This window comes from Leptosomus discolor, chromosome 2 (assembly GCF_034619465.1).
Source record: "Leptosomus discolor isolate bLepDis1 chromosome 2, bLepDis1.hap2, whole genome shotgun sequence".
In the NCBI taxonomy this organism is placed as follows: domain Eukaryota; kingdom Metazoa; phylum Chordata; class Aves; order Leptosomiformes; family Leptosomidae; genus Leptosomus; species Leptosomus discolor.
The window spans coordinates 73474022-73546110 of record NC_141392.1 but is presented as its reverse complement, the minus strand read 5'-3'; positions in this window follow the sequence as shown (position 1 = coordinate 73546110).

Sequence of the window (72089 nt, the reverse complement as noted above, 5' to 3'; positions counted from 1 at the left end):
ATTATGCATGGTTGTCCACTAGAATTACATAATTAACCAACATTCAGACTATTTTAATCCCAAATCTGAAGATGAGATGGCTTTTTTCCTCCTACAATTCCATTGGCTTTTTTGCAAGAGGAAGGAGAGCTGTATTCCTTTAAAGCTCTATTCCAAACTGATATAACATGTGTGCCAAATCATACCACAGACACAAAGAAGCTGTTTTATTTATTTTTTTCCATAAAATGGAAATAGAAAGACAAAGGAAGGAGTAGAAGGAACTAAATCATACACATTAATATAATCCCTTCAAAAGCAAAGTGGATACTCAGATATTTGTACCCCGTGAACTGCTGACTATAAGCATTTGTTCACTACCTAGATAACACCTTGTCCTCCATTCACCTTCAAGTGAAGTGTTTGGAACTGTTAAAGGACAGAAGAAAAGTGTGACCCTCAGGATTAAGGGACTTAAGGCACCTGTTCTACAATTTAAGCCCACCAAGTAATGAGAATTACTGAAATAATTACTGGACTCTAATACATCCTGTGTGATGTGTCCAGCTTTATATCACCCAGCTACAGATTAGTCTGTTATCATAAACCCCAATAAAAGATTTATTTGACAATGAAAGAGTTTTGTCCTAACAGGTTTTACCCCACAGCTGGCATAGCTAGACTGAATGGATGTTCATTAAATCTCAGTTGATAGTCAGCAGCTTATGCTATATGTTCATGTTCAATAGAATAGCCACAACTTCATTTTAAAACTTAAAAAGCCTGATATACAACCATATTTTTTCTTCAAGCCACATGCTTCCATCATTCAGCTACATAGACAACTAGTGCAAATAGCAGAAAGTAGCTTTTAAAAGATCTTTTCAACTGAAATGAATCTCTCAAATATTGAGATTTAACTAACCTATGTTTCTGGGTTTCTGCTGTATTTTTAATTGCAGGGTTTTATTTCAAGGCTAAAAAAATATGGAAGTTAAAATAAGGGTTAAGCACACTGATGTGAAAATTGAAGCTTAAAAATACATCGAAACCTTTTTCTGTTTTTCCATTTTACCTGGAAATCTTACAAGCATGCATAATGTAAAGTAGGGAAATTTCCATCACAAATGCGTGGACTGAAGATATTTACATAACAATAGTACCATTTAGACATTGTCTGAGAGAAAAGAATTTTCATGCTTTTGAGGTTCATCTTTCACTAGTCAAAATGTAGCTTCTGGCGGTTTGCATGCTGTGTCGCCAGATTAAATGGTAATGTTCCTTCTTGTAAGTGTTACATAGGCGAGAAAAATTAAAGCCTTGGAAAGAGACTCCTACTCGTCCTAGAGTCCTTTTATGACAGGTTAATGACCAGTAAAATTGTCCCGAAAAAAACCACCAAATCTTGGAGATGCAGGAACTGAATCTTTAAAAGTCTTTTTCACAAGCTCTGGCTCAGCAGTCCTGAAGATGGGAATATGTATCAAGAAAGGGTCACAGCCTATCTCTACTCATTTCTCATATGGGGTGGGCACCAGACACCTATCACAGTGTGCTATGTGGCAGCAGCCAAAGGAATTTGCCTGAATAAGTGCAAGTTATTTGTTATACTCCTAGACCTCTGCTTCTTGTGGCTCTGGTCAAGGGAATAGCAAATTACAAAGGTGTCTGCTGCTAGGATTGAAAGAATAGACTCCTCCAGAATTTCTGAGCTTCAAAATCAGTCTTTCTTTCTTTCTTTCTTCCTTTCTTTCTTTCTTTCTTCCTTTCTTTCTTTCTTTCTTCCTTTCTTTCTTTCTTTCTTCCTTTCTTTCTTTCTTTCTTCCTTTCTTTCTTTCTTTCTTCCTTTCTTTCTTTCTTTCTTCCTTTCTTTCTTTCTTTCTTCCTTTCTTTCTTTCTTTCTTTCTTTCTTTCTTTCTTTCTTTCTTTCTTTCTTTCTTTCTTTCTTTCTTTCTTTCTGTCTTTCTGTCTTTCTTTCTTTCTTTCTTTCTGTCTTTCTTTCTTTCTTTCTTTCTTTCTTTCTTTCTTTCTTTTTAAACTGAATCGACAGTTTTTGTCTTTTGCCATCCATTCAGCAGCAAGTACTCCAGTCAAGAGGAGCAGATAGAGCCTGGATTTAGATACATGAACCAAACTGAGGTGGGCCATGTCTTCTAGAGCACAGTACACAGCAGGATCCTGGTGGGTCCCAATCTCCCACAAATTCAGTCTCTCTTTGGCAAGCCTGTGTATTGTTAGCTGCCCTAGCCAAGGCACAAATGACTACTCCAGGTACAAAACCCAGACAGAAAGCACAGAGAAAAGGCTTGACTTCTCCCATCTTCCACTCTTGCATCATGGCATTGGCTTTTTCTCTATTGCAGCATGAGCACTAGGGACATATGTTCCAGGAGTGCAGGGGGACTGCAGGGAGAAAGTCTAGTGAAGGAAAATATGAAGTAAGGCATAACAGTTGCAAAAATTCACCAAAAGGTCTATGCCTGAATCCTCTTCACAGAAAACCTAAGAAATAATTGTTCATTGCATAATGTGAGCTTTAACAGTGCTCCAACACATTCTCATCTCACGGCAGCACCTCTTGGAGGTAAGTTTCTCAGTGGAGAACACTACTCAGAAAAGTGATACCTTCAGGCTATGAAAACTGAACCTAAAATGCATGTAATCAAATATGGGACATTCAACTCATTTGAACATCTACATACTTCAGGTTTTGTTTTTGCCGCCTTTTTGTGGGATTAAGTTCAGAAATTAAGATACGGAAGCCAAGTGATTACAGTAGACATGGATCATTCATAACCTCCTTCATCTCCCTGTAATATTTTTTATCACATTTAAATATGACAACAAAGTCTATTTTCAGGAGAAACACACAGGTATTGCTATCCCAGTTTACTTAGAGATGACAGGGAAAGCAGAAGTTTCCTTAGCTGAAAAGCATCAACAAATTCTGGATTACAAAATTCTAAACTCTCTGCACTGGATCAATGATTTATCATCATTACCATTTACTTAACAAATACTCAGTAGTCAGCTTGACAACTTGTGCTTTCTCCAGCTAGTACAGATGGGTTTTACCTCATCAGTTATTTTAAGTGATTAACGACATAAAACCAGAGACAGTATATAACAATTTTAAAGCAAGAAAACTAAAAGATAGAAACATCATTAATTTTCATACACTGCTACAGTAATGTTCGATACCTGTCAATATAATGACTTCAGAGGAATTTAAGTATTCATGTACACTTTCTAGTTTATATTATAATGTATATATACTCAAACCAGGCCAGACTGAAAACAGGCTAGAATGAGTTATACAAAGCTCTGTACTTTCATAAGTGGGTGCCTTATCACACTTTCCAATTTAATTTGGTTAGACTATCATACTTTAAAACTTAATATGCAGTGTGCACTTACTGTAGGAGAAAGAATGTTGAGAAAGAAGACAAAAAGCACTGTCACAATTTTATATATCTACTTGGATGTAGCTCAGTCAATGTTTGAAAGAAAGAAAAAGCTATCGCTTTTGTGAATACTGGGATAGTACTAGGATTGGCTTTTCTTTCAAATAACAAACAGGATTTTGCTAATGTGAATTAAAGAAATTGCGTGCTGCAATTCTTAAAATGAAAGTACCTATTAAGCCAAATTAAATTGCCTTCCTGAATGGGTTGATGGTGAAGCTGCTTTTATACAGGAATGAAAGGTGTATTAGAAATCTCCCAGATGGAAATTACACGAGATTTGAATTGTCTCTTTTCAGAACAGCAGATATTCCCTTCTACTGTAAACTCATAGCTAGGGCTTAGAATTTGTTCTCAAAGATAAGTGTAAAAATGTGTTTGTGGTATTTCTACCAAAAAGTCTAGAAGTTAGATGCTTTATCACGTATTCTCCAGTGACCTAAAATAATGTGATGATCTTCTATAAGACAATATATGATGCACAATAGTCAGTTTTCTAGGTCTGGGTTTAGATTCAAGGACCCATCTTTATGCTTGATGAGAACAACAGAATGGTTTTGTAACTGCCACTGTATTTATTTATCTAATAAAAAGCTTTAGAGTGGGTGGCCCTTAAGAAAGTGAGCACAAATTCAAGTATTCCTTATTATTTTTATCATTTCTTACATAAGAAACAAAGTAGACTATGATGAGCTATTATTCACAAAAATGGGCATAAGCAGTATAGGATTCAAGCATATTTAGCTTCTCTAGGCAGATAGAAGCATTTCGTTTAGCATTACCAGTCATTGACAATGATAACTTTGGATCAGAACCTGCTTTTCTTTCCTTGACGTTCTCTGTAACTGCTTAGGTAGATCTATTGGAGGTAGTTTCACTATGTCAGATGTGCTTTCCATTTGTCTGGTCAAATTTAAATGAAGCATACTTCAATTATAAGTTTAGCAAACTATGTCACTGATTGGTGCTCTCTAATTTTACTATAGACTGGTATCTCCTCATATTTTGGCTTTTTAGACTTTTCCAAGACTTTTCTCTATCAGACTTTGGAAATGCCCTTCGTTTCATTTTCAGTCAGATTTCCGTATAATTAAACATCCAAAACATATACTGCTATTCATTCATTTGACATTGAAATAGATACTGTTATTATCACTTAACAGTAGCACACTTCCAAATGATTATCCCTGTCCACTTAGCCTTTGGTTTACCCGCAGCTTGTGAGTTACTGCAGGCAAAGACAGTTTCTGTTCATTTGTTTTAAGGTCCCTTGTGGACATAACAGATGAAATGAACAGTGCAATTTCCACAACAGATCTCCTTCATGCTAAATTGTGGTCCAAATCGCCTAGTGAATGCTGGAGACTGAACAATAAAATTCATTGTTGATACACGCCTCTTGGTGCCTGGAACTCAAAACATACAAGCATTTATAGAGTTCGGGGATAATGGAAAGTGTCTATGATTGATTTATGCTACCTATCACAATGCATGAATATTTTATATATGTAGCAGAAATGTGTTACACTATAACTGCATTTTTTCTATATAATTATCATTCTATTTTATAACACCATGGATAAGCATTATCTGTTCCTAGAAACTGTTCATATAGCAGATCTGAGATAGTTTTCCTGCTTGCCTGTCCTTGTTTGAGCTAAACCAGAACTAATTCTGTTTACTGATTTAATTTTTTAGCTAAGTAACTGTGCTTTCTGAAGTGCACTCAACTGCATGTTTTTCCAGACAGTGTCTGCTTCTAGCAGTGATAGTGCTTGATGTTTACAGTTAATACCAAGGACTGGTATGCAGAAAGGCTCTTGCTTATACTGGCTCCTATAGCAACAAAGGTCACTGCTAAATCCTGTACCCCATGTTGGAGCGTTGGAAGTGAAAAGGGGTCGTAACAAAGTTAAAAGGATGCATCTGCTAGAGGAGCGAACTAGACAGGTGACCCAATACTGACCAAATAAATATTCCATCCCATACACGTCATATTCAGCACAAAGCTGAGGAATCGCAATGTTTAGGACTCTCTCAGTTCTTCTGTCTTCAATCCCGATCTGAGTGTTGTTGAATCCAGTTCCCGAGTCCAGCTCCTGAATCCTGTTCTCACCTGCTGCCAAGTCCAGCCTGGGACTTCCCCAGTGCCAGCCCTGCAGCATCAGTGGTGAGGTATGGTCATCAGGGGGGCTGAGTTCAGTATTGGTTTCATGTATATTGGTATATATTTTATCATTTTCTTATCAGTATTATTATAGCTTATTTTTATTGTTATTGTATTATTAAAGCTGGTTTAGTTTTCTTTTCTAACCTGTAAGCCTCTCTCCCTTACTCTCTCTCTCTCTTCCCCTTCTGGGAAGAGCATCTGCCATTTGGTAGTGGTCAGCCCAGCCCTAACCCATGACATTTGTCATACATTATTTTAATATTTACTTATTTTCAGAACTATTTGTAAGTGTTTATTTTTTAATAGATAAAACTATTTTCACATCTTAATTAAAGTGGTTGGGTTGGGTTTTTTTGTTTTGGTTTATGTGTTTGTTTGGGCTTTTTTCCTTTGGGATTAACCAAGACCATTGTGCAATTGTGATTAACTTCCTCTTTGAAACTGTTGTTAATTCTGTTTGCTTTTCAAAAGCAGAAAGCTGAGATAGTAAAATTTCCCATGCTTATAATTTAAGTAAAAATAATGTAAAGTTTTGTCCCTAAGTAGATTTTGTTAAATATGCTGTATTCACCACAAACTATACCACTTAATAGGCTTTTCTAGATTTAGCAAGTATATGTATGATTTTGAAACGTGTAATTTTTTAAATAGCTGATAGTGAATTGAGGTGTTTTTTTTTTTTCTTTTCTTTTTTATGTTTAGAGCTTGGGTTTTAATTTGATGAAGGCCTGATCTCCTTTGCTAAAAATTGGATATGAAACATGGTTCACCAGTCATAAGTAAAAATGGCAACACAATCTGCATTTTTTATAGTCTAAATTTTAAGACATTTATTAATAAATTAAACGTGACCTCAGTACCTAAAGATTTAACTAAATGTTCTACCTAAAACCAGTGCCGATCACTTTAAACTCCTTTTGAAAATACTATTTATGGGGTTATTTCCCCAAAAAAAACTTTAAAGGATAAACTAATCAGAACGGGTTATCTACACTTGTGCGCATTTGTATCACGTATTTAAATGCATATGTTGACTCTTAATATATATGTACACAAGGGATGTTGCCTATTCTAGATGTACACACGCAAGAACACACACTCTGTACAGATAGGAATCACATTTCTTACTTTTTCAGATATATGAGGTATATCTGAGGTACAAAAAGCAAGAAACATATTTCCTGTGGTCACAGGCCTTTATTTGCATTTACAACAAATGCTCTTTCCTTTCCCTGTATAAATGCAGAGGAACTCCATTGAAACAATATACATAAGCAAAGAGTTAATTTTTTTACAGATATTTTGCAGTATAGCAGTCATATTGCTCCTGAATTTTTTTATATGTCTGCTAATTTTTTATTCTTTCCAGACAGCTGCTATCAGCTGGAGAAAGAATGCTACCCTCGTCTTTGTTTGATGTGGTGCACCCACACTTACTTTTACCTCTGTAGGGATGGTGGGGATCTGATCACAACCCATCCAGAAATACCTATGGTAGCTTTAAGTGAAATACTAGGGATAACAGCAGGAACACATCCCCAAGACAATGACTGCAGATGTTGTTCACCGAGGATGTTGCCCTGATTCAAAGGTACTGAACAAAGACTGGTGGTTATTGTCTATATTATGCAGCTCTCTACAGTAGATCATCCTGCCTCCTAAGTCAATGTATCTGCACTGGTTCCTGCACACAGCTGGGATACCTGTGGGTCCCTAGTCTACATGGTTTAGAGTTGGTGCACATGGAGCTAGTGTGGAATAGGTATTTCCTCTCAAGCTAGTATGAAAGTGTGTTATCTGGTTTTACTTGGCTTTACTTTCTTGGGGTTCAAAAGGTGCCACAGACATCAAATTGGCCAAAAATCTTTGTGCCTTGCTCCTAGATGAAGTATTACCCTTAAGAACATACTTGGCTTGAAAACCAAAGGGAGTCCCATAGTCTCAATCAGAATGAGAAAAGAACAAACCAAAACAAAGAAACCAGTAAGATACTAGTTTCAGCAGACGAAGAAGATCTCAGTCTTTAATCTTTGGTTCCAGGTACTCATTCCTGGTTGTGACAGTAGAAAAGTATGTGGGTTTGTGACCCAAACCATAGATCACATAAAACTTGGCTGAAGTCACTGAAAGGTGTGTTCATTAGCAGTTTTTCACTTTACTGAACTGATTACAGGAAAAGGTAAAGACCCTGATGCAAACACAGTCTGAATTTCACTTTTGAAGCAAACACTTTTTTCACTCTCTTACTGCAGAACCTGCAAGTAGTGCATTAAATAAAGCTCCATTCATTTATAAAATCACAGCCTACACAGCTACTTTCCATTTGACACAAGCAACTTTAAATTATCTGATCATATTCCCATTTTGAAAGATAAGTCCAAAAAATAGAAGTATTTACAAGTGCATTCTGTTGCTATTTCTTTGTCCCATCATAAAAATGAGGTTGTAAATCAAACAGTGCATGGATTTCCCTTTTGGCACATTTATCCCCTACAAGTCATTACTGTGTGTGGGCAGAAAATGTTGTTGCATTATCAACCTTCTGCTAGTGGAATTACAATTTTAGCTCTGAACAGACCCTACTTGATTAAACATTTACCATTCACAACCTTTTTTAGCCATAAAAGTATAAACGAATTGAGAGAAGTCTGTTCTTTTAAGGTAAGGGTTCTTTTTATAAAGTTTTTCAAGAAAAATGCACAGTGTTCTCTGCAGTAATGTGTGCTTTTGTTATTTTGCTCCAAAAATTTCTCAAAATGAGAGACATCACTATGACCTTGAACCTGCAAATACACTTTTCAAATTGAGAGACACAAACACATGGCCGTTACTGTATGGAAACTCAACACCAAACCAGTGATATGATACGTTGCACAAAGTAAGTAATATCATTGATGGAGAAAGACAATGAAGTGGACAAATTCTTGTTTTCCTCTGTAATCATTGTCTTATTTCCTGAAGCATAACATTTGATTGCCCTCATCTTTACATGGATAACTACAAATGTTATTATTTGCTATAAAATTATCCGGCCCTTCTGAAAAATTCATCTATAGCATCTGCCTTTCCCATTTCATTGCGGCCATGAATACCACAGGCTGAAGACACACAGTGCGAAGGAAGACATACTTGCTTCTACATATTTTCCGTATCCATTTTCTTTGGGGATTCTACGGTCTTTAGAAAAGCACTAGAAAAATATGGTCAGCATTCAATTGCCAACCTGGAGGTTTCTAGCACTTATTCTTAATATATCCCCTCCTCACCTCCACATGGCATGCCAGAAAGGTTTGTTTCTTGCCTAGTGACCGAGTAATACATACTCATGTCCAGTCTGGATGTCTTGGATGCTGCAGGAGATCTAAAATGGCTCTAGACAATGTGTGCTTGGACAACTGAATTCCACATTTGCCTACCTAAAGACTGTAATATCTGGGAAGTTAAAGAATATTCTATTTTTGTTTAGCCATCTAACTTCTATTACCACTAAATGTCATAGTCTATAAAGGAAATATGCAATTTTTTTTTTCCAGTATATTCAGCCTATATTCAGGAAGTTTCCTATTCACTGAGGATGGAGAACTTGCACTAAATTGTATGGTACTTATATACTTTATCTGTCTTATGATGAACTTCCCTCTCTCTTGTCATCACACCAGAAAAAAGGGTAACAAGGAGCATTTGTAACATGATGAGGAGTTCATCTGCCCATACATGAAGGAGCAGCACCAGATAGGGGCATGCAGATGCAGCAGCCTCACCTCTGTCATGTGCCTGGTTTCAGCAATCTCTAATGATATGAATATTGATACCATTTCTGCAACAGAAAGGACAAGGGCAAAACAGGCTACAGAGATTCACCCTGGCCACAGTAGCACTGTCACTATTCGCAGGTCAATAGAATCGATTTGACTATATCATGTTATTTCAATTGCAATAGCTCTTTTTTTTACATGCTTCCTTTCTAATCTGCAATTAGTCCCTTTTTGTGTGATAATGATTCTCCTTTACCTTTTCTATAATGATTCCTCTTGCCTGACAAGCTGTCTAGAAGGTAGTTACTTTGGTGTAAGGCAATTCCCCCCTGGAAGCACCTATCTTACTGCAGATGTGATTTCAATTTTATACTAAAAAAAAATGTCCACAACTCCATGCCTGCTTATTGACTATAAGGAAGCTAAAAAGATTAGCAGATTCAGGGCAAACTTTTAAAAGTGTAAATTAAACGTGTTGTGACAGTCCAGAGTGTGATATGCTACTCAATGTGCAGCACTTAAATCTATACATTGGCCCTCCATCTTTCTTTCTTCCAGTGGCTGGAAATGCAAGTTCCTGAAATACATGTATTTTTTAGTATATCCATGTTAACAGACCAAGGCTTTAGCTGAACATCAAACACCAGAAAGTAAAATCATAAAGGAGCTTGAGATCAAACAATGTCGAAAGCATAACTAGCTTTTCTTTTTGAACTGCAATTCTCTTACATTGATGAAGTAAGTATATTTGCCAAGTAATTTCCACTAAAACTTCCTAGAAGAAGTTTTTTCTCATGAGCAGCTGATACTTAAATCTTTAATTGCTTAGGACAAAAAACTTTGACAAGAACTATTTTTCTGCATACTCCATGAGTAATGAAGAATCAAATTGCTGAAAGTATAGTAAAAGCTGCTATTCAGAAGAGGGTTGTTCAATATTTGGTAGGTTTGATCTGTTTCAGAACACAAAGCTAAGATTTAAGAATGCACTTTGCTAATATCTAAAAAAGAATGGGTAATTCATCCTTAGCATAGTGTTAAAAAGAATACCTAAAGGTAAGTATTTGCTTCAGTTCACTGAAATAAACAAAAATGACTTTCCAGGAGTTCAGTAAGTCCTCAAGTGCTATAAAAACTGATGACTTTTCATTATTTGATGAATTTAATCAAAGGATTTCTCACGGGAAAAGAAAAATGAAGCTCTGTGATATTTTAATGGAATAGAGTACATAGGTCAATGTGCAATGAAAACCAAATGATATCGCACAGCTTACTAATGTGCCACTGCAGTAGGATGCAGTGCACTATAGCTCCATTCCAGCAAAACAGTGTTTGAGGCTATTAAGTCAGCCTTTACACAGACACATGGCCCATTGACTATCACACCCAGTATCCAACTGAACTTGCTTAGAGGTTGTTTAGGTAGTTTGAAACAGCACCAATATAAGCAGCCAAGAGTAGTTTTAAAAGATGTGTTGCTCAGCAAACGGTCCTTTGCTCTTTCTCTCATGTGTTAGAATGAATTGCCACTCACAGATGCTGTTTGGGAATAATTCATTAAACTGATGAAAGAGTTGAACTGCATTAGCAGTTCATACTTTGATAATCTAAGGCATTCTAATGATCAGAGAGAAAATAACACATGATATGTACTCAAGTACAATCTACATTCCATGGGGTCTGTGTAATACAATCCTTAGGAAGTCTCAGACACCTTCAAGAGAATCCTCTACCAGTCAGCTCTGCCTCTGTACTCGCATGTCACAAATTGCTGCAGATCGTTCTGTTTTCTTTTGGAGTTTAACCTCTTCTCACATTTATGGGATGAATCTTTGATAGATGGGTGTAATCTGTTCATTACTTTATGGAGTCTAGTTCTACCAAGAGTAATTTCAAATCCACATGGTGCTCTTAATAGTCTTTATTTTCATCTGAATCCATGAGTTATTTGAAAGATGTGTAGATCTGTATGTAAGCAGACAGGTCCCTATTGGACTATTATACCACCTAGGGAGATTTGTGTGTATTGTTTATTTCACCATTGTACAGGAAAATTTAATTCTAAAAAAATTTGTTCCTCATTCACTCATTGTACATCATAAGGTATGAGCAATATTTTTAGGAACACAGAATTCTTCTTTGTACCAATCTTATCACTGGAGAAAGAAGCTGATCCCCAAAATCCTGCAGAGACACAGCTTTCCCTGGAAATACCATTCTCAGCCAGCTCCTTCATTTTTGGACTCAATTCTGCAAGGAGAAAAACACTCTAACCAACCAAGTACCAAAGACATGTTCAACTGTAAGTATATAAATAATAACACTGATTTAGGAGAAAGGGAGGATATGAGGTCAACCCATTTGTCACCTAAAAAACTCAGTGCATCTGAGAGATCTGAAAGAAGTGTCAGGACTTACAGATGCTTGAAGGGAAAAAAACATACGGTGTTTGAGGAAGAAAATCCTGGGAAATTCCTTCCTATTGTAGCACCTTTATTTTTCTTCCACAGACCTGATCCGTTACTCATTGAAAATCAATGGACAAGAAACAAAAAATAATGCCCTCATTCTTTCCTAAGATTGTTCTTCCTGTTAAAGGAAAAGTCAAAATCCTCAAAAAATAGGGTTAAGAAAATGTATGCAATAGTGCATACTTTCATTCTTCGCAAAAATGCTGAGGTCTTCTAAATCCTCACGTTGCGTACAGTGCTTGAGATGCTGTCAGTAAAACTGCACTTAGCATTTGTGTTAGTCCAGAGGCAGAAGCAGAAATTAAAACACGTCCTCTAGGACAGTTAAATTTGCATGAACTAACCATTAAAGCAAAGAATGCATTCATAGGGATTTATTTTTATATGCTTTTCAGAAGGATGCCACTGCACAGTCTTTTTTTTTTATTAAATTGCCAAAACCATTACCAGGGTATTTTGCAGCAGTTAAATTTAGAAATGAAGACTTTAATACTTAGTTGGTTAATTTGTTGTGCTAGGAAAAAGACTTAGGAATTTTTATATTAGAAAATGACTTTGTCTTCAGAAATTGCATTGCGTCAGAAATTGAATGAGTATCCATGTTTGTATGATCCGATTTGCTGGCATTTATGGAAACCACAAATGTGTAATCAAAAAGGTAATAAATCCACTAATAAATAAAGGTAAGAAAAGTAGTGTCTAAATAAGTATTGAGAATTCCCTTCCAGTAAATACTTTTAGAACTTTTTGGTTATATTATTACTGTTATGTCTGATAACATAGTCAACAGGAAACAATATGTGACAATATCTATGAAAGAGATAATCTTCCATATTCACTTCTGAATGAATCCCAAAACCTTATTTAGCATTAGCTAAACATAAGGTAACCACAACCAATTTTATTTTTAAAAAATCTTTCTGATTACAGAAACTGACCACAAAATACATATTGCATAAAAACTGAGATCTATCTTTCAGTACTGAGTCTACAAAGCATTTTGTCTGAATACTTATAGTTTTAGTTCCCAGAGAGCTGCTCTCCGTAAACTGATTTCAGAAAACCAAAACATATAGGTTAACTTATTGTTTGTTTAAGCATAACAGAGCAGAGTAATGGATTTTGAAAACTGTTCCAGGTTTCTCAAGATCATTCACAAAAGGAGCCTTCTTTATTTTTTCATTTTGTTCATTGAAGACAGGTTTTACCACTGGAGAAAGAAAATTTGTCAAGGAGTTATTGGAGGAACATTTTCTTTTGGATTTATTATATTAAAATATTTGTAAATATAATAAAAGTAGTTTAGTTGGGGTCCAAGGTACTTTCCATCTGGTCTGTTATCCATCTAGTCTCACCTCCCCCAGCAGATCATAGTACGGCCAACCCTTCTGAGAGCTGAGTGGGAGCAGGTGGGCTGTGAACTCCAACTGCACTTCAAGAGGCCTTGAAAACTTCACTGCCACAGTGGCAGTTATTTGAAGCAACCATCAGATGGGTACGAATCTTTCTCTTAGAGAAGGAAAAAGTAACTAGACCTAACTCCCTGGTTTAGATGTTAGCTTTCTAACTTTGATTCCCTCGTAGCTTCCCCTCCAGCTCAGAGAAACTCATGAGGTGGTGCTGTGAGCCCTGAAAGTATCATTCGACTCAGGGTTAAGCAAGGCTTACATAGTTTGCATAGCTTGAGTACCTGGCCTCACTCTGGCAAAGCCTGGTAAGTTTATACCTTCTCTGATATAAAGTTCAACCAGGTAGGCTTTTAAGGATGCATAAAAGCGCATGGGTTATTCATGGCAATTCCCCACAGTTCTTTTCTTTCTGATTTTGCCTAAATCAAATACATATCTACGTACAGACATGGGCAAAACATGATTACCATTTCTCATGCTCTGCATCTATAGGGAACAGTCATCTTGACTAATAATTAAGACATAGGAGCATATTAGGTCTCTCAGGCAGTGTTCTGAGCACCACCGTATGAGCTTTTGCTATGAGAGGTATAGTGAAGACCATCTTTTAGCAAAAGTACTTCTTGATTATATTAATTCAACTTTTATTTATTAAATAAAAATAATCAGTATTGGTTTCAATAATGACATTTATTCATGGAATAAAGAATTGTAGAGGTAAAGAAAACACATTTAGATTTTAAGAATATAATATTTTATTATAAAATTTAAAATGTATTATAAAAATATTAAAATCATTAAATTAATTTTAACTATTAATTATTAGACTATATATTTTAATTTAGAATAATTGTGTTTTCCTTCACTACCAGTGATTACAGTCTTTAAAGGAGTCCAATGTGATTAATCAGTGGCATGGTGAAGGCGTAAGCAGGCATGTAATTTTACTAACATGGAAAGATGATCAAATGAGAGATATTCTGCACTTGATTTGTCTTTAACATATGATGAAATACTGAATATAGTTTTCATCACTTTCCAGGATTATCCTTAAAGAAGCTGTCAATGTTTTTTCTACTGTCTATCAAATTAGGCTAACAACTTTTGACAGCACTTGGAAAACAATAGCATTTAATTTATATATATAGCTTGAAACTTACCTGTGAAATATGAGGCATTTTGAATTACCTTCTGTTCTTTTTTATGTATTCTCAAATTAATTGGATGAAAATGAAAGGAAAAAATAGAAGAATGACACTTGAAACATGTGCATGTGTGCACAGCAAGGTTTATCCAGTCATGGCAATTTGCGTAGAATCTGATTAGTGAAAAGACAAAAGATGACAAGATATATGATGGACAGATTTTGCGTTTACTTGTCTCTTACCTGTGCTGTGGTCCTTCAAAATGTGTGGGTGGTTTGTAGGAAAGAAGGTTATTGTTCGTCTTCTGCCAGCTGGTGAAATCTTGGGCAAGGAGGGAATTGGGATGGCAGTTCACACTGGTGTTACCTGGAAATAGGAGTTTCCTGGAAAATAAAAGGATGGGGCAGAAATAAAACAGTTAGCAAGACAAAGCAGTAAAGGCATAACAGACTGAAAGACATCTGAGAGGCCAGGGCCGAAAGATGGGAAAAAGAAGTTTTCCCTAGGAACACTGAAGAGATGGGTAGGGTTTATTGCAGCCTGGAATTACTAGAATGAGAACAAGCCTGACAGACAAGACACAGCAGGCAGAAAGAACTGGAAGACTGTTGTTTCATCATGTGTCTTTTATTCATTCTCAGTTTCCTCTATACTAAATGATCTACTATCTAGCTAATATTCAGATAAAACCTATTGAGCCTTTGAGATGCACTTTTCAAAAAAAAAAGAAGACACAGCTGAAAGCTCTGGCAGTCCTGTGACCTCAGGAATCACCTAAATGTGCAGAGCTTTGTGCATCTCCATACACAAACACATCCATAATCATGGGAGGTTTAGGAATGAAATGATGTGAGCAAAGGTATTTTTCTTTAAATATAAAATATTGGGTTTTTTTTTTTTTTCCATTTTTTCCACATTCTTTCTGCATTTGTGTTGTTTTGTGTCTTTTTTCATTACATCTTTTGCAAAAAGGTTTTTGAAAAATTAAGAGTATGGTCACAGGGTAACTCATAATAAGCAAACAGATATCTGAGAATAAATGGTGAGATACAAGTTCGTGTTCTACCTCATTGAGATATGACTGAGGAGTTTAGTTGTGTATTGATCCACAAATCTTTGAATCTCCTTTTAGGACTGTTGTGGTTTAACCCCAGCCTGCAACTAAGCAACACACAAGAGCTCACTCACTCTGCACCCCTCCACAGGATGGGGGAAGAGAATTGGAATTATTTCAGGAATTGCCCAGCCAAAAGCAGACAAGCCCAAAAAGTGAGAAAACTTGTGGGTTGAGATTAAAACAGTTTAACAATGGAAATAAAATAATAATAATAATAACAGTAATAATTATAAATAATAAAAACTGTTACAATAACAACAACAAATTCTGATGAAAAGGAAAATAACAAACAGAGGTAAATAACACCCAAGAGAGACAAGCGATGAAAATGAAAGCAATTGTTCACCACCACCCGATCGATCCCCAGCCAGTCCCTGAGCAGCAGCACCCCCAGCCAAATTTCCACCTAGTTTATTGCTGAACATGATGTCATATGGTATAGAATATCCCTTTGGTCAGTCGGGGTCAGCTGTCCCTGCTGTGCCTACTCCCAGCTTTTTGTGCATCCCCAACGTGCTGACTGGTGGGGTGGTGTGAGAAGCAGAAAAGGCCTTGACTCTGTGTAAGCACTGCTTAGCAGTAACTAAAGCACCCCTGTGTTATCAACACTGTTTCCAGCACAAATCCAAAACATAGCCCCATACGAGCTACTCTGAAGAAAATTAATTCCCTCAGACTAAACTGGCACAATTACTAATTCTTTTTCTTTTTTCCTAAAACTAGACACAGACTCAGTTTACCTGGGCAGTGAGTGACCCAACTTTGGATTCCTCCTCTGGCTTTTTAAAAGCAGGAGTCAGTATGAATTTAATAAACTGCATGATTATTCTGACTACTAATTCTTTGACCAAAAATCTGAGACACTTCATAAATTCCATTCGCTTTCTGGATTTTTTATTATTATTATTACAGTGGTAACATTTTGTGTTTTCACAAACGAAGTTCTAAATTTCCCTAAGGAAACAAACCTCTAGCAACCATGCTATTATTGCTGCCCACTGCCTGTGTGCTCCGTTGCCTGTGTGTGACTGTTGGCAGATTTGACAGTAAAGTCTCAAAAACATTCTCTTCTTCAGATTGCTTGAGAACTGGTGCCTGGGCAGAGAAGTGGAACTTCACCTTCTAGTGAGGGAAATACTGTAGCATTAGGAAAGCAGTCCTGTTGGGTCACTGCTCAGGGGGCTGCTGGGTGGCGGGTGGAACGGTTCGTTGGGGAGCCCTGTCCATGGTGCCGATTAAAAGCGGTTCTGGACACCTCGCTAAGAAGGAGTTGCAAAAGAAGTTGAAAACTAAATAGTAATGAAACCTGCCGTTTGGGTAAAATAAAATAAGCAGATCAAAGAATTTAATGGCAGACACTAGACAGAAAGATAGTAAATGAACCACAAGTATTTACAGGTGACATTTTCTTCTTTATTGATATACTTTTCCATTTCCATCTGGGCGTGCGAACAGTTGTAGGGCCATTCTAGACATTTTTTTTCCTTTTCTATAATCTCAGTTATTCTGAATGTACCACAAAGGTTCAGATATTGCTCAGGAAGAATGCAGAAGAGGCAAATCACCTTTTTAAAGTATATTTTGCAGCAGGTTGAACTGGAATTATTTCAGGAATTGCCCAGCCAAAAGCAGACAAGCCCAAACCTTATTTGATAATGAACGACAGAGAACGAGGAAAGCTGCAAACTCTGGGCAAAAAACAAGCAAAAAACCCAAACAAACAAAAAAATAAAATCAAAAAACCCCAACAAAAATAAACAAACAACAAACCCAAACCCAACAAAAAGCACCACCACCACCAAAAACTTTAAAGCATAGTTCTCCAGACACTTCTACATACTACAACAATATCTTTTCATGAGATCTTTGGGTTTCTCAGGGCATCTCAGAAGGGTTTTAAATTTTCTTAGACATAAAGAGCTTGTCATAGATTTCATTGAAATGTTGTGGACGCTTGAAAACAAACCCTATAGTGAATTCATAAAAGTTCAGCCATTCTGATATTTCTCAGACCTACTCTAAACTCAAAACTTAGAAACCTTACTGAAATATATATTCTTCATTTTATACATATATAGTTTTCTTCTTTCTTTCTTTGTGGTTTGGATTTCCTTTTATTTTTTATGAAGTAAAGATAAAATAGACTTCTTTTATACTTTCCATATGAATAAACTACGTAAACTGTGTCTTTAGAGGAAAGCCTGTTTTGTTGAGGGAAATGTTTGTAGATTTTAAAATTTGGTCAGAAATTAAGCAGATAGAAATATGCAACTTGATTTTTAACAAATTTAAATAAATTAGAACAAACTCTACAATTGAAGACAAAATCAAAGCCATTGATTCAGTTCTCAAGATACTTTCCCAACCAATAAAGCAAGCGACCAAATGATTATGAGGCATAGCAACCAGGTCTTGAAGAAAGATCACACACTGAGGCAAAATGAGTTATGACTTTGCATCTAGGTTTTTGGTAGTCTGTTGGGTCTTTTTCTCCTGTATTGTTTTATAGCACAGTCCAGTGGGAGGTCCACTGGGTAGTGCAGAATTCTATGTAGCCATGTTCAGTCATTTCAGGCTTTTTCAATTTTGGATTTCTAAATATTTTAATGCTGTTTATCCATTAATACAAACATGAGGTTTCTGATATTGGACTTATTTTTCTTAGTAAGTTACTTTTCATGTTAACTTCATAGGACTCCAGGACAACATCTATGGAAGGCTGAAGAGGTAATTTGGAAAAATTCATGTTCCATCCCTCAGGAATGTCTGTCTTCATGTAGCATTTATCTGTTGCTGTGTCATTTGCTCTGACTCATTGCTGCATTATCATTCACCTTGTGATGTGGGAAAGCTGGGGCTTGAAACACAAAGACACGCCTACTCTGTAAAATTCCAGTTTGCATAACCAAATGATACAATAAAAGATAATCATCTACATGTGGAAACTGTGTTTGCAATAGCAAAATGTGGTGAATGCCAAAATAAAAAGCAGAGCTTTGTAAGCTATAAGGATGGACCCGGCAAATAAATAATGGCATTAGTTAGGGGTGGCATCCTTAACCAGGGGAGAAAAGACAAAGTGATTTGTCTCTGTCTGTTTCATCCTTTGTTATCATTCTTGTAGGGTCTGTAGGGGTTTTTTTTATACTTTTTCTTAACTCCTGTGTGTTTTCACCACATATAGGAAGATTTATATATGCTGGATACAATTTTTTTTTCAGTCTTTCTTACACCCTAAAGCTAGTTCTTCCCTGTACATCAGTTTGCATTCCTTCAATGGCCAATAATGAGCCTTTTCTGATTTGTTTTTATAACCCTGGTGCCATCTTGTGCCTGTATTTTCAAGGCTTACGTTGTCATAGCATAAGATGAAGCACATAATAAATAAGGGGGGGTGGGGGGTGGAGGGGGCAGGGAGAGCTGGAGAGTGTGGGGTGTGAAGAGGTATCCAGACCAGAGCTTTCCAACCATGTTTTGGCTTCCTCTTTTGCTGCCTTTAAACTCCACTGACTCCTGACTCCTTGGCTACACCATGGCCTTGCTTTACTGGGATGGATATGTAGAGACTCAAGAATCTCCATAACTTGATAACTAGAACAACCTTCTTGATGTGTAAGTCATGCAGTCAAGTTTCTTCAGACTCTGAAGAGGCTAGGGAACACTGTTAGTGGCAGACACACAAAAGTTGGGCGTCGCTGCTTATTGCAGAACTTTTGAGAAAAAATAGTCATGGTTATAGTTTATCCTAGCCCAGTCCTCTTGATTCTCCACTAGATCAAAACCTGGAAAGTCTTAGAAAGAGAAATGTCTGAACCAGTTCATATTAATTCTCCAGTTCTGTAAAAGTGGATCCCCTAAGCATGGTTTCCTTAACTGCTGTCCAAATTGGTACCTAGAGAGCTTTTGATATAACGCAAAAAAAATAGCAGTCTGATTTGTTTATTGCTTACACACATCTAAACTTCATCTATATTCTAACTCAGGCAATATGTATACACTTTCAGGTTTGCTATGGACACCAACGCATATGACTGCAGGACAGTATTTTCTATTCAGGAAGTCAGTGAGTATAGTTGTGCTAGGGGACATTTAGTAAATTGTGACACAAAAAGTAGTGTGTACTATTTTGCCCATCTTCTGAGAAGGCTCTGCTTACTTAGGTTTGAACATTGCTTGATTCCAGACTACTTAGTGTCATCTTTGTGGAACTCTCTATGGTCAGTGCTGCAGCTCATCTACTACTACCACAAGCATGACAAATGAATACTTATTGATAATAATGGCTTCTGTGTTCAAAAACCAGTAACAGCAATCACGTTTAGGTACCACACATCACTGAAGATGCATAAAGCTGACAACAAGTTGCATTTCCAAAATGAGTAATACAATGCCCATTATAAACGCAATAGCTTTCATAATGAAGGAAAACACGCTTTCACTTATATTCTGAAAAATCTTCCCCCAAAATGTCAAACTGAGGAAACAATAGAAGGTTTATTAATGCTTTATAAGGTTTGATGTCAAAACATCATTTTTTTATGTCATAGATAAAATATCGAATGCTAAAATCCTGTGTTTGGTATGTCATTTCATTTTTTTTTAATAATGGTAGCTATAAGATGAAATAGTGCACCAAGCATACAAAAAAGAATAAAATTGAAAATAGGAAATTTAGTAACGAGGATGAACATCAGATCATCTATTGACAGTATGCATTGGCTTGCTACTAGCAGAAGATAATGATTCACCTGCATATTACAAAATTATACAGGTTCTGAAACTAGAATTTAATCTTTTAAACATTGGTTAATTTTATCAGTCACAAGTCTTCTGGGACTTTCAATTGTCTGATTTAAATTAAATGTTTTTTGCCAGCTTTTGTTACCACCCAATTAATTTTCAAAACCAATTAAGATAAAAATCACCCATACTAATATCATACTTATTATTAAACCTATAATTTTGCCAACCTCATTTACCATTTTTGACTTAGCATTAATGACTCCTGACTAGAGGTAAGCCCAGACTCTCCAGTTTGTGTCTATGAGCTGTTGATGTGTTTGGAAAAGCATGTCCTCTTGAATTGGATATTGGTTTTGCTAACTGCAGAGGTGAGTAATTTACAATTAATGATTCATTTGACATGTGTAACCCATTTTTAGGCTAACATGATATCTGCAAGTAGATAACAGTTTCCCAAAAATACTAATTGAATGAGTGCTAGGTGATTCCTTTTGCATTTTGAGTTCTACAGGAGGGAATATATAGAAGTAAGTGCAAAGATGTTTATTGTCCGTGCAATAAATTTTTCTGTTTCTTGACTGGAAGAATGCACAAGAATATTTGGTGTCAATATTTGAAGTCCTAGTGTTGCCAAGGTTTTTGTGAATACTGAATGGTCATAATGCTCTCATTCCCAGTCCCAGCGGAAACAATGTAATTCTTACCTATTTTCTGGAAGCCTGCTTTTTGCAAGCTCTTGTTGCAAGAATTCAAATGCTTGTAACAAGTGAGTAGAAGTGATGCTGCAAGCATGGATAAATCTAAAATGATAATTAATACCCTGTGGAAATATTCTTTTTCCAAACCTAACTAAGCTTCTGCTTCATATTTACACTAGCTCCACTTCTTAGTGCATTTCTATGAGTTCTCTTGTAAAGCAGTCTAGCATCACTTTTCATTACGATTAGACTGTCACATTTGTGTATGATACAACATGACATTAAACAACATGATGTGAATAACCCAGATGATCACTTGTTGTCAGCATAGTTCATGTAAATACAGCTGAAAAGTGCTGCATTTCAGAAAATGAATTATTTTATTCTCAAAGGTCTGAAAGTCAGCATGCAGATAATTTATCATACGTCTTTCTGTAACCTATTTTGCTTTCTGTTTTCCGAGGACCAGACACCTTCTTTGCTCTCACTTATGTTTCTCCTTTTACAACAGTCACTGGCTAGTCAGAGTTACTTACTTATGCCTGAAGATGGAATGAAACTGAGTACATGTTTTTAAGAAAATAATTTCTGTAAAAGAGCTATCAGTCATTAAGAGTAATCAGCAGCAAATCTGCATGTCATTTTTCTCATCTGTACCAATAATAAATAAGTCTGTGAACTAAATTTACAATTTATAAACCTGAGTAGTTTTTCACAAGTCAATCTAGAAACAGTTTATAGAACCTTTATTATTTTTACTGCAGACATTTTATAGGATAAATAGATATATTTTTCAAAAATGTTCATTGTTGACCAAACTATTGACATTCAACAAAGATTTTTATTTGGATAAATATAAAAATAAGTTAGTGGTAAGCATGAATAAACATTAAACAGAAAGGATGTTGAAAAAGACAATAAGAGACATAGAAAGCAACTGAACCATCACTAGAACTATTTGCCTTTTTCTCCACCTAGAATATTTCTTTTCTCCCTCTAAAATCGCCCTCAATGAATCACAGGGTTTTCACCTTATTGCATCAGATGAAAAAAGTTAGCAGCTTCCTAACTGAATCTATCTTGACTATGATCCATCTCTTCATTAAACTTAAAAATCTACAGCTGGAGAGAATTAAGCCTTAAGAAGAACTATAGAGGGCTCATCATTCAAGTAAATGAATGTTCTGCATGAGTATTGGAAGGAGTATGAGTGAAAACAGTGAGCCATCTGTTTTGGAACTGACACAGGATTTAGAAGTTTATATCACAGGTATAGAGCATAAGTCAGACCTGGCACTCACATGGTTCTGTGAATATTACAGGCCCTTTTTGAAATTAAAGTGAGGCAAAGGCTATACAATCCAAGCTGCCCAGAGATTAAATTAGACTAGCTAGAGACTGTAGTGAAATATCCTGATTTATTTCCATGAAAATTCTGTTAATCTATTACCCAAGTACAATATAATGTAAATTAATCATCATAGCAAGTCCATCTCCTCTATCACACCAGCTGGTTATATGGGGGGGAGGGGGGGGAGGTAGCGCACAGAAAGGAAGAGAGAGAGAGTAATGTATAACATTCTTCTAGTCTAGAGAATGAGGAAGGAAAGTTTAAATCTCAGCATTTCAGAAAGGGGACCCAGGCTTATCTGTCAGTGGTCATGCTAGTAAAATTGTATGGGCTTATCCTGAGACAACTCCAGCCAAATCTTTGAAATATTAAAAAGCTCAAAGCCTCCGTTTACTTGCTAGAGATGTCCAGTCACCATTGCTTCTAGATATTGTATTCTAGATAGAAATAGAATACTGATGTACTTTGATGAGAGTAAGGAACAGGAGGATTTTAAACGCTGTTAGTCCACAGTGTGTCTATGTTTCATATTTTAATATGAAGGATTTGTGCAGCAAGGCTCATTTATAGAAAGGATATAGTGAAAGATCATACTCATAGTGAAAGCTTGGCCCAAGAGCTTGTTCTAAGAGGCTCGAAGACCTAACCCAGCCAATACCAATGAAGCTGCCATTTATTTCAAAGAATTCTGTATTTTACTTCAAGTGATTAAATTTAATGTTAACCTTTTCTGCCAGGAAGCTAATAGGTCCTTCTGTGAGATTGCTAAAATTTATTTGCTTTCAGTACAGACTATATGCACATCGGTTACCTTAACAAAAGAGTGAGCCAGTACAGAAGAGTATACAAGCAAGAAATCTCTTTCTTTTAAATGACCTTAAAGACCATGTAACTTTATTTTTTCAGTAAATGGCCTGTACCATATGCCAGACCACTTGAAATTGAACTTAGAATGCATTATGCCAAGGTGTAAGAGAACTGCAGCAACACTTCTGAGGCTTTATCCTCAGGAGCTAACCTGCTCAGCCAAGTCAGGGCAGGGTCACCTCCTCTTCAAACCACTGACACTTTTCTAACAAATTCAAGTTTATATACAAAATATTATGCTGTATATTGAAAAATCTGCTGCCTGGCAGTAAAAAAATCTACTGCGTGACAGAAAAATCATTATGTCTGATTGCCTTCAACTTCAGAGCAGGAAGTTTTCTATGCCTCTTCACTTTCCCATCATACCTGCTTTGCTGTGTGTAATGCATTTTCCACAATATTAAACTATCATATTAATCTCTTAGACAGTCCTTCTGGTTTATTTACTGTTATAGAAAGTTTGTGTTCCACATCCTAACTTCTGCATAAAGATGGATTACCTTCTCAACTAATATTTTCTGCAAGATACTTCATCAAGTATCAGAAAGATACTTTGCTATAATACTGAAAGTTCAGGCTGACCCACTGTACTACTTATTAGATCTGGGTATCTCATTGTCTATTATCCAGGGAACCTACTGATGTCAATTAGAACTTCATTGGCCATTTTTTACTTCATTTACATACACTTTAGCCCATGCACCCTTTCCAAAATGTAAGGTACAGATTAGTGTGGGTGTCATCAGACTGTTTTAGAACAATGCTTTGCACTTATCACTGAAAATATGTTACATTTTCATTTATATATATGCAAACATTCCATAAATAATGGGAAGCAGAATCAAGTGAAAGGAAAGACTTAAGTGTTTGGGGAAAGAGATGGAGTTCATTTAAAAATTCTTATTAACCAGGTAATAAATTGCCTATGTTCCTTCATTTGTTGATTCCATATTTTAAATATTACCTGTTTAAAAAGAAAAAAAAAAAAAGAAAAAGCATAATTAAATATTTAGCTAGAAGCTCATATGAAATCAGTAGCTATATTGTTTAAAAACTGTGTATTTCAAAAACTAGCCATTTTATTCTTTTGATAGAAATATGTTTCAATTTGTTCTTTTTTTTTTTTTTGTATAGAAGTGGACTTGCTCCTGGTAGTTCTTTGCTAATCCCCTCTATTCCTAACGAAATCAGTGAGTCTACAAGTATAATTAGGAAAACATATGCATAAGATTTGCAAAATTAGACCCTTTCATATTAAGGTAGTGAAATGAAATAGCAAATCCTTATCTGCTAGTCTCCTACAAAGGCTACTGAGTCTGCAGTGTGTAAGAGGGTTCAATCCTTTCCATTAAAATATTTGTCCCTTTTTCCCTGCATGAAAGACAGAAGCAAATTTTAGAGGATACTCAGCAGGGCAGACCACATTCTTTTATTTCTAGCAGTGAGATAAAGTTAAAGGAGTCAGCCTGCTAACACTGTCAGCTGTCCCCAAATATTGAGTCATGGACTGATGTTAAGAAATGTAAGAAGCTTACAAGAAATTCAGGTACTGTTTCTTTACATAAAAGTTATTTGAAATATAAAAATAATTGTCTAAATTACTGGACTAGAGAGGAGCAGCATAAGCCAAACAAATGAAAGTCAGTCAAATGAAAAGCAGAACAGGAATTTTATAACAAAATTAACAACGAAAATCTTGAACCACTGTCAGTATTTTTATAGTCAGATTGGCATTAAACTCCTTCATCTGATTTAACATTTGTATGTAAATGTGCCTCCAACAGACAGGGTATGAAATCTGAGTCTCAAGCTGCAGAGACGACTATGTGGTTTTCTGCTTGTTCATTTTATACTCCTGTAGGATGAGGATTCAGTGTGAAAGAGTAATGTATGTAATCAGACATCTTTTACCTGGTAAACAGGTACAGTTTACACACGAATTTGAATTATGAGATGGAATCTCAGACTTACACTTATTCTAAGAAAAAAAAAAGTTCCTTGCTGTGTATTGTTTGTGGGAGTGTGTTTTTCAAGGTCTCTGTAATTATATGGAAGAACAGGAAAAAGTCACTGTTACCAAGACTGTCTTAGCTTTATTGCTACTTTTAATTCCTTTTTTTTCACATCTTCTCCTAGCCCACAAATTCAATACTCCTGAAAGCTTTGTCCATTCTTTTGGGCATTCTTATAGAAAATTATGACCATGAGATGTTGCACTGGTGTAAAAGGTGCATCCACATTATAAACGCTCAAGGGAGAATAATTTAGTCTTTAAGACAGACTTATAGACTTCAATTAAATGAAGGGCTACAATTTTATGGCCTCCTCTAATACTTGAATATCAAGTTTACAAATGCAATCACTGCTGTGGTCAAGACAGATGACATGATGTACTGACCGGAAGATACTTGTCTTCATCTTTGCGATTCATATATCAGGAAGTATGGAAAAGGACAATGAACAGCAAAGTCGTTCTGTTTTGAAGAAAGAGTGATATGAGCTGAGGGTGTTTGAAAAAGCTTTAGAGATTTTGAGAAGCTTTTTCCTCCATCTAGTGTTAGCTTTCCAGAAAACTTCTTGAAAGAGTCCAGCGCAGAGCCACAAAGACGATTAAGGGGGTGGAACATCTCTATAATGAAAGGCTGAAGGAGCTGAGTCTCTTTAGCTTGGAGAAGAGGAGACTGAGGGGTGACCTCATCAATGTTTATAAATATGTAAAGGGCAAGTGTCAGGAGGATGGAGCTGGGCTCTTCTTGGTGATGGCCAATGACAGGACAAGGGGCAACGGGTGCAAGCTGGAGCACAGGAAGTTCCACATTAACATAAGGAAAACTTTTTCACTGTGAGGGTGACAGAGCACTGGAACAGGCTGCCCAGAGAGATTGTGGAGTCTCCTTCTCTGGAGACATTCAAAACCCGCCTGGACATGTTCCTGTGTGATCTGCTCTAGGTGGTCCTGTCCTGGCAGGGGGGGTGGACTAGATGATCTTTTGAAGCACCTTCCAACCCCTAACATTCTGTGATTCTGTGATTCTGTGATTTTAGCCAACCAGGTTTCACAGCCAAGATAACTGAGAAAGTGAAAACTGTTTACTAAAAAGAAAATACAGGTATGTAAATTTGAAATTAAAATGTGGTGCTGTTGTTTTCATCATGACTTTCTGGGCTAGGCATATCACAGATGAGCATTTGAGAAAAAAGTGATAAAGACTCCTTGGTGACCACTGTAAGCAGAGGCTTACCTGAGTGGCTTCAGATATTTTCACAGGAAATTGTAGCAGAGTTCTTGCTCCTCCTGCACCTCTGGGTGACCAAGGCTCTCTCCCAGATACACTTTCTCATTAGTTATGTGATGCATTCACAGAATCGCAAAATGGTAGGGGTTGGAAGGGACCTCTGGAGATCATCTGGTCCAACCCCCCTGTCAAAACAGGTTTGCCTACAGCAGGTTACACAGTACTGCATCCAGGTGTGTTTCAAATATCTCCAGGGAAGGAGACTCCACAACCTCCCTGGGTAGCCTGTTCAGTGCTCTGTTACCCTCAGAGTAAAGAAGGTCCTCCTCATGTTGAGGTGGAACGTCCTGTGCTCCAGTTTGTGCCCATTGCACCTTGTCCTGTCGCTGGGCACCACTGAGAAGAGCCTGGACCCATCCATCTTGACACACACCCTTCAGATATTTATAAGCGTTGATAAGGTCCCCTCAGCCTCCTCTTCTCCGGACTAAAGAGCCCCAGGTCTCTCAGCCTTTCCTCATAGGAGAGATGCTTCAGTCCCCTAATCATCCTAGTAGCCCTCCGCTGGACTCTCTCCAGTAGTTCCCTGTCCCTCTTGAACCAGCGGGCCCAGAAGTGGACACAGGACTCCAGATATGGCCTTACCAGAGCAGAGTAGAGGGGACAATAACTTCCCTTGACCTGCTGGCCACACTCTTCTTGATTCACCCCAGGATGCCACTGGCCTTCTTGGCCACAAGGGCACATTGATGGCTCATGGTCATCTTGTCTACCACAACTCCCAGGTCCTCCTCTCCAGAGCTGCTCTCCAGCAGGTCGATGCCCAACCTGTACTGGTGTGTGGGGTTATTCTTCCCCAGGTGCAGGACCTTATGTTTGCCCCTATTGAACCTCATCAGGTTCCTCTCTGCCCAGGTCTCCAGCCTGTCCAGGTCTTGCTGAATGGCAGCACAGCCTTCTGGCGTGTCAGCCACTCCTACCAGCTTAGTATCATCAGCAAACTTGCTGAGGGTGCACTCTGTCCCTTCATCCAGGTCGTTGATGAATATGATGAATAAAACTGGACCCAGTATTGACCCCCGGGGGAGACCGCTAGTCACAGGCCTCCAACTAGACTCAGCACCACTGATCACAACCCTCTGAGCTCTGTCCTTCAGCCAGTTCTCAGTTTACCTCACTGTCCACTCATCTATCCCACATTTCATAAGCTTACTTATGAGGATGTGGTGGGAGACAGTGTCAAAAGCTTTGCTAAAGTCGAGCTAGACAATATCCACTGCTTTCTGCTTGTTCACCCAGCCAGTCATGTCATCATAGAAGGCTATCTCCGTTCTGTTCCATTGTACCTTAATTACTGTCCTTCCCAAACCAGTTTTCCAAAAATAGGCAATGCTTGTATTAAGACACATGGAGAACAGTCTTTTACCCCAATTCCATGCCTTGCACTCTGCTGTTTTGGATAAAGGAACCACCAGATGTATGTCTTCTATTCTGGAAAGGCTTAATTCAAAAACTTGAAGTAAAAGCACACGAGTGGAAATTAAACATCAATGAGTTTAGGTTTTGTCACTATTTTCTCCAGAACGGCTAGAATTATTTAGAAATTGGAGGTAAAGAAGTCGTGACATGGTGAAACTCATACTATAAATATAGAGCAATTACTTAAAGAAGTTACCAGTAACAGGCAAGTAATCCTTCTCAAGACCTTTCCCAAACCAAAAAGAAGCCGAAACCCACCCCTGAATGTTGTTTCCTTAATAATAAAACTCATTCTACAACTTACTCAGATATTAAAGAAAGACATGGATTAATTTGTGAATCATAACAATATTAAATGTAAGAATCAATAAATGCAATGTTTGAATTGCTAAACATCTTTGTATACATGACAGTGGCCACACAGGATTATGGAATTACTAAAATCATATGTTATTTTGTGTGAGATCACTCTGTCAATTCCCTAGTAACAAAAGAATAAGAAGAATAATAGGCAGAGTTCACGCATGCTGAACAAAAAACTTTGCAGAAACAACAGAAAGCAAAGGTGAAATAAAATCAGAATTGTTTGGATACTGACAAGAATCCTGGGAAAAGATTTTGTTTAATATAAAAAATAAAACTACAGATTTTCAGAAGAAATTTCTGAATAAGATTTGATGGTTTATATCCACACCGATTTGTTTGTGCTTTCTCAAAATTTACTACTACTTAGGTTGCTGTTACTGCACCTAATTTTATTGTCTATGCATCCTCTTTGCACAATACCATGGGGTCATTCTTGCAAGTACATTACTCAATTTTTATCTTGCATATGTTTGAAATTGCTCTGTATTTCCATTAACACTCCTGTGAATGGAACTAATGAAGCAATTCCCACTCTTTTTTTCTTCTGCAAAAAACTGTGATAACGACCCCATGTTTACATAACACTGTCAGTCCCTACATATTTTACAAACTGATAATTTCAAGGCATGAAAGTCTTGAATTTGAATTCACTTACACCAACATTTTTCCCTTAACTTATTATTATTATATGGTGAGTTTTCAGACGAATTACAAAATATCATAATGTGAAAGAATACTATTTGACTATATGAGGAAAAAAATAACAAACTAACAAAACCCTCAGGTATTCTTATTGAAGTGGGGGAAAGGAGTTGATATAGACAAAATGAAGGTCCCTGAACTGGAATTTGACCAAGCTAAAAGGATTAACAGCCTTCCTTGACCAGAAGGGTACCAAGGGAACTTTAACAAGGAGACACATCTGGCGAACAAGCAGCGTGGAGGCCAAATAGTACCATCTTTCATCAGCTCTTAAAACTCCACAGACCTGAAGAGTGTGGCTAGAAGAGTTTTTAGGAGTGATATTTCACTGTGCAGTGGTAGAATGACTGGAGTTATGAGGCCAGAGATAAATCACACTGATGGTCTTATTGAAATAGCAGTGCCTGGAAGGGAGGTGTAGTCTCTTCCCCAGACACAAAGAAAGCAAACTGATGCAAGAAGCAAAAGCTCTTGTGCTCTGGGGACACTTAAACCTGCCTTTGAAAGATGAGTCTTCTCATGAGGGGAACATGCTTTAATTATGAAAAAAAAAAAAAAAAAATCAGGGCAGGGGATACAAATTAAATTTCCTTTAGTATTTGCATTTATCTGCATGGACAGGTTTCTTTGGTCAAGCAACTCTCAATGTCAATTTTGCATGTATAAAAATGGACCACAAATACAGTGAAACTTTAATTTTCATAACTTTTCTCAATTCCAACAAAATCAAACAATTTTCCACTCTAAATGTGAGTTAATTTCTACCTCATCTCTCTGAATTATGTTTTAGCTTTAAACAAAGAAGGAAAAAGAAAAGAAAAAAAGGGGGGGAAACCATACTAAGCATTTTGGGATTGGGATTCAATCATCGAGGGAAAAGGAGTTTAAGCTTCACAGGAATTTTAGGTTTAAGTTCAGTACAGGGTTGGGGTTTTTTCTTCTTTTTTTCTTCATTTTATTTTAATATGTTTTAGACTTCAGTGAAAGGTCACCATATGGAGATAAAAAAAACAGATGAAATAAAAAGCAATAAGACAAAACAATAAAACTGTCATTGTTTTCTTGACCTTTTTCAAACATATTCATCATAGAGTGTGTGGTAAATCTTGTTAGAGCTTTGAAGTTACTGTTGCTCTGAGTGGAATGATCTCTAGCATCCACTTGCCAATGGCCCTTTCTGGCAAGGTCAGATAATAAGAGGCTTCTCTCTGAACTCTAAGTAACCAGTAGCTCAAGACAGGGATAGTTTATTCTTTATTTTTCACTCTCTGGCAGAGATAACACAGGCTAGGCCAACTTCTGTGCTACTGTTACTTAGCTTTGTGTGAAGTTATCATGATAACACGCAAAAAGAACAAACGTTACATTTCTCAACCATGTGGCATGCAGTGGGAGGAAAGGGCAAAAAGCAAAAAAGCTTCCTTTCTGAAGAAGGCATCCTTCCATTACCTTCATAAATATAGCAAAGGAGTACAGTTCCCACGTATTACAAGATGATATGTATCATTAAGTTAAAGATGTGCCCAAGTCTTAGTGATGCTTATTGCAGATTCTAAACTGAAATATTTGGCTCTCTGTCCTTTAAGAGGGAGCTACAACAAGAAGCATATGTTCTTTTCCTGTTGTTTTCCTAGACTGGCGTAATCCTTCCCAGCAATCAAACTTTGATTAAAAATGAATTTTGTTCTCAGATCTCTTCCAACATTGATTTTGCTAGTGTTTCTGCTTCATGTAGCTTGTCTTTTAGATAGAAAACACATTTACTTGCTATTGTATGCATGAGCTGTATTTTTTTGGGTGCCAAATCTGATGCTACAGATGAATTCAAAATAATTAACTGTTTGCTACATATAGAGGAGCTTTTGTGGGCAACTGGGGGAAAGAGGTGTTATTTTCATCATATGTGCAGAGGTGCAAAACCAGACATCTGATATAATATCCTTATTTGGAAATGAAATAGCACAAACTCACCACGTAGCCAACATTTTTTATTATTTCTCTGACAGACTGTAGCTTCTTTCCAGCCTAGTTGGGTGAAGGGTTCTCTCTTTTAATGTATTTAGAATGGCTTAATTCCATGGTGTGACAAAGGCTATAGGAAAATCACTCTAAGATGTGAAAATCTCAGAGAGGTACATTTCAGTGTGCAGCTCCTACGTTTCATCTACGCAAGAATGTTTTTAAGGTTGGAAGTGAAAACTAGAAATTTGCCAAGGGCTGCAGAGGAAGGAAGGTTAATTCTATTTGTAATTAAACTCACATGATACTGCTTGTTGTATTTCCTCCATGGGCACTTTATAATGTCACTCAAGCACTTTAGATTTGTCACACAGGGACAAGGATCACTAAGAATATGCCTATCAATTCAAATTATACTCACAGATCACATGCTTATTGCAATTTGCAGTGACGTAGAAATTCCAAACTTTTCACTGATAATCTCTTTCCCTTTAGTAGAAACTTCTTCTTCTTCTTATCACTGTCTTGCCTACTTTCTAACTGACCCTTCCAATAGGATTAAGCTGTTAAGGACCTGGCATCTTGCAGGAGATTTTTGTCTGGCCTTCATTTGTGATTGCCACAGATGATTGCACTTGATAGAAGAGCTTGAGGAAATGAATGCCATAGTCATATCTGCTACTACTCATGTTTTTTAACAAAGTGAAAAGGAGGTAGAAATACTCAAGAGACAGGATGCTGAACTCAGGATCTTGTCTTCATTTAGCACATGATCTGCAGTGCAACAAGCAAGCTGGGTCACCTATTGGCAAGCTCTGTCAGATCAGCAAAGTTTGTCTGCGTGCTTCCCTTGGCAAAGGGGAGTTGAAGCTGGAGGGAACCAAGGTATATTCTCACTGCATAGGTAATTCTTAATAATAAAGTAATGGTGGCCGATCTTTCCGATTCAGGTATCAAAAGTGTCTGATGGCTGGCAATCATTAGAAGAAACCTTTAGTATATTATATCCAGCTCTTTCTGAATACAAATTAGTAGAAGCTCCAAAAAATCAATGAAGGTGCTCTGGTTATAACATTCTCCACATTTATTTTACCCTTTTATGGAGAGGAAAGGACCACCAGGGATAAATGGGGTTTTATGAATCAACTATGGATTAGAGTGTTCTGCCAGATAAGTTAATTAAATAATTTACAATTTTATACCTTTATATTTCAATGAGTCTGTGGAGTGATTCCAGCTAAGGAAACTCCACCTGTATCTTTCGTTACTTCCGGTATTCCTACTTGTTACGTTAGATGATGAAGGATGGATTGTTCATTCAAAAAAGCCTCTCCCATAGCACTTCCATACCCATTACAGGAACTTTTTATAAATTCATCTGCTCCTATTCTTACAGGACTCTATGATAAATCCCACTTTGACTTCTGTTGTACAAGGCTTGACACTTTATAGTATTTTCAGATTCTTTTTTACCACTTGTGGATGTCACAGAGACCTGCAGTAGTGCAGAATCACTGTGCTTGTCAAAAATTAGGTTGCTTAAAACAAATTTATGTGCTTTGGAACTAGACTAGCCACAAACTTGTGCTTTAACCAGCTTTATTTTCCCTACTGCCACCAGTCACAGATTTTTACTTTAATAAGATATTTTATCTAGTTGCCTTCAAATGTGAAACAATCCAGTTTTTCCGTGTAGAGATTAATTAACTGAGTTCTTTATAAGGCACAGAAATATGAGTATTAAATATCACTATCCAAATAGTTCTGGTGTAAACAAATTATAAGTAACCAGTCCAGTACAAAAAGATCACATTTTTTGTGGTTTGTTTTTTGTGATTTTCCCCCATTAGTCTTTGCGGCAGTTCATAATGGGTACATACGGAATCATACAACTGAAACAGAAGTTTCTGGAAAATTATTTTCCATCGAGTTTTTCTGACCACAGTCTTTCTCTTTTACAGTTTAATCTTTGTCAGCTATGCGAGGTTCACAAAATCAAATGTGGACTCTCATTTCAAAGATGAGGTCTTTGCCATGGTTACAGTACGTTATTCAGCAGCTGGTCACACTTCCTATTTTTTATATTTAGTATGGACAGAAGAGTCATCAGATCTTTTCTCACTTCCCTGCCTGAGCTGCAATGTTATAGCTTGCTGTAATAAGTTGCAAATGTCTCTTCAGCAGGATATGCCTCACTGTAATTACCTTTGCATAAATATATAGTGGGGTAGCTAAAACACAGCCTGGCATTTAGTTGTTTTGTTACCTTATGTCACAACCTAACTTCTGACTTTTCCCAGTTCTTTACGTGTCTCTCCCACACTTCCTTTTGAAAAACCCAGGCTCTTCTCTCCACTTCTGCCAACCACCAGGGCAGAGATGCAGAGACTCCCTCAGAAAATGCATGGCCTGCACTTTGTGCTCTGGTGGAGTTGCATTAGTACCACTTGATCCCTTTACTTTGGAAACAGAAGCTGTCATGTTTGCAGTGCACTGGATTATATAGGTAAGAGGACCCTCAGAATTCAGCAGTAGCATGTTACTAAAGACATTGTCAAAAAGACAATGCCTAGGATACTGAGTAAACGAACTATGCCAGTGAAAGCAATTGGTCAAGATTTAGGCAATCAGAGTAGCAGAACTGAAATGTTTTTGACACTGATACAAATAATATTATACTATAAAGAAGCAGGTGTATTATAAAAGTAATTTCATTCATGTGCGTCAGGAGCTCTGTGATAAAGAGGCATATTCCTCTTATGTTGGAGTATTACACAGTTGCTCTGAAGAATATTTTACATGACATGTTCCGAGGTCAGGTACTTCACTGTAGAGGCTAATAGTCCTAGTGTGACTCTCATCAAATAACAAAGGCAAAGGTTTGCGTTTCTAGAACAACGACCCCGGCATTATGTGCACAGATTTGTCTCTTGCTTGCATTTGAATTGGTAAGAGAAAGCCACCTGCAGTCACTGCAGAGTTGGGGGGGGATAAAAAAGAGCAAATATCTATCTCCACGACAGCCTGAGTGGTTTTCCAATGGAGGCACATTCTGGATATATGAAGTATTATATCAAGCAGATCCAACAGTAAAGATCTTATAAGGAGTTTAGTAACAACTTAGTAAGGTTCAAACTCTTGTAAGACTCCTTCTAATGGTACAGAGGATGTCCACAGAGGAAACTGACTTTTACACAAATGTTTCCGAGATCACTGTAGTAGAGAATATAGGTATTGTTTTTCAGGTTTAAAGTTCCTGAAGGAGTCGTTTTCCTTAGGAGATTAAATCTGTAAATTCAAAGAGGCAGAGTCAATGGCCAGTTATTCAAGAACCAGATTAAAATGATTAATGACACTAAAGGGCTTGGTAACATGTGCAGAAAGCCACAGCACAACAATATATATGTTCTTCTTCATGTGTGTTTTGATTTTGATCAGCCTGATGAATTTTATTTGATTGAGTTACCACAATAACACAGAGAGGAAGCGTAAGTAATTCGTTAGCCACAGCCACATGGGTACTGGCCCTATTTTTCATCAGTACATCTTTCGGTACTTAAGGGACTTATTCTGCACACATAAGAGAAAAACCTAATTGTCTGACATTTTGATATAGTCTCAGCACTAGCATCTTCCAGGGTCTGTATTCTGAGACACGATATCAAATCACACAATTTACTATATCCCATGGGCTAGAAGATACAATATTTGGAAGCACCCAGGGGTAACAGACATTTGCCAGCTGCCTTATTGCCATTGGCAAAATCCTAACAAAATCATTATTTAATTGAAGAAGCGGTGAGATTGAACAGCACGGAGCTGTTACATGCAAAGATACAACTTATCCCCAGCTGAATTTCCCCCAGGGCTTTGCAGCAGCAACAGCCCTCTATTCCATTAAACAGAGAGCCAGGTCACCATGCAGTACCGCAGCTCGGGCTGCCAAACACCATTATACTACAGACACAGAAAGACAACGGAGGTGGTGTGCAAGTGGCAGTGGGTTATTAAACCTGATTTTACTGAAAGGATTGCATTGCTGCGGTTTACAGAATGATGAGGATTTCTTCCAAGTGTTAAGCACATATTTACTTTTCAGAAACTGATTTTAAAAGTAATCTTTGTGTAAACAAGACATTGACTTGTATTTTGCTAATGACTGTGAGTTAAATTTCTGCTGCTGTTGCAAAAGAAAAGAAAAAGTTATACCCTTAATTGTACAACATTGCTAGAATATTTGCACTGGTAAATTTCAGGGCAACATTAAATGATAATGAAAGTTACTTTGTTTTTAATTGCAAACCTCTTAGCTGAGTCTCTGCACCTTGAATCTATGTCATACCCACCAGTAGTCTCTTAGTTATATAATATAATAATTTATCAAAATACAAACATATTAGAGGAATGTCTGGGGTTTTTTACTTCTTTTCTTCAGTGCTTGGTTTCTCAAGAAACTGAAAATTAGTTATTAGTTATTGTGACACAGTGGCAATTCTTAGACATCTCAAATCATAGGAATGCAAGAGAAATGGTGTCATTAAACAACTGAAGTTATAGCCTTTTGCACTAGTGGCCAGAAAATAGCTAATAAAAATTGAGCCTCACATTTATGGTGAAAAATGAAAAAGGAAGCACAGGCAAACAAGGAATAATGTCTTGACTAGAATCAACAGACCAGCTGCAATATGATCATCCAGTTACAAATATTAATCCAAGCTGTGGAAACATATATCAGCTCAGAACAGCGGAGAAGCCTTTATTTTTGGAAGTCAGCAATAAGTGGGAGGCGGTGAACATCATTACATCCAACCTTAATTTTTTTGTCTTAACTTCTATAGATCCAAACAGGCCACAACCTGTCAGTCAGCTCTAACTGGAACTTAATTTTGAATATTTTCTTATTTTGACAGGTTAGATAGGGTGGATATTAAAAAAGTGAAATGTTTTGTGAAGTAACTTTTTTTTTAGTTAGCTGTTACAAACATAGCAAACATAATGAAGTTCAGATAGTTCTCCCCAAGCTGAAAGATAGAAAAGGTAAAAGAGAAGGAAACATGAAAAGGAAGGAGAGTTCCTCAGAAATTAGTAATTTTATATATATATATCTATATATATAGAGAGAGATATATATATACATATACATATATGATTGAAATGTAGAATAATGGGTATTGGAAGGGACCTCTGGAGGTCTCTGGTACAAGCTGCTACTCAAGGTGGGGCTAATTTAGATGAGGTTTTCCAGGCCTTTGTCCAGCTAAGTTTTGAGTACTTCCAAGGGTGCAGATTCTAGAGTCTTCCTTGGTACTGGTTCCAGTGTTTGACTACCCATATGCAATGAGTGTTGGGTTTTTTTTTTCCTTACATTGTTATTCCCTTGTTGCAACTTGTGACTGTTGCCTCTTGTTCAATTACTCTTCACTGGCTCCAACTTATTTACATCCTAAGTATACAAGGTAGCTGTGGAGCAATAAGACCTTTCCTTAGCACACGCTTTTTCAGGCTGAACAATACTGATTCTCAGCCTGCTATTACATGTCTAGCACTCTAGCCACCTAACCATCTTTTTGGCCCTCCACTGGACCTACTTCAGGATACCAATATCTTTCTTTTACTGTGTATACGACTATATAAATATTTGTATATGTATGTGTGTGTTTGTGTATAAGTGTATTTGGAAATGACTTAAATGATTTTGAACACACTTCTTCAGATGATTCATGTAAGTTTTAATTCTACTTTCTGATACACAGAAGCTACACATAAAATTCTGCTGGTGAACAACTGCACATTAAAATATGAGGAGATGATTAGAAGCAATCAATTTAACATGGCTTAATGAGTTATCATATATCAACAGAGCTACAAAACTCCCTCCCTTGTCCACAGACAATGCAAAACAAGTCATCATGAGTATTTGGTTGCCCATCTCTGTAAAGGAACATGGCTATTATTGGACAGAGGAAATAACAGTTGCTTGCTCAGAAGGGTCAAATCTTTCTGAAACGTATTTTATTTTATATTTTATGTATGTGAAATTTCTAGCTGTTGCCATGTGCTAAAAACACATGACAATTCACTTTTCTTAGCCTGCTATTGCAACAGTTGGGAATTTCATGTGCCTTAGTTACAAAGCACAGTTAACAGACATACCTTACCAAGCTTAGATAACTCAACTAGTTGTTATTCTCTTGCCATATCCTTCAAAACAGAAAACAAGATAACAACAGGGTCTCAGACACTGTTGCTGTGTAGATTATGTAAATGTTGGTGTTGGCAGATCATCAAACATACAATCATCAAGCCCATTTTTATTCTGTCAGCTGTAGATTTATTAAGAAGCGAAGGGGCTACCTCTGGTGTTGGTGCCTCACACATTCTCAGTGCATTTTCTCACTGACTACACTGATCTACAAGGTGAAGAATCAGAAAGGTGCTATGGCATGGAGACGATCCAGTGGGCCTGCCCTGTCTTATACAATGACCTAAACCAAGCGAGGAAGGGAGACCTCCTTATTCATATGCGATATTGTATCTCTTGGGCACTAAAGGAACATTTCTTTTATTAAAAGAGTAGATCCATATTGGCTTTAACAAAGGAGTACACTCTTCATCTTCTTATGGAAAGATTAGGAAATTTGAAAAGACGAAAGCGAAGACAAAGCAGGCTTTGGGATCTATTACAACATTCAAAATCTGCCACTCATACATAACAAAACAACCCTATAACTGGGCAGCATATAAAAGTACATGGCAAATATTTTGAACCACACATCTTTCTACTTTCTTGGGAATCAAGGCTGCTGTTCATAAGGTTCCATTCAAGGAGATATTTGGGTCCTTTCAATTCACATGCCTTTCTCATGCACTATACCAGAAAACATTTTTAAAAAAATTAATTTCAAAACTAGATCGGCTTGTCACAGATCAGAATCTGCAGATTTTTGGGTCATGTTCATTTCAGAAACTGTACTGATCAAATTAGTGTGTAATTTCTGACACATTTCTCCTGCTAGGTGAAGTTTGTGAAGTGCTTTATTGATGAGTTAATAACTCATTTCTGAGAAATTTGCTTTGTGCTCAGAACACACTTTCCAAATGGCAGAGACATGAGACAGAAAAGTAAAAGATCATGTACAATTGTGACAGTACTGTTACATTTTCCAACATGATTGTTCATATTTTCCTTATTTCCAATATTCCACACTTTTCTTTAACTCTTTACTTTAAAGGTTTCCACAAAGAAGACGGAGGGTCTCTGTTCACAAGGAGCCACATGGAGAAGTCAAGAGGCAATTAGTTGCATTGGGACAGTTTTCACCTTGACATTAGAAATTTTCAACAGTAAGAACAATCAGTCACTGGAACAACTTCTAGTACTAGAGTCTCCTTTGCTGGAGGCTTTCAAGATGCAATTTGACAGGGTGCGAATCTCATCTAGGCTCCCTTTCCCATGAAAGGTCAGACAAGATGATCTTTCGAAGTCCCCTCCACCCTCGACCATTCTATGGTTCTATGATTCATTCTAAGATGACCACTTCAATAAAGAGATGTAGTCCATATTTTAACTTTAGTTTTGCAAAGATTTTATTCTTATCTCAGTAAATTTTTGAACACTAAAAATACATAATTCTAAAATTGTGAGAAGATTTGTCACTGTGCAATTTAAATGTAGTCCACAGAGAGAGTCAGGAATTTGTCATCTTTTTTTTTTTTTTTTTCAATGAATGACACAATAGCGATATAACTGAGTTTTCCAGATCATATTTTTGGTTTTCTGCGTCTTAAAAATGAAGTATTTGCACTTGTGTTCATTTGTTGTGAATCAAAATCCTTCTAGTTGCCAGACTGAATCAAACATTCAGTTTTGTGTCAGTTGAAGAGTAATCTTCGCTTCCAGAATAGCTGTGTTTGGAGTTGGAACTCATGCCATTCATTCCAGTCCTTTTTTGAAAACCAGATTTTGTTGTTTATGTAAGTATTCTAGACTCATTTTCATGGCAAGCAAAAGGAAAAACACCCGTTGATTTAGATTTACAAACTAAAATATTTTCATTCAGAAATGCTGACATATTTTGGTTTTGGCAAATGTAAGTAATGTTCTTACGGGTTTTTTGTTATGGGAAAAATAGATTCCACATTTGTGGAAAATAGATCAATAAAATAATAATTATTCAACTTTTTAGTTTATTCAAAATTTTTGAAAATAAATACTAAAATATCAAAGGATAAGATTTTAATATATGGAAAGGGAATAGCGCCCTGGTTTCGGCTGGGATAGAGTTAATTTTTTTCCTAGTAGCTGGCACAGTGCTGTGTTTTGGATTTAGTGTGAGAATAATGTTGATCACACACTGATGTTTTAGTTGTTGCTAGGTAGTGCTTATCCTAAGTCAAGGATTTTTCAGTTCCCGTGCTCTGCACAGCTGACCCAAATTAGCCAAAGGGATATTCTGTACCATAGAACATCATTTACAGTATATAGACTGGGGGGAGTTGGCTGGGAGGGGCAGATCGCTGCTCAGGTATGGGTCAGCGAGTGGCAAGCAATTGCATTGTGCATCATTTGTCTTTCCTTGGGTTTTATTTCTCTCTCTTTTTTGTTATAGTCCTCATTACTATTACTATTACTATAGCTATTGCTATTGCTATTGCTATTGCTATTACTATTACTATTACATTTTATTGTTATTATTGTTATTATTTTATTTTATTTTATTTATTTAATGGTTCTTAACCGTTAAACCCACAAGTTTTGGGATTTTTTTGGATTCTCCTCTGCACCCCACTGGGAGAGAGAAGGAGGGTTGTGTGGCATTTCATTGCTGGCTGGGGTTAAGCCACAACAAATAGGAAAAAAAAAATCTGATGTTTCCATATGATCATAGAAATGGTGGTTGCAAAGAACCTCCTGAGATTGTCTAGTCCAGCTTCCCACTCAAAGCAGGACTAGCCCCAACACCATTCTGGCTCAGTCTTTGCTTTTGCTAGCCCAGGCCAGCAAAGCTCCAAGAAAAGAGAGGCAACTGGTTCCAGTGTTGCAGTACCCTCCCAGGGAAAAACTTTTTCCCAATGATGAACCTAAACTTCCCTAACTACAGCTTGTAGCCTGTGTCCCCTCTGACAGCTTCTAGCACTGCTGAGAACGGTTTGGCATTGTCTTCTTTACATCTCCCTTTCCAGGTGCTTGAGGTAGCTAGGTTCCTGTTCATTAAATTAACCCCAGTATTCTCAAGCTCTCCTGGTTTGCTATGTTTGAGGCCCTAAACACTGACTTGACAGCCCTCGTCTGAAATACCTTTTAGTTTCTCCTCACCCATCACATAACTTGGGAAGTCCAACACCAGACATAGTATTCCTTATGCAGCTCAGCACCCTGGTGTAGCCCAGTATGCCCTACCAGTAACAGACTCCCAGAACAGAGCTGTGCGAACAGTTTGTATTCCTCTAGGTGTCTCCCATAACACCAAGTCTTTTTCAGCACAACTGATAATGAAATAGTTAGTCTTCCAGCCTCTACTAGAGAAATCAGTGATGTTCTTGGAAGTTAACAGGCAAGGTTTGGGATTTTAAAGTTTTTCTTCATCTATACATTTCAGTAAGTCATTTTACAGTGGGTTTTTTTTTTTTGTCCATTTGTTCGCAGGGTTTTTTTTAAAGACTACTGAATACCTTGTTGGTATAAGAAACTGCAGATAGTTTTCTCCATTTCTTTTTCACATTTGACTGAAAACCATATCTGAATAGCTTTCACGCATGCCTGATCAAATTATGGTGACTCCTGTGAGGGAAACATTTTTCTGTGTTCTGTGGCTGCCAGAATTTGACTTCTTACACCATCAGAAGTGAGAAAAGTCATAACATCTAAAGTGAGCAGAACAGCTGAACGGAACAGATTTTATATATCAAAATAATTTTCTCCATTGCAGCCCTGTGTAGTTGTTCTGAGCCTTGTTCTTAAGCATTGTTGGTTTTGTGACAGATGATAGGTTAGATGCCCACACTTGTCAGTCAGAAGGGGATCGTGACTGCTTAGGAATGAAACCTGCTTTTTTACATTTACAATAATGAATTCTTAATTTATCTCACCTTGTTGAAGACCTCACTTGAGAAAAGTAGAAAAGAAGAATTGCAACTGTGTTTACTCCCCATTTGTGCTCATTGTGCTTATAATGATCACATACATTGGAGAAGCTGCCTATCAGATTTTGTGAAAATTTCTGTTGAGGGCATTTTACTGGGAGATTTCATACAGTAAATTCCAGTGAAGTTTCCTAAATTGGTCCAGTGTCTTTATTTTTAAAACTTCTTAAAACTCAAGAATGTATAAAATGATAGAGTGTGAAACTATTACAGTTTCTTCAAAATGCAAATCATTCTAAATAGGAAGCTGTAGAAGTCTCTGTCAGATCCTTAACAGTGGCTTAAAAACACATTGAATGAAAACAGGGAAGCAGTATAGTTAAATATTTATTTTTATTTTCAATTTGGGCAAGAAATGCAGAATGGCACGAATCTCACTGACTGGCCTGAATTCAGGTTAGGGTTATCACCTAAATTTAAGTGTCTAAATGGAATTGTCTATATGAGCATTATGTGTGTAAGGTTCTAGTACGATCTACAGAGATCTAGTCAGAGCTGTCAATAGAGCCTGTGGTTCAGCTCGTACCAGTAAAGATACCTTGGGCAGGATTCAGTTGCTTAAGCACTGGTTTCTAATACTGTTTGAGTTGCTTAATGTATCTATTACTGTCATTCAGGGCTGGCAGACAGAGCACAAGACCTGTGGAAAATCTGTGTGTTTTGGGAGAGGGAGCCGGCAACCAAGGTGTTCCTAGGGCATCTAAGGCATAGAAAAGCTTAGATGCTGTTTAAAAAATAGTATTGATCCTTTCCTTATGGTTCCCTTCCAACTTAAGATACTGTGTGATTCACAGTCAGTCAGTTAAATTCCACTGACTGTATTGACTATGGGTGTAAGCGAAAGTTGTCACATGTTTAATGCTGTTTGAAATGCCATTAAGTCCCCAGAAAGCTGTAGAAAACCCATAGTTCCTGCTCATATCTGCTAACCCACATCTCCAAAACCTGATGTCTCAAATGACAACACTCAGCTCTGTAGAGGAGCTCAGTAGAGTCCAAGATCTCTCTTGTTCTGTAGAATCCTATATGCATGCATGTCCATTTCTTAATCCAGACTTGAACCCCGCTCTTGGGACATTAATTTTTTTCGTCTCTTTTTTTTTTAATTTGCAGATATTTTTACATTACATTTTTATCTGTTTTAATCCATCTTTCAGCATCAGGATGTGCATTAAACACCACAGTGGGGAGAGAGTAGCTGTTTATGATAGACAACACATTATCTAGGTGAAGTGACTTGCTACATGAAGATATTAATTAGTATGAAAAATTAGTGAAGTACAATTTAAATCATACTAATACTTTTGTTTAATTACCCAGATACTCCTCCCTGTAGATATTGCACTTAAAAAACCCAAATTAATTTGCTAATTAAAAATCACATATTTTAAGTGAAGTCAAATTCTTAAAGTTTAATGACTTTATTTTTCTCACATTTTACTTTGTAAGAATCAAAGAAGCAAAGTTCAGAAATGAGCCAGCTTATGCGTGACATTTCCAACAGAGCCATTGAATTTTCTTCTGATACTACTTTTTATATTTCACTAATTGCTTCGGAAAAGGCTTTGTGTTCACGGTAAACAATCAATGAGATCCTCTTTTAATCTGAAGATAGCAGCAGTTTCCTTCCTGCTGAAAATGAGTTTAAACTGTGAAGTTGTAAAGGACACAGGATGACAGGTTTTAATGCTTTTGAGTACTGTCACTTCTTTAGGTAATAGGGTGCCTACCAATTCTGTGCACCATTCTTTAGGAATAAATGGGAAAGAGCAGGGCATAGCAGTTTTGTGATTGCAGCTGATTTTTAAAAAAAAAACTTCAATATGACAGCTGTGGAACCCTATTGTAATTCTTATGCGATAATTATCAAACAGAAATTGAATTAGCTCTAACCTCCCTTTGTTGGCTTATAAGAACACATGTAGAGACAAGAAATCTGAATATGTTTACAGTAGAGTAAAATGAGGTGGAACTGAATGATTCGGGTTGTATTTCCACTACCAGATGAACATGTGTCATGTGGAGCTTGCCTATCAAAAAGATATACAGGTTGGTTATGTAAGCGTTCAGTATTATTTGACAATAATCACTGGATCAGCCGAACTTTGTAACCAGAGATTCTAGGCTTGCATGAGAGTAGCACTGAAAAATCTGGATCTTACATTTTAATACTTGTCCCAGCTGTACCACAGAGACTCCAGCTTTGCAAGCTATAACGAGCAGAGACAGGTAAATAACTGTATTATAAGACTAGCCTCCTAGCTTGATTTTTCATTAGAAGCAGGGACTTGTAAGCTTTTTGCAAGCTTTTTTGTATTTTACTGTAAGAAGTCTACTCCATAGTCCATAACATTTTTTTAAAAAAAGAGTTGATTGTGCTACTGCCTATATCCACAGTGTACCCGTGTCTCAGCCACTCTATGCAACCTTGGTTTTCTCACTCCAAATTGAATGCAGTAGAACTATAAAACAACCCAGAAAGCTGATAAGGATGGTCGGGAATATACAGTGGCTTCTGAGTAAGAAAAGATTAAACTTGAAGGATTTTTCAGCCTGGAGCAAAGACAACTTGGGAACATTTTATAGATTTTTTTAAATTATAAATACCATGGAGATGGAAAATGAGGTATGACTTTTTACTGTACTTCCTAACTTAAGAACTCAAAAGTAGCAGATAAAATCTATCACAATAAACACAAATAACAAACTACATAAAGGAACTGCAGAACTCATTGCCACAGGGTAGCAAAGAATACTTATATCGAGAAAGAGGCTATGTACATTCATGGAAAAAAAATGTATCAATGGATATGGAACAAACATTTAGGGGCAATTCTAGTTCAGAATATCCTTGAAAGACTTAAACATGGGGCTGGGACCTACTTTTTGGCAGCTATGTACTTGGTCTATTTTTGTATGCTTTATTAAACAGTTCTGATAGTAAGTTGATTTTGTGATACTGTGATTTTGCCTACACTAGTCAAGGAACTGTTCTATAACTCTGTTGCCAGAACAAAGAGGTCTCTTTGTGTCACTGATGTGGAAATAAATGCCTGGTAAGAAACTCAGATAATATTCATTGGCTGAAAAAAATTTCAGAGCCTGTTACTGATGTAATGTTTCACCAGTGGAATCATAATTTTTTTCCTATAAGACTCTCTACAACTGTGCACAACTGGAATTGAGTTCATTATATGCAGTATATTTTTATTATTTTCAATAGATAAACATCTCACATACTATGCAAACAAGCATGTATAAAACAACAGAAATTAAATGGTATCTTAGGATGTAGTACAGAATCTGCAATAACTTTTTTTTTTGTTGTTTTTTTTTTTTGACACATGAGGTCTTGATCTTTTATCAAGGAGTTTTATGTAGAGATGTAAGAGTCAGTCCGAAGAACCTTGTCTCAACCTTGTCATCAGGGATATGGACAATAAGGTACCCTGAAAGTTAGGCTAACATCTTGACATGAGTCTGCAGTGACCTGCCTGAGATGTAGTTGCTGATCCTGAGAATGGAATACCAGGCTTGTATGGTCATTATGCCCTGGACAGAGCAAGGATGAGAGCTGAGCAACTTGTTCATCTGGAAGGAAACAGCAAAAGGATAGAGATGCTGCTAGCTGCCTCTCCCTTCTAGAAACCTTGTGGGGGGAGGTAACAGCTGAAGGAGGGAGCCTTGCGGAGGTTAAGATGGCTCTGTTTTGGCTAAAGAGTGCCGGTACCAGGGACGAGCCTGAGAACCATTATCAAGAAGGATCAATCAGCATTGATGGAGCCAAGAAGAGGCGGAGATACAGAGGAGGAGCAAGGTGTCCTACTTTGCACGAAAGATGGCTCCTCAGTACCCGAACTTTGGAAGCTTTCCCCACCAAGGATCACGACAATTGTTAGGACCGGCAGGACGCTGCCTGGACCTGGGACCATAGGGACACCTTGGACCCATGTTGGTAGCTATCACTCTTCCCTCTTTTCACTTTATTTTTCCCTTTCCTTTCGCCCTCTTTACCTATTGCACGCCGCTTTGAGGGCGAACAATAAAGTTTCACTGTTAGATTGTAGCAAACCCCTTTGGCGAGGTCACCTTAATTTTGCACTTTGAGATCGCAGTAAACAAACCATCATGAGTCCACTGAGTGGACCGTGACAAAAGAAAGAGAGGCTTTGCAAGACTGAAAAATCTCTCTTCTCTGTCTGTAATGACCGTCTCTAACCCTCCTAGTGACTCTAGGCATACCTATATAGCAGCAATTTCACACCCTTCTAACTCAGTTTTAGTTGAAGTCGCAGAAAATAGTAGAAAAATGTGAAAGAAAGCTGTGCAGATACCAAGGTCAGTGAGGAAGGAGGGGGAGGAGGTGTCCCAGGTGCTGGAGCAGAGTTTACCCTGCAGCTTATGAAGAAGACCATAGTGGAGCAGCTTGCAGCTCTGCAGCCCATGGAAGACCACTGTGGAGCAGATATCTACACTGCAGCGTGTGGAGAACCCTGTGCTGGAGCAGGTGGACATGTCCTGGCAGGAGCTGCAAAGTGTGGAGAGGAGCCCACCCAGGTGAAGCTAAAGTTTTCATTTGTTTTTTGTTCCTTGTTTTCTTCTTTGTTTTACCCCCTGTAATAATACCCAAGCTATCTCTAAAACTAGAAAAATGCTAGTAGAGCACCTTTGTCATGTTTTGCAGGGGGCATTTGCTAACATCTTACCGTATTTTATACAACTAAACTGGCCTTTCAGGAATTAAAGATCCTTCTTTCAAACTCCTGTGTTCTCCTTTCACCGCCTTGGTGATGTTGTTTTATACAGTATACAATCTTTCATCTCTTGTCCTTTATATCACACTCTATTGGAGCTGTATAGTTAATGTATGAGTCAGGATTTTTTACTGACTTCAGTAGGAGCTGAATATACTCTTTGTATTATTCTACACGGAAACAGACGATAAAGAGTAATTCACTGAAAGTCATAATGGCAAAGTTTTGAAATGTGATCACCACAAAATTAAAATTGAAAAGTCACTAATCAGGCATTATTTAAAAATGTACTTTTATGCATTATTATCATGTTAGTCTTTTTATATCATTCTGACAATGAGTAAGATGTCACATTATTTCTAACATCAAACAGAAATTGAATGCACAGGTAATGTCATTCACAACATATCTTTGTTTTCCACATTCAAGAGAATTTTGCTAAGAAATACAAAAGTGATGAATATGTATATCAATACCTTTATGTGTTTGCGGTTTTGTATATTGAGGTGTACAATACAAAAATTTGTAATATTTGCATTTAAATATATAATAAGGGAGATAGAATTTTCTATGTGTTACATTCATAAAATAATATAATCAAGGTCAGACGTTTTCTCTGGAGTCATTCTTAAAAGAACAGTCACCACCTGTTATTAAGTTGAATGTGAATAACTATGATTTTTCTATAGCTCCTTTTTTTTTACATACTTCTGCAGTGCTTCATATTAAGACCAATATTAGTGATGGTAAGATCTGTACTAAATTTTTTTATGTGAAAGCCATACAAAGAGCATTGTTTGCTATTCATAAACATCACTGAGTCCTAATAGCTTTTCCTACTTATGTCATTGTAAGATTTTTTTTTTTCTTTCTTCATTTGAATTATAGCAGTAAAGTACCTTGTTCTTACTCCTTAGAACAAATTCAAATATATGGCTAATTGGTATCTATTATGTACTCTTACCTAAATTAAGCAGGTTATTATGAAATTACCTGTGTTCCCACTGCACTATAATATCATTTACAGGCTTGCTGATTTCTCAAGACATAGAGAGCTCGTCCATAAATGATGAAGGAGGCTCATGGTATGATTTCCCATTAGTAATCAAAATTATTGATGTTTACTGTATTATATAGCATGACACAGTTAATAAATATATTCAGTTCAAGTTACCTTTTTGGCATGAAAATGCTACCTCATGAAAGAATCAATCTAATGTTTGTTTCAAATGCAAATGTTAAGACAATAATCCATATTTTACACTATAAACTATGTGAAACACTTATTTTTCCACAGAATAATTTTTAAAATACGCATATTCAAGGGCATAAAAGCTCTGCTGTGTTTGAGTAATCCAACAGATGAAAAATGAATTTGCTAATCACAGCTGCCCCTTGTTATAAGAGTAATGTAAGGCAACGATTTACAGAATAAGGATACCTCAGGATATCTCTGAATACTAGATGGAGGTTATGTAGGAGGAATTAAAATCCTTCACATCCTATCACATACATTTTCAGCCTGAGGCACCCAAACACAGTATTAAAATGATGTACATTATGTAGAACATTTCTGATTGAAGCATTGCAAATATTTAAAACAGCAACACTATAAATTTTTTGGATCTGTAAACACAGAAAATCATCATTTCTAATTGAAATCAGAAGATGCTTAAAGACTGGTTAAATAGTAGTCTATAATCATAATTTTGCATAGGGCAATTTTAAAATGCAGTGATGCATAGGTAGCCAGGACCTTGCTTTTTATTGAAAGAAATAACATTAAAAAAACCAAACATAAACAAAACAAAACCTGAGACTGCCAGGTATTTCAATGATTAAAAATTAAAATTTAAACCAGATCATGTAATTGCAAAATTAGTCTTTCACAGCAAAAGTATCAGTTACCATTGTAGGGCACAGCTGAAAGAGCTTCAGAGGAAATCATCAGAATCTGCATCTGCTAACATGAGCGCTTCTGCAGCAAGAGGTCTGACCCAGGTTGTTCCAGGGATGTCGTATTTCAACAGATGCTTCTTAAAAAGACAAAAGTGTGATGGGATCACCATCACATCAGCCACTAGGGAAAAACAGAATAGGGTGACAAACACCATGTTTCACAAACTTAATGTTTTCCTTGGACGACTTTCCTCCAAGTTCTCATCCAATAAGGCTCTTGATCTGAGAGGTCAAAGTGTCTTTCAAGCAAGGATTACCTGCCCAAGCATGTAACAGATATATTTAACTTCCATGGTTCCAGTTGTCTTGTTTGTTCATTCTGCACAGCTCAGCTGTAAACTATTTCTGAGTCAATTAAAGTTGTTTTAATCTGTTGACACTCGCTGCTGCCCAGTGCAATTAGAACTGGTGGGGAAGTCCACTTTGAAAGCTATCTAAAAAGCAATCAAACAAGCTAACAGAGAAACAGCTACCTGTCTATGCCAGTGAATATTAATCTTTCAGAATTTTTTGTAGCATCTGCAGTTGCCAAAGGACGATATGAATCATAAGATGATAAAAATTCCTCATTTTTTCATGATAAGTCTTAAGGAAATAAGAACTTATATTTTTGTTTGGTTTGGAGTTATAATTGCATTTCAAAACCTTTCAGCCAACAAGATTTCACAGGGCATTGGAAACAGATACGTTTCATGATTAGGAAAGGGTCACTTATTTCAAGACAAATGGGTAAAATATTCAAATATTCCTCAAGGCTTCCATTGGAGTTTTGTTGCTCTGTTTCTTTTGTCGTATATATGTTGAGGTAAATGGTCTGTTTTCTACCTACTGGAGAGTTACTTTCTAGAAATCTTTTAAATGCTGAAAACATCTGATGAAGAAGGACAGTAGTGTAGCCTATGCACTTTCACACAGATTTAGCTCCTGTTCTTTCTCACCCTATCGTTACTAAGTAGTCCTTGCAGTGAATGAAAAAAAAAAAAAAAACAACACCAACAACACTGCAACACAACAAACAGCTTTTTCTTCTCAGAAACACCAGGAATGACAGAAAACAAGAAATTATACGTACTAATTTATAGAATGAGGACTCATCAAGTGACCTGAAAACCCTCAATCTTGCAAAGGCGTTCACACTATTTAGTAAATGTAGATAGTGCCTTTTATATGAGGAGGAATTCATCTATTATGCCCGCTAGAGATAACTGCAAAGCTCCCAGTGACTTTAATGAGATGATAGGAATAAAATCCCCAGTGAGACCTTTCACAGGTATGTACATCTTTACAGTTCTTTATACTTTATCTTATTCCTTAACATTTTTGACTAATTATTTAAGTAAGTGCTTTGTTTTCCTACTAACAGATAACTCTAGCTGAATTGATATTTTTGGGTAAATGGGCATTAAATGTGAACATACAGAATATGATAATCTTACCTGGAGGAAAAATTTCGTAGAATTTGCTTCAGCTACAATAGTAACAGTTATGTAGGAATTCATGCTGTATTCATGTTGAAAATATTCATCCCCCTGGACATAATATAAGAACTTATCATATATGTGTAACCACAATTTTCAGAACATTTGCTGTAAAGCATCTTACAAAATTTCTGCTCCTTTAATCCCGCCACTGCTCACCCTATGTACTTTTTTCCCATTCTTTCCTTCAGTTGTCCATAAAGGTTATGACAGTAGCTCTATTTTTTTGCAAGCCAGTTCTTGTCTGGGCCCATTAAAGTTTAAAATATTCTAGCAATAAAAAAATCAAGCAAAAACCTAATTTGCATCAAACATGAAGCAGCATAATAGAGACTTATTCTGGTAGGGATTCAGGCATATATTATTAACTTTTGCAACCTTAATTCTTATGGTGTGATAGAAAATACTTTGCCAGTTCCACATAAAAAGCAAGAGAAAACACAGTCTTGGAAACAGCAAATTATTTTCTTATTTCTAAGCATTACAGAAGCCAGGTCTGCTTTCAGACATGCAGGCACTACGTGTGCCTTATAAAATCAGTGACTGTGCATGCATATCCAAGTACTACATAGGGTTTTGGGTCAGGGTTTGATTTCACTTAATGCCTTTTTATATATTGAGTAGTCAAAAGGCAATTTACAGAGCAAGAAAACAAATACCAGCAACACAGGAAGTCCTAGATGTATGAACATAATTTGAAACATTCTACAATTTAGCCTTAATATGTCATAACTGTTATAGTTGCATTTGAATCCCAAATTTACTCCTGCAGTCAGAAAAAAAAAATCTAATAATTTTACCTGGACTACCTCATGGTTAGTGAAATCTGTCAATGAGAACATTCCCACTGCAGTATCAACATGGTTGTGTCTGGAAGTTAGAGAGCTGAAAAATGAATTACAAAATATAAAGCCATGTAAAAAACATAAACTCATTTTATCTGATGTCAGAAATGGAGTCTGAATGGAGTTACAAGGAAAATGCACACTAATAATGCAATATGTGAAAAAAATTATCATAGAATCATAGCATAGTTTGTGTTGGAAGGGACCTTTAGTCCTCATTTAATCCCACCCTCTTGCAGTGAGCAGGTCAATTTTTATCTAGACTAGGTTGCTCAGAGCCCCGTTCAACTTCTCCTTGAATGTTTCCAGGGATGTGGCTTCTACCACCTTTCTGTGCAGCCTGTTCCAGTGTTTCAGCAAGAAGGGCAAGAAACAACAAGTTTCTTTCTATTTATTCAGAAGTGCTACTTTATTTATTCAGAAGTGCTATTTATTCAGAAAGGCTATTTTTTGGTGATGAAGAGAAATGTTTATTCCTCAGGTGTCATCCAAGAAGATCCTACTGTATGCAACTCTTAGACTGCTAAGATGGAAATGACAAGTGAAAGTAAAATTTTGTCTGAAACATTGTAATTCTATAATACTTTGACTAAATAAAGAAGTCTTGGTAATACTGAAAAACTTAAGATGAATGCCAAAATTACCTGTGTATGATAAAAACAATGACCAAAAGGGCAGGTTGGGGTTTTTTTAATTTCTTCAGACACCTATTTTAGAAATTCATGTGGGAAAAATGACAAAGATACACAGTGCCCAAATACTAAGAACTCCTAAAGAATCTGGACCAGATTCTCTTGGTCAGTAGTGTCGTTTGGCAAGCACAGTTCTGTCTTATAGCTGCCAGGGCTTTGTAACGAAACATCTCCTCAATCTGAATGCGGGCTTTACAAAGGTAGAGGGCCTCTGGATCAGGATGCCCTCCACATCTAGTACAAGGCTTAAAAAGGGCTGGTCCAGCCTCCACAATTCACAGTTCTTTATGGCCTTGTAGTCTATCATGGAGCCTCTGTGGTGCTTCAATCTATCTGTCCAACTTACCAAAGGTGCAGAAGGTACATATGACTGTTGCTGCCACCTCTTGGACCTGCAGACATGCCGGGAACACAAGATCTACAGGATAGCTTATAATATGCAGGGTGAGGTTGTTTTCTTCTCTTACTATGCAGGCAGTAGTTTTGTAGTTTCCTTGGTAGAGAAGATACAGGATCTCAATTTTTTGCTGTTAGTTTGTTTTCTTCAGTTCAGTAGCTTTCAGGAAGTCATTTTCTATTATTTCTACAAATAAAATGGTTCTATGGATTCAAATTATGAAATAGAGATCTTTTTTATATGACATTTCTTAACAGAATGTTACATTTCCTTTCCTGTTCTAGATGTCTTCAAGACATTTCATCTTGTCTCCGATCGCATCTCAGTCAAGTGACAGCCTGAGACAAAACTGTACAGGGAAGAAACCCAGAGTACGTTGCAGCTTCTTTCTGCTCTTCGACACTCTTCATATAGAGGCAAGGTGCAGGTTTGTCAGTGTACTTCTGGTTCTGGTTCTGATATATCCTGGAAATTCTCCTAGTTCTATCACTGTAGACACAGCTTTTGTCTAACAGTAATTTTAATTGACACAACAAAGCTGAAGACAAAAATGTCAAAGAACATGAGTGAAAATTCAAAGCTATTTCTGCAATAGCATTTTTGTATGTTTGTTGGGTTTTCTCTGTACTTATGATTGTCAAAATTTTCTTTAACCTTTTTCATTTACAGTCAGTACCTAATAAATTGGCAGTGTCTGACAGGAACTCCTCCACGTAGCATGTACACCAAGATGAACACTAGCTGCACACCAGCTCACACAAAAGCGTTGTTTGGTGTCTTTTGTGATTAATGAGGCAGTCTATTAAAAAGTGGAAGAGCAATTTATGGGATGCTCAAAATTTTTGAGACTATAGACCGCTATGTTTCAAAGCAGGTTCTGAGTAGAAGGCACAGTGACCTTTTTAGAAACAGATGAGCAATGCTATGTATAAATGTTGAGCGGCTTGTTTTTCACATTGCATGTTTTCTCATTCTGTCAATTGTTACTAGAAGAAGTTAAAAGAGTTATTCCTGAATTATTTCTGGTTATATCCTTCCAAACGGTATTTTGGTTCAGTGTGCTACCGCTCAGCTGATTTACACGTTAATACTGCCAGGATTGATCTCGTCTTTGGTCATTGTATATAGAAGGTTGTCAGGAATGTTCATGAGATAAAACATACTTGAAAGAAAGGTGACTATATGTTTTATAGGTCACTCGAATCAGATGCAGCAACTTTAGAAGAATGAATGACCCAGTGCATAAATTAAATCAGAGACTAGACAAAGTTTCACCTACTTCATTTGTGGCAATGAGGAAGGAGAAAGCATAATTAAAAGTTGACACCCATGATATGAGATTTAGATGCAGAATTGCAAGCACAGCATATGCCACTTCTGCCTTAGATTTCAGTGGAATTTTGTTATATCCAGACATGTTTTGAAAAGATCAAACAGCAGCTGTGGGTAGAAAAATGTTTTTTCATATACTTCTGAGTAGAAATTTATGTATTACCGTCCTGTACGTTGTTACTACTTTGGCTTTTCTATCTCCACTCCACAGGGGCTGTACACAGGTTCTACTTAGAAGCTTGAGCTAAGAGGAAATATAACCATCCATCTGTTAAGACATGAATGTTGTTGAATACATGGGACACCATAAAGTACAAAAACGTGCAGGGCTACCAAGGAAACTGTTCCCACGACTTTTTGAAGAAGGTAAATTAAATTGCTAAACACTTTTGTGGGCAGTGTTTACTCAGCTAAGTAGATGCCAACTTCCTTTTTTTTTCAGGATAATTGATGAAAGACACTCCAGAATACAATACAATCTGAATGCACAGTATTTGCAGTTTTTAGTTCATATTAAATTTCCCATGCAAATTAGCTTCAGAGCAACCATAATTCCCAATAAAATGGAGGTGCTTCTTTTAGTATAATGGATGATGCAAGCACAGAGGGAACTATGCAAGCTGTGAGACTGAAAAGCTGGAGAGTTTATAGGTTTGAACAAATAAGGAAGGACACGATAGAAGGAGAAAACCTGACAAGTGATTCAAAGGAAGTAGTTTATCCTTTGTCTAAGTCCTAAATCAAGTGGCCATGCGACAAGACAGAATGCTGACACACCTAAAAATCATAAAATTGGGCATGTTTTTACAGAAATATAATTAGCCTCTCACACCCTGGGTAAGATCAGTATCAGAAATTTAGAAAGGAAGAAGCAGAGATTATGGATGTATGTGGATAGCATACATATTTGTTACCAGGTTGTAGAGAATATTCTAAAAACTGAAGGGATGCTCAGATTATATGGAGGTGAGCCATCCATAACCAGCTGTGGACAGAACAATAAAATCATTCTCTACAGTTTTTTACTGTGCTTGAGCTCAGCTCATGGGTGAGGTCCCACACTCACTGGACGCAATGGCAAAAATAAGCATTGTTGACTTCAGCAGCTGAATCTTCATTTGGTGCATTTAACAAAACAGAATGGATTTATAGTTCACAAATGTCTCTTTCTACTCTTGTATTTTGAGGTAGCACAGTCAGTGCTGCCTAAATTCAGGAAGGCATTGATTAGATCAAATCAGTGTAAATGGAGAGAGAAAGAAAGAAAAGGAGCACAAGTATAATCTGGGGAGTTGGGAAGTTGATGCTATTTTTAAATCTTATTAAAAAACTCTAAGGCATATGTAAATTTGAGATAAACCACCTCCCTGGTCACAATGCCTCCAAGTCATTTACTTCAGTAATTCATATCTAACTCCATAATTATTAAGCTGGATAGTCTATTCTCAGTATTTAATACTACAAATGCTTAGATGTTTTCACAGTAATCTTTAATTTTGGCCATCAAAAGTAAAGCTTTGATAAAAATCTCTTTATGTGTTCCCTATTCTGTTTAGCGATAACTGGATCAAGATTTCTTTTTTCCTTTTAGTGTTTCAGTACTTTTGGCCACCTGTCAGCCGATCAAAATTAAAAACAGAGGCTGATTAAATGGCTCTCTATGGTGCTGTTCAGGCAGTTTCATTAGTGCTTCAGTTTATGGCCACTCAGTGAGCCACACTGCTGCAACTTCTGACAGTTTATGGAAGCCGATTTGGAGGCACAGGATGTGGGGCACACAATTTTGCACAATTGCAAAGTTTTGATTGCATGAATTATACATGAATCCCATTACTGTTGATGCTCACTGGTGGTAACAGCACTCTGAAGGTGTAAACCAGTTTTTCTTTGAAAAAAAAAAAGCAAAACCCAAAACCATGTACTAAAAGCCACATAAAGGAGGAAAATACAGAACAGGAATAACAAAAAAATCCCAAACACACCTTTCTTTATTTGTCTATCTAATCACCTGATAGTATGCAAAACAGCTGAGAGCTTCTAGCTCATTTTGCTGGTTCTCAGGTATGCTGAGAACTAAGGTGGCAGGAAGAGGAAAGGTGATAGAGAGAGACAGAAACCTTCAAGGCTATGGCTGTATGTTACTGCACACATAAAGGATTTCTCCAGCACAAACACAGCAAGCATCTCTGAAAGCTCTCGATGTCACTTTACCAAAGATGTCTCCTCTCTTCACCAGTTGTCTGTCTGCTCTGTCACATCTAATGCTTTAATAAAGCTTTGGGGCTTTGTTTTTTTTTTTTTCATTTCCCTCTCTCTGTCTGTCTGCCTTTTCAGATGACAGGAAAGAAATTTCAAAGGCAAAAAGATGAGAAATAAAGCAGAACTAACTCTGATTTTCATTATTCCCACTTCACTCAGGTGACTCACTATCTGCTTGCTATTTTTTCATTTTCTACTGAAAGGAAAATCTTCCTTTTGGTGAAGATTTGGTGTTAATTGTTACAAAAACACTGCTTGGTGAAGTACTATATAGAAGCCTTTAACCCTCCCTCTCATACACCACCTGAACAAATTAATTTATCTATGGCAGAGTGTTCAGTAATGGCACCAAAACATGTATACACCAACACAGATGCTACTCCCATTGACATCAGTGGGCAAACTGAACCCATACAAACTATGGACTATGGGTGGAACCTGTAAGTATTGATGTAGGAAATAAGCAAAACTGGTCAGGCAGTGCAAGCTCCATCAGCTTCACACGGAGGTGATGTGTGTTTCCTCTTCCTCTAGCACTGGCCTGAATTAGTAAAGCTGCACATGTCATACTCTGGGTCACATTTATAATTGTTTCCACTGTAAATTAAAGCAGTCTCCACTTTCAAGGATTCTTATTACTCATCCCACATGCCTAACATGCCCTTTCTCTCTGAAGCTAGATGTAGAGCACTGCTCATGACTATTCATTACAATGTCTTAGCAAGACATTCACAGTCTTAATGTGTCAAAAAACAAATGTTCATGGGGTAATATTTGTACCTTGAAGTACTTGTTAGGAAAAAAAACATTGGCAAATTAGTGTAAGATAAACTGCCTAACCCCTCAAGCCTTTTTCTAGGTTCTTAAAAACCCAGGGTATTGGCTTTCTCAGTATTTTCAAAATTTCTTTTAGTGTGCCATGTTAGACTAATTTCCACAGCTTTACAACTAAAAGTTCTTCTGTAGTCTACTCCTTGTACATAATTTGCAGTATGAAACTTCTGAATTAATTCAGCTGTGGACTTCGCATTGGGAAGCAGATTTAACAAACCTGATCTCCTTCTATGACAGGGTGACCCGCTTGTTGGACGACGGAAAGGCTGCGGATGTCATCTACCTCGACTTTAGTAAGTCATTTGACATTGTTTCCCACAGCGTTCTCCTAGAGAAATTGACTGCTCTTGGCTTCGATGGGCATATGCTTTGCTGGGTGAAAAACTGGTTGGATGATTGCATCCAGAGAGTTGTGGTCAATGGAGTTAAATCCAGCTGGCAGACGGTCACAAGTTGTGTCCCTCAGGGCTCAGTACTGGGGCCACTCCTGTTAACACCTTTATCAATGATTAGGACAAGGAGATGGAGTGCACCCTTAGTAAGTCTGCAGACAACACCAAGCTGGGTGGAAGTGTCAATCTGCTTGAGGGTAGGGAAGCTCTAAGAGAGATCTAGATAGGCTGGATCGCTGGGTCAAGGCTAATTCCATGAGTTTCAATAAGGCCAAGTGCCGGGTCCTGCACTTCGGCCACAACAACCCCAAGCAGCACTACAGGCTTGGGGAGGAGTGGCTGGAGAGTTGCCACTCAGAAAGGGACCTGAGAGTGTTGACTGTCAGCCGGCTGCACACGAGCCAGCAGTGTGCTTAGGTGGCCAAGAAGGCCAATGGCATCCTGGCCTCTATCAGGAATAGTGTTGTCAGCAGGAGTGAGGAAGTGATCATTTCCCTGTACTCAGCACTGGTGACACTGCATCTTGAGTACTGAGTCCAGTTTTGGGCCCTTCTCTACAAGAAGGACATTGAGGTGCTGGAGAGGGTACAGAGGGAGGCTACCAAGCTAGTAAAGGATTTAAAACATGTCTCATAGGAGGAATGGCTGAGGGATCTGGAGCTGTTTAGCCTGCAGAAGAGAAGGCTGAGGGGAGACCTTATCGCTCTCTGCAACTACCTATAGGAGGTTGTAGAGAGGCAGAGGTCTGTCTGTTCTCCCTAGTAACAAGGGATAAAACAAACAGAAATGGCCTTAAGCTGCACCAGGGGAGGTTCAGGCTGGATATTAGGAAGAATTTCTTTACTGAAAGGGTTGTCAGGCACTGGGACAGCCTGCCCAGGGAGGTGGTGGAGTCACCACCCCTGGGGGTGTTTAAGAGATGGGTAGATGCACTTAGGTACGTGGTTTAGTGGTGTTGATAGAGCTAGGGCAAAGGTTGGACTCGATGATCTTGAAGGTGTTTTCCAACCAAAACTGTTCTATGTTTCTATGATTCTATGAAATGTGCAGCAAGGATGCTGTGCTTCTACAGTCACCAATGCCAGATCTCTGCACTTCAAATTACCCAGCAGTATTAGCCTGATTTAGGTCAGACGCAGGCGTGCAGTCACACTTCTGTAGAGTTAGCCAGAACACATGACGCAGATCACCCCTCAAAGTATTTTAGCTCCCTGATTTTATGCATACTTTACACCACCAGCACTTGTCAGAAAACATTCGATTCAGTGCAAAGTTAGAATAGTGTGGAGAGACAAATATTGACCCAGAAAAATAATTGCAAAAGCAGATTAGCCTACCAACATGTTTTGAATAAAAAGCTGAAAAAGAAATGCAAGCTTGTCTCACTCTGTGGCAGGATGTCTCTGCAGCATTTCTGACCCCACATTAAGCGACCTGTGTAATATTTACCTTTTACTATATCACTGAACCGTGATCTGTGAAGACTCATAAGCATAATTTTATACACACTAAAATTTGTAAAAGTTGTGCCTAGAAAAAGCTTTCTCTTTAAGAAAAATCTTTCTGTATTTTCTCATACCAGGCAATGGAAATCTTTCATTCTTACCCTTTACCTTTTTCCTATTAATTCAGTAGTAAAGACATCAACATGTTTTTATCAGCTTTTGTATCAGTATAAAGTTGTGTAGGAAATTATATGTGACTGTAAAGAAGCTGGTAGTGTCTAATGCAACAGAAGTTCCTCCTTAACTACAAGGTATAATTATGAGCAGGTAGACTTGAAAAATGCCAAAGCAAATGTTCTGTTTCTGCAGTGAGCATGTATGTTTGGGGGCTAACACCATATTTTATATGGTGACCCCTCCCTTGCTTTTGCAAAGTGATCCTGCAGTTCTCACCCATAATACAGCAGATTGGACTATCATGAGATCAGTCACAACAAATCCATTTCAGTATGATTGCATTTTATCTGCAATCACATTCCTCCCGGAAATTTGGCCAGAACTGGCTGTTCACATGTTGGGGACTGTCCTGGTTTCAGCTAGGATAAAGTTAATTTTCTTCCTAGTAGCTGATACAGTGCCGTGGTTTGGATTTAGTATGAGAATAATGTTGATCACACACTGATGTTTTAGATGTTGCGACCTAGTGTTTATCCTAAATCAAGGACTTTTCAGCTGCACATGCCCTGCTAGCAAGAAGGCTGGAGGGGCACAAGAAGTTGGGAGGGGACAGCTGACCCAAACTGGCGAAAGTGATGTTCCATACCATATGACATCATGCTCAGTACATAGACTGGGGGGAAATCTGGTCTGGGGCCACTGCTCAGGAACTGTCTGGGCAACAGTTGGTGGGCAGCGAGCAATTGCTCTGTGTGTCAATTGGTTTGTATATTCTAATTCTATTATTAGTAGTATTATTATCATCATTATAATTATCATTATCCTTATTATTTTCTTCCTCTTCTGTCCTATTAAACTGCCTTTATCTTGACCACTACTTTTACTGTTTTTTTCCAATCCTCTTCCACATCCTGTTGTGGGGCTGGGGAGTGAGCTAGTGGCTGCGTGGTGCTTAGTTGCCAGCTGTGGTCAAACCACAACAGGGACATTGATGATATTGATTTCCTTTTGCTTTCCATCTCTTCCCTTCCTCCCCTCTACTCTTTTATGCCGTATATGTTCAAATTCTACTTTAAAGCCTTCACAGGAAACAATCTGTATCAAAACTGGTCTCTGCTGCAAAGATACTTGCAAGGAAGCAGAGTATCTGATATCCCTCATGTACTGAGCTAATGACCTATTTTTCTCATAGCTGTAAAAATGTCTGCACTGCGAGAACTGTAGGAGTCGACGAATTAGAAAAGTCCTTCTTCAGAGGGGAAAGACAACAGCCATCCTTCCAGGTGATACTCTCTATTCTGAAGGCTCAGGGCAGTAAAATTCAGAGGTTACTTCCTGCAAGTTTGGTTTTAAATCTATTCGACATGTGAACATGAAATCTGCTACTCCTCTCCCTCTCTGACAGTAGGAATATGTCCTCCACAAAAGCCCAGGCTGACAAGAAGCTTTGACACCTAATTACCTGGAGACCTGAGACACAAAGTTTCCTCTGTTTCTTAATATAGGCATCTTCCTCCTTGCTCTTTTCACGAGGTTGTTCTTTTGGCACAAATTAAAAAGAAATCTCATTTATCTAAGATGCATTCCAGAGTAGATTTCTTTGACACACGGGGATCCCTCAATGGCAGGAAACTATTGTTTATTTCTATACTGTCTGCTTCTGTTCTTCTGCTTCCAGGTCAGGAATGTACTGATGGGAAGTAAGACCAGCAAGGACACTGCCACACCACACAATATTGCGATGACTCCAAGCAAGTAAGAAAGAATAGCAATTTAAATCTCTTAAATTACATTTAGTAGGCCTCAAGTCAACTTTCAGTCATCAACAAGTGTCTGAGCTAACCAGTAGCATTATCACCATTTCTGTACTGACAGTGCCAAAGCTATGGTACAATATTGCTCATTGTTTTTTTTTATCTAGCAATATTTTGTTTTTTTTTTTCTGAAAGTACAAATATAAAAGAAGAGTCAGGGGAAAAAAGCTTCTTTCAGTAGGAAACATGACATTAGAAAACTAATTTCATCTACATAGTTTCCATTTACCATTTTTATATCGTGCAGAAACACTAATCTTTCTTTTAATACCGTGGAATTTGTTTTAATGCCCATGGATAAGTGATCGGAAAAAGAAATCCTCCATCTAAACTGTAAGGTAATATATCTACAAAACTATCCTAGCATATCCTGGCAACTACAGGCCATGTAGATTACTGTCCATTTCTTCCCCATTACCAAGGTAAGTAACTTGACTTTGGTGGGATTTGTTGAGATCACCTGTTTTAGCTGCGCATGCTGAGCTCTGAGCTGCTGCAGTTCTTCCATGAGAAGAGCTAAGCTAGCCTCAGTGTGCCTAGGTGAGCTGCAATCAACTCAAAGTAAGGCATCCATACCCTTATATAGGTACAGACCATGTTGACTCGGACCATCATGCTCTATCTAGCAGATTGTATTATGGACTTCCTAGGGGGTAGGTGGGTGGGTGGGGTTTGCAATGTGTGGAAATACTCATTAAAATGAGATCATTGACCTGAGATTCCAGTAAAATTTTCAGTAAAAATAGTTGTAAATATTGAGGATGACGTAAGGATAAGACAAGGAAGCCAGCAAAGCAGGTTGAATCAGAGAATCAAACCAATATCTTCAGTCTATAAATCTCATTGAGCAGAAAATCAGTTAACTATTGCAAGTATGTTCATAACTCAGGGAAAGAAGAAGAAGGAAGCCTACACAATACCTCTACAAAAATACTTTGCACATCTCTAGTGATCATGAAGCAGTCAAAGTCATGTGACCATTTCATGGAATGATGAACAGATAGATACACATTTGTCTGCATATTTTGTATTGAAGTAAGGCTGAAAGACTGTTTTATTTCAGGTTTTTTTTAACATCCATTTCTAGAACACAGCATTTCTTTTACCTGTTTTCTACAGGTATTGCTAATTATATATATTGCAGTCATGAAATATAAAGAAAGTTCACTTTAAATGAACTGTGAGAAAACCAATGCTAGTTTCCCATTGCCAGGAGTCACAGCCTAAGCACCTGTTCACATCCCTTCTCTGATGGCTCTCATGGGATTCTAGTTAATCAATTGCAGTTCACCAGGAGTCCTGGGTCCTTTCCTCAGAGATATTTACCTAGTCAGTCAGACAGAGTAACTCACCCACCCTGTAGTCTTGCAGATGTTGGTCCATCCCAGGTGCAAGACTTTGATAATTTCATAAGGTTCCTGTTAGCCCGTTCCTTCAGCCTGTCTAAGACTCTGAACAGCAGCCCTGCCCTCAAACATATAGTCTTTCAACCGTGTCTTTCAACATGATGTCATCCAACTTGACGAGGGAGTGCACTTCCTCGCTTCCTCCAAGTATCTGAGAAAGATGTTAAACAAGACTAACAGGTCCCAGGAAAGACTTCTGGGGAACTCCACTTGTAACTTGCTGTCAGGCAGATTATGAGCTATTAACCACTACCCTTTGAATCAAGAAATCAAGACAGTTTTTCAACCATGTTGTAATGTGTCAATCTATATCATAATGTCCAAACTTGGATACAAGGATGTTAGAGGAGACTATGCTGAAAGCCTCCCTATCTGTGACTAAGGGAAAGTGACCACTTTCCCTTCATCCACAGAGCTAGTAATTTTATCACGGAAAGCAACTATAAGACACAATTTGCTGTAAGTCACTCCATGCTAGTTTTTCAAGTTAACTTCTCTTCATGCTCACAAAAATGGCTTCCAAGAAGAGTTACTCCATGATTCTCCCAGCAACTAAAGTGAGGCTGACAAGCCCATAGTTCTTTGAATTGTCCTCAGACTATTTGAAGACAGTTAAAGTATTTGTTTCCCACCCCTGCTCTCCCAGTACCCTTGCATGCAGCCCATCTGGTCCCATGAACCTCTAGGAGTGAAGCCCTCCCAAAAAATCCCCTACTTCAACTTTCATGTGCTGCTAGTAATTTCTCTCCTTCTGCAACATCACCTCTAAACACAGAGATCTAGGAGATGTTGTTGGTGAAAACTAAAGCAATGAAGGCATTGAGTATCTCATCCTCATCTTGTATTCAGTGATTGCTCTCCTCCTTCAGCAATGGGTCAACATTTTCCTTGCTGTTTCTTTTACAGTCAGTGTAGTCACAGAAGCTCTTATTATCCCTGACATCCCTTTCCAATTTCAACTCTAGCTGAGGTTTGACTTTTCCATCAGCATTCCGGCATACCCTGGCAATGTTTCTGTATTCCTTCACTACACCCTGTCCTTGTTTCAGCTTGCTGTGTACGGCTTCTTTTGTTCTGGAGCTTAACCATGATTATGACTGTTTATTCATCATGGTCTCATCATAAGTCTTCTTGTTTTCCTGAGTATGAGAATGAATCGTTCCTGTGGTTGGAGGAGGCTGTTCTCAAAGATCTGCCAGGTCTTTGCCCTTCACAGCTGCATTCACAGGATCCTATCTACCATTTCTGAGCAAGCCAATGTCTGTTCTACTGAAGTCCAGGGTCTGTACTCTGCCTTTTGCCTTCCTCACTTCCCCCAGGATTTTGAACTTCCCTATGTTATATACATTGTATTACCATAAAAAAAAAAGAGAGGATAAGGTCAGAGCAAAGCACTACAAGCAGAATTGGCTGCAAAACACTCAAATTTATACTTGTTTTGCAAAAATGTTAATGCTAGTTTAGTAAAGAAGTAGGTGAAGAATTTAAACCAGTAACTTTGGAGGAAACCTTTGACAATGCTGTTCTTTTGCCAAGCGTAGCTGAAGCAAGCATCCAAAGATCATTACAGAAACCTAAGCTGCTGAAAAGATGGCACATTAGTGAAAACACAGTGTGATCCCTTTTTCATTATGTTCTTTTAATCATTGCTTAAATGTCATATTGTCTGTTAATCTAAAATTTATCAAGAATATTCAGGTCCTCTAACTGTCATTTCTTCTGAGGATTATTGAACTTAACCTTACAGGAGTTTCCTCCCTGGAAAGCGTGATCACAGACACATAATAGCATCAACAAATTATACATGAAAGGTGCATATGAGATCATTGAGAGTGTCAATATTGACTTTTCTCCAGGCTGTAATGGATGAGTCATTCTACCTGATCTAACGATTTTTATCATAATTCTAACTACCACATGAGTAAAAGGTGGCCAAATTAAAATGCTAGACAGTTGTAACCTTTCCTGATAAAATATATGTATTATTAACTTCATTTCAAGCAGTTTTCTTCAAAGTTTCTTGGAAGCTGCTTGATGTTGAAAGAAATAATGGATAAGAAGCCAGACCATTTTCTCACTGTATTTACCAAAGTGGTGCAAAAAATGTCCCAGGATTAATTCAAACCACTAACAATTAAGCATTACTTTAACAAAACAATTGGATTTTTTTCTCCCTCAGCTATTTTTCAATTTCTACAGGCAACATCTATATCTTCTCAGCTGCATAATTTTTAATTCCCTGATTGCCTCTTTGTTGATTAATGTTTGGGGTTAGTCTTTTCTGTACTTTTTCAGAACGGCTTATCTCAGTCAGTGTTACTTCTCCCTCACCACATACTCATCACTATCTCTTGAAATAACATATAACAGTCTTCTTTCTAAACATAACCCAGAAATTGGTTATTTTCAGCCAGATTGTTTTGGCTACATGGAACTTTGTTAACTCTAATAAGTCTCTGCAGAGACCTAGCAATCAAGTCATACTCTATCAGTTCCTGGATTGAGGTTTCTTTCAGTTTCTAATTAATTGTTATTCCAGTTTCTTTTTGCTGAAAACCATGAGTGAAAAGTTCTCTTTGTCCTGTGTTTTTTTTCCTCTGGTAACACAATTCTTATTACAAAGTTAAACTCTTATCCCAAAGGAGATATATATACTGTGTATGTATACATTTACATTATTTCACCCCAATAGCCTTTTTTCTCTTTTCATTCACTCACTTCAATATTTTGTCTAGTGAGTTGCCCAAATTTATTGCTCTTTGACATAGTCCACATTTCTACAGCAAATTTGTCAATGTCAAATTACCATAACAGATAAACCCAAAACTATATAACAATGAAGCATTCATGATGTAATATAGTCTTGCTGAAGAGCATTAATAAATAACTTTAATTAAATTTTAAAGTATTATTCTTCCCTCAAAGAAATAAAAAATTCCCAGCATCTAGGGTTGGTTTCAAAACCAGATTAGGCATCTTCATGTCATCTCGATATCTAGACTCCTATTAAAAATTATGGAGTTCTAACATGTAATGTCTGAAGGACTCTATAGGGCAATTCAGTCCACTTGAAGTTCTATGCCCTTGCTCATATTTAGCTGTCTAGTGTCATCTGAGATTTTCTTGGGTATGCAAGGTATCCACACAAGGCTGAAGGACATAATACAAGAGCCATAGTAGAACATTCCCCTTCTAGAGCAGCAGCTGAAGGGCAGGTAGGACACCCTAAGCATCTCAAGTGGCAGCAGACTGTTATTTCTACCACAATAAATACAGCCAGGTTTGGATATACTCCTGGCAGTGGAAAGCAAGTGTCTGTAACAGCAAACTCTTAGAACATTTCCTGCCATTAATTTGACTCATTCCAGCCATCATTAATCTTGGACAATTCATGGCATGGTCTAGCTATTAAAATGGTACAGGGACCATTACAATAGACAATTTGTAGGTTAAAACACAGGACTCAACTGGCACAAACACATGCCAGTCTCTGCCAGGTCACCTAAGTGCCCAGAATCCGCCTAGGCAGATTTAATTTATTAGTATGAATGGAGCATTAGGAGTTGCTTATCAGAATAAATGAGCTTCGAATCTTTTGGCAGATCCTTTAGTGATTATAATCCAATCTTAGATGTTTACTCTATGCATAGTTACTTCCATGTAGACACTTCAGTTTACATGTCTTACACCTGAAGAGCTTACGTCCACCTTCATGTCCAAGTCTGTATAATATTCTAACAACGTATGCAGTCAAGGTACTCCAGCTGACCCAGACTTTGACATCTTATGAAAAATGTAGTATGCAGGTACATTCCTTTTCACAGATAGCCATGGTCAGATGGCTGACTACTTGATCAGGTAACTACATCCAGAAGAGTCCTACACACTTAAAAGGTGAATTCTTAAATTAGCCATGTTAAGTTGATTTATTCTTGAAAAATTCAATGCGGGCTGCTTTACTTACAAATGGCTATGAATTTTTTACTTCCCATACACTTACATCCCAGCTGTTAAACAACTGTATTCAACATTCATTACTGACCTGTTATCTTTCATTGGTGAAGTGTGATATTCATATCCTTCACAGGATCACAGAATCACAGAATGTTAGGGGTTGGAAGAGACCTTGAAAGATCATCTAGTCCAAACCCCTGCTAAGGCAGGACCACCTGAAGTAGGTCACACAGGAACGCGTCCAGGCGGGTTTTGAATGTCTCCAGAGAAGGAGATTCCACAACCTCTCTGGGCAGCCTGTTCCAGTGCTCTGTCACCCTCACAGTGAAAAAGTTTTTCCTTATGTTATATCCTTGAACACTATCAGAGAAATCTGATTTATCTTCTGAATATATTCCATAGTCTTTCTTTCTCTTCATTATCTTCACTAGTCAATAAAGACAAACAAGATACAGCTCCACAAGAAAGCTTTGCTTTCCTGTAAACATGGGAGTATTGAAATAGTATTTAAATCAGTTCTTCAAATCCTTTGAAACTTATCAATCAGGGCTTAGTTACACCCATAAAGTTATTGGCTGTGTGCAAGACTACCAGATTATAAAACCTGCACATTATTAATCACCCTGAAATTCAGCAATGAGGAGGTAGTGAACCATTCTTATCATCAGTCGTGAACAGTGTTTATGTGCTGTCTAATTATGAGACATAATAACACTACTATGTAAATCAAAAGTCCATAATACTAATGAAAAATTCCAGAACTTATGAATAATAATTAGAAATTTAATTCATAATAGAATGTACCTATTAATATTATTCATGTTCATATCTGTAATAATTTAAAAGTTTTAGAGCTCACATATTTGAAGCTGTAGTGGATGACAAATGTTCAGCTATCAAATATAGCCACTCAAAATGCTGTATAGTCTCTGAGGAATTTTGCCATTTTACTTCTTTTCTTTACTGTTTGTACCGAAAAAGGGTTCTGAAATAAAATATTTACAAATTAATTTCTAATGTTATGGTTTTTGGGGTTATTTGTGAATCTCAAATGCTTCAAGACCAAAAGTAATTTGATTGTTTAGAATAGATTTTAACACATAATAGAAAAAAATAGCAGCATGGAAGCTAAAAAAGACACAGAAAAAAAGACACATGGTAATCAGGTTTTAGTTCTATACAACATCTACTTAAACTGAATCACATAAATTAACACAGAGTCATCTTGAACTTAACACAGGAAAATCTTACTTTCAATTAAGCCTAAACACATTTATAAATCACTTCTAATTAGTAGTTTTCTTCTAAATATGATCTGCAATTATAAGATAAACTTACCTATAGAGATTCATTAAAACTTAGAATTTTTGAACTTCAATGATCTTCATTTGAGCAGCCTCATACAGCCATAATACTGACATAATTTTCTGCCCTGTTCCTTGAGTTTACTTAGCACACAAAACTAATGTTTCAACATGGTGATTGGTGACTTTTTTCTGTTTCTCCTCCCTAGCCTTTCTGAACTTCTGTAAGAAACATACATGAACTGTTTGCTCAGTCTTTTACCATCACATTGGAAAGAGCTGGGGGAAAAAAAGAACTGTACAACTCTTCCACCTACTATTCTTCTTACGTACAATGACTGACTTTTGTAAATTATTTTTTTCCAGATAGCTGTGTATATGTATGTCCAATTACACTTCTGGATTAGCAGAGAGGTATCCAAGTGAAGATGGAGGTGCATTTAGAGGTGTCATGGTTCAAGCTCTTGTGTCTGAGAGTCATTCATAATCTTTCCCACTCTCTTGGATTGAGAATCTGTTGTGACTGGTACTTCTACATGCCGATCAACACCACACAGTACCACCAATTCATAGAATAATGTAGAATGGAAGGTACCTCAGAGAGTCACCTAATGCAACCTCTTCTTAAAGACAAGCCAACTCAGGTCAGGTTGCTCAAGACCACATCGAGTGAAGTTTTGGATTTCTCCAGGGATAGAGATGACACAGCCTTTTCAGGCAACACCTTCCAAGGTTTGGCCAACCATTCAGTGCTTTATTTTGTTTTCCTAATACCTAATCAGAATTTCCCATGATGCAACGTGTTGATCCTCATTCTATCACTATGCACCTCCTGTCAGAGAGTGGTAGCCACCAATAAGAGCTCACCTAAACCTCCTTTTCAAGCTGAACAAACTTGGTTCTTTCAGCCTCTCCTCATTGATCATGTGTTCCAGTTCCCTGACAGTCTCGGTGCCCTTCCCCTGTATTTATTCCAGGTTTTCATTGTCTTTTTGTAGTGGGATGCCCAAACTGGATGCAGTACTCCAGTTGCATTCTCACAGGTGCACAACAGAGGGAAAGGATCATTTGACTTTGCTTTTTGGCTCTTGCTAATACAGTCCAGTATTTAGTTGGGCTTCTTTGCTGCGACAGAACTCAGCTGACTTAGATTCAGCCTGTCCATCAGGACCCCCAGGTCCCTTCCTGTGCTACTGCTTTCTGCTCATTGAGCACACAGCCTCTGCCAGTGCAGGGCATTATTCTTTCCCAAGTGAAGCAGTTTGCATTTTCTTTTGTTGAACTTCATGAGACTCCTGTCTCTCAGAAGGTAGCAGGAGCAGGTCTGGTCTATGAGGGAGGACAATCTGGAAGCCAAGGGTGAGCCTAGATCAGTCTGTGCCCTCACCAGTTGGCACCATCTCACAAGGTTTGAACAGAGTGGACAGACCCAGTTGCTGCTAACAGGGTTTATTGCCAGCTTCCAACACAGTGAGTGATGAACAAGGTCTGCGGTCCACCCAGGAGATACGGCCAAATACATGACTTGAAACAAAGCTGTTAAATAGGTCTGAGGTCCATCTGGGAAAACAAGGTCAGTTAAAGGGATGAAGACAGGTACATCCACAGCAAATGGTACTGGTACCACTATTGATGGTTGAAGGACATCACTAGTAACCAGAGAGCAGCTGGATTTTCTGCCTCTATTCACACTTTCAGCCTCCCATTCTCCACCCACCTCATTGTTCTCTGATCCATATCTCATCAACCTGGCTACCAAGAAATTACTGGATACCCTTTCAAATGCCTTCCTAGACTCAATTTACAAAATCTACTGATGTTCACTGGTCCACAGAGAGATTAATCTAATTACAGTAGGCAGTCAGATTGGTGAGGCACAACCAGCCCTTGAAAGCTCTTTCCAGCTATTTCCTTGTCCTCCTTGTATTCAGAAATATGTCCCCTCAGTCTCCGTCAGCTCATGGAACACAAACTGCAACATTTGCTTTCAACACCTGTTTGAACTGAGGCTCCTCCTCATGAGAACATTTCAGATCCTTTCTGAGATGAAATGGCAATACCCCACTTCAAAAAATGGGGCTTTTCCTAAGAGATTCTTGAGAGTTCCATTCTGGTCCTAGTCGCAGATTTAAAGAAAGTCAAAGAACATAAAGAGCTGGTGGGGTTACCAAAACATTTCTTAAAAAATAGATTAGAACTAATTTACCAGGTCCAAGCTTTTCTCTCTGGGACAATAAGTGTGGATGATATTGTCCAGTAACTGTGAACCTATAAAATCTGTTAACCGTTCCATCATATGTGTTTTAGTATTTTCCATAAGTATTTTCAAGTATAGTTAGCAGAAGGAGGTGATCGCTGCTGGACTAGTCAACAGTGCTGTTGTCCTAAAAGTCCCATTACAGCTAAACACTGAGTGTCTGGCTACATAGTGGGATGAAGACTTTAAATTTGGAGGACTGTGGGAAAGGGAGGAAATAATGAAAAAAAAAAAGTGGTTCTCCTTCACAGAGTGACCTTGTTTTAATGTTCTCCATGCCATTCACCCTCCATAGCTGATCAGACAATTCCATTTATCATTATAATTAGGCAGCATCTTGCCAGTTCAATCAGGCTCAATTACTTTAGGCCTCATTAGTGACTGACATATTATAACAAGTGCATCTTTGAATGAGCAAGGTCAGATAAAGAAAGTACAGTATGCAGCCAGCAAACACATTTATAGACCATGACAATACAATGTGGATGTTGAATAACTTTGCATTCCCCCTTTTTAAGAAGGCATGAAGATAATGAAGCTAAAAGTAACCTTGCTTAGCTTGCACTATTGCAGGTCCTACAAGTTCCTACCAACCCCGCAGCTGAGCAGCAGTGATAAGAGGAAAAGCTTCAAACAGCTCAGGAAAAACTTTGGGGCTGTTAGCAACTCTCAGTTTAATTTTCAGGCTTTGAAGAACAGGAACTTGTCCAATGCATCAGAGCAGCATAAGAACTTTAAAACTGTGAATCGGAGGAAACTGGACATTGAGACCACAGTACTACAAATCCTTCTGTATTAGTGACAGCAGCAAATGGTTCTGCTTGTAAAATACAGTGGAATGTAAAGGGAACTGATTAGCTTTTACAGTAATTAGTATTGTAGACTTTAAAATAGTGACTAAAGTTAGAGAAAGGTAAGTTTGAAGGCATTATTGCTCTCTGTAAGTATCTTGAGAAGTAACCTCCAGAAATGAAGAAGTGTACTTTCAGTTAAATATATATATATACATATTATTTATATATAGAGAGAGAAAGAGACATTAAAGGGAAAAAGACAAATTTATGAACTAGACATTACTTTTTTTCACATAGCAAAGTGGTGGTCTACAGCTATCTTCCAATATGAACAGTGGAGAAACACATCCACATTATTTAAAGATGGTGTTTGAAATCTTTATAAAATTTTTCTGTCATATTGGATTCATAGAGCAGGGAACATAAATCATGAGTCTACTGGTGTGTTTTTTAGATATGACCAAAGCCCTTATATTCTAATGAAGGTGATGGAATCAAACCTGTTGCTATTCCATAACTAGAAATGGAATAGAAAAGGTAATGTAGTTTTACATAGCAAGAGGTTTCTTTTTCTCTAAACTATTTCACTGCAAAAGTCTATTGTTTGCCCATTTGGTCATGCTCATTCCTTAGCATACAGTGGTAATCCTAAATCTTTTCTTTCCCTCTAGGGAAAATAAGTAGAGCTTGCTTCAGTGTTGTTGCTTTATCCACAGTCATGATCCTTGGAAATGAAAGTCACCTTTCCTTTTGTTGAGAAGATTATACTCAGAAGCCAGACACAAATTGTGATCACTATTGTGCTTGTATTTATTTTTATTCTGAATGATTTTCTTAGAAATTTAAGAAGTATCTTACATTATGTGAGCACAAAAGTACTGATAAAGAATACATGCACCAGTTTTCTGGGATATCCTTTTACAGTCTTTCAAATTCTGGTAAACATTCCTTCAAATGTCATCTATATATTTAGGTTGTATTTTTTGGATTTTCCATTAATATCTCAAGTTCTCCTTCAGTCATAATATTTAGAAGGCATATGAAAAATACCTCAAATCCATATAGAATATTCCATAATATATTATGCATTAGAGAAAGAAAATAATACCTGCAGTGGAGTGATCAGTATGCACCCAAAAGTACAGGATTTGATTATCTTAACAGATATGTTCTGAGTCATTATTAGCTGGTTCCCTTTATTCCTCTACACAATATTTGAGTACATTATACCCAGAGGTATTCAATTTCATAAGCTGGCAGTGTGCTATGTGAAGTGTTTCTTTCATTTATTCTTATCTAATCTTTTAGTTATTTATTTTCCTAGGCAACTATTAACCATAATAGCCAAGTATTAAAAAAATAGAAATAACAACATCCCACTCTTCCTTTCCTCCCCATTTGAAGATGAATCAGATGAACTGTTTCATATGTTCTTGAAAACTTCACTGAGTGAAAGTGAATCAAAGGGAAGAATATTGTGAGTCACAAAGTGGTTCAGACTGTGGTTATTCTCATTTTTGCAGCAGTGAGTTCCCCAGCCAAGGCTGAGACCTTAGAAAAATTCCACCTGAGATATTCATGACATAGGGATGATCTCACATCTCCAGCCAGTGTCATTGCATTTGTCCTTTAACTGGTTTTGATCAGAGACAAAATATGACATATACACTACTCTGAGGTAGTGCTGTTCTGCACAATATGGACCAATAGGTTGTTTCTGCAATAACTGCTGGAACAGACATTACAAACCACAACAGTTTATACTTCTAACACAGATTTTGCCGTTGCCATCTTCCTGAAAAGAAATGCAGACTTTTACATAAACAGTAAAAAAACCCACCAAAATCTTTAGAAAAGAAAGTATTCTACTATAATTTTCTACCCTTGGAGAGAGAATGTGAAAGAAATTTGTGGCAAGCATTAGATATGTCATTAAAGAAATTCCTGGGAAATGTGCAGATAGTACAGAGGTGAACACAATGGAGATATAGTAAATTAGTTTAGAGAAGGAGAGGTTCTTGTGGAATTATGAAGGCAAAGTTTTAGTGGATATATAAGCACAGTGACTCATAACAGCTCTCATGGATCCATGCAAACCATTTTGGAGGGTTCTTTTGAAAAGCAAATCATACCCTGAGCTGCATAAAAAGAAGCCTGGCCAGCAGGTTGAGGAAGGTGATTCTCTACTCCACTCTTGTGAGACTCCACCTGCAGTACTGAGTTCAGTTCTGGGGCCCCCAGCACAAGAAAGACATGGACCTGCTCAAGTAGGTCCAGAGGAGGGTCACAAAGATGATCAGAGGGCTGGAGCACCTCCCCTGTGAGGAAAGGCTGAGATTTGGCATTGTTCAGCCTGGAGAAGAGAAGGCTCCAGGGAGACCTTATTGTGGCCTTTCAGTATATAAAGGGGGCTTATAAGAAAGATGAAGAAAGACTTTTTACCAAGACCTGTAGTGACAGGACAAGGGGAAACAGTTTTAACCAGAAAGAGGGTAGATCTAGGCTAGACATAGGGAAGAAATTCTTTACTGTGAAGGTGGTGGAACAGGTTGCCCAGAGAGATTGTGAATGCCCCATCATCGGAAGTGTTCAAGGTCAGGTTGGACATTGCTTTGAGCAACCTAATGTGGTGAAAAGTGTCCCTGCCCATGGCAGGGGGGTTGGAATTAGATGATCTTTGAGGTCCCTTCCAACCCAAACCATTCTGTGATTCCTTGCTCACTGCTGACTCTTTCAAGCAAGGTGCATGTGTTTGGTGATTGTGTGCTGTTTCAATGTTGTAGAAAGGCCTCTCTCTGTATCGTGTTCTGCTCAACATCTATTAAAAAGCACTTAGGAATTTGTCAACCAATAAATCATATCCATAATCATATCCATATCCATATTACTTTCTCACTTTTTTTCTTGAACAGTCTGAAAAGACTTAACATGAAAACAAGGGA